At 38.8% G+C, this 66,300-nt stretch overlaps 3 protein-coding genes and 1 pseudogene across 3 annotated transcripts in view; all 4 read left to right on the top strand.

Moving 5' to 3' along the window:
• The first annotated feature begins 12,774 nt into the window (after positions 1 to 12,774).
• On the top strand, positions 12,775 to 15,396 carry LOC148113633 (vomeronasal type-2 receptor 26-like). The gene is made up of 3 exons (XM_087892223.1): positions 12,775 to 12,852; positions 13,626 to 13,752; positions 13,915 to 15,396. Exons 1-3 carry the CDS (start codon positions 12,775 to 12,777, stop codon positions 14,823 to 14,825), a joined length of 1,116 nt encoding a protein of 371 aa, XP_087748349.1. The 3' UTR covers positions 14,826 to 15,396.
• An 8,371-nt stretch (positions 15,397 to 23,767) lies between these two features.
• Positions 23,768 to 27,746, top strand: LOC148113632 (vomeronasal type-2 receptor 26-like; annotated as a pseudogene).
• A 22,894-nt stretch (positions 27,747 to 50,640) lies between these two features.
• Positions 50,641 to 55,675, top strand: LOC148113631 (vomeronasal type-2 receptor 26-like). Its single transcript, XM_087891726.1, has 4 exons — positions 50,641 to 51,445; positions 52,799 to 53,026; positions 53,834 to 53,960; positions 54,418 to 55,675. The coding sequence occupies exons 1-4, from the start codon at positions 50,660 to 50,662 to the stop codon at positions 55,314 to 55,316; spliced, it is 2,040 nt and encodes a 679-aa protein (XP_087747852.1). The 5' UTR covers positions 50,641 to 50,659; the 3' UTR covers positions 55,317 to 55,675.
• Positions 55,676 to 64,008: 8,333 nt separating this feature from the next.
• LOC148113630 (vomeronasal type-2 receptor 26-like) overlaps positions 64,009 to 66,300 on the top strand; it is a 3,693-nt gene continuing 1,401 nt past the window's right edge. Inside the window, exon 1 of the mRNA XM_087892217.1 lies at positions 64,009 to 64,086. Coding sequence (XP_087748343.1) covers positions 64,009 to 64,086 — 78 coding nt within the window. The remainder of the gene's footprint in view (positions 64,087 to 66,300) is intronic.

Genomic DNA, 66,300 nt, shown 5'->3' with positions numbered 1-66,300 from the left:
CAGGATGATGTTCCAGAGAGTTGGAGCCACCATGGAGAAGGCCGTTCTCTTTGTCCCACCAAATGCACCTCCTTAGGGGATGGGACTTTTATATTTTCTATTCATAAATGACTTCATAAATGTACAGTAAAAAGGGAAGGAAAAAGGGAAATACATTTTATGAAGATGTCTTTAATACAAAAAGAATTAATGAAGGGAAATGAAATGCATTCCTCCTTCCATCTCATCCTTTACTAGAAGCATATGCTTGCCGATAATCACCATAAACATTGATTTGATTTGATTTGATCTTTTCCTTTGAATCTTTTAAATAATTGTTATAGAGTGATTTTAACTAATGATTATCTCACATGTACAGGATATTTGCATGCTGTCACTTGCCACAAGATGCACAGCCATATAAAGTGACTAAATTAATAAATTTGTCGTTAAAAGATATTAGATATTATTGTGGCCTGTGGCAACTGCATGAAATAGAAACCCGGGAATATCCATTAGAAATGGGGATATGGTTTTTCCATTTTTTAAAAAAAAAATTAAACAAACATAAATAAAAATATAAAACCATCTTCAATTACACACAGCGTGTCGGCTGGTTACAAGTCCTTTGTGCATCTTCACCATATTCATAGCTTACAGTTTTCATAAATTCTCATATGATCAATTTAATATATATCTATGTATTATTGTCCTCATTAATCATTTATTTAACTATAACTATTCTTCCCTCATTTTATACAAAATATTCTAAAATTTGAGTTAATTTATATTATAACATTCATTTCATCATCCTAAATCGATCCAATAATAATACGTCTTTATGTTATATTTTATATAATTCTACAATTCTTGTATTATAAAGATCTCTATCATATTTCATTCCCACATTTTTTAATCTAACCATTGATAAAATAAGTCCCATATCTTATAATATTGTTTAACTTCTTGTTCTCTGATTTCAAATGTCAATTTACTCATTTCAGCACATTCCATTATTTTCTTAATAACTTCATCTTGCGTTGGTATTTTCTCATTTTTCCAATTTTTAGCAAACAATTCTAGCCGCTGTTAATACATTCACAATCAGATATCTCAATTCTCTATTATATATTTCAGGTACAATCCCCAATAAAAAAATCTCTGGTTTAAAATCTATGTGTTTTTTTATCATTTTTTCCAACCATGTGTGGATTTTAGTCCAGTGTCTTTTGGCTTCTGCACACGTCCACCACATATGGTAATATGAACCTGGTATCTGATGACATTTCCAACATTTTTCAAATTTATTCTCGAACATTCTGGCTATTCTTGTTGGGGGTAGATGCCACCTGTAAAACATCTTATATAAATTTTCTTTATATACAGTTGACATTGTCATTTTGTAATTTTGCGACCACAATTTTTGCCATTTCTCTAAGTCAATCCCATGTCCAAAAATTTTCCCCCAAGTAATCATTGTTTCTTTAACTTGTTCTTCTTCCAATTTAACCTCTAATAAATATCCATATAGTTTTTTAATTACGTTTTCATCAGTACCTATTAAAATTATATCTAGAGTAGTCAAGTTATCATAAAAAACCTTCTGTCTTAAAATCTTTTATCGTATCTAGAATGTATTTGCAAATAGGAAAACCAATTCATCTTAATACCTTTTTCTTCTAATTCTTGCATAGATTTAAGTTCACCCTTTTTATTCAGTAATTCACTATATCTAACAATTTGTTCCTTTCTAAATGTTATGGAATATGAGAATGCTTCAATAGTTGATACCCAACGTATTTCCTCAGTGCTGGTTCTTTTGTTGTTGATTATCCCAAAGATGATTTTTCAAAAGGCAACTGGACTTCCTTGGATTTTTCTTGAAGACATTTTGCTTCTCATCCAAGAAGCTTCTTCAGTTCTGACTCTGACCAAGAATGGAAGAAGCTTCTAGGATGAGAAGTAAAATACCTTCAAACAAAAGCAAAGAAAGTCCAGTTGCCTTTTCAAAAGTCACTTTTGGGACAATCAACAACAAAAGAACCAGCACTCAGGAAATACGTTGCAGACAATAATTTCATAAGATAGCAATGAAAGTTTCAGAGAAGACATTCAGGTGTCCTCGTGTGACAACATACATGAAGATAAGGATTCAATGGAGGAACACATAAACCTACTGAAACAGAGCCATGGAAATTATGACAATCACACCCAGCAACCACAATTTTTCTATTCTTTGAGTATCAGTTCAATATCTCCTACTCTGGTTGGTGGCTTTGGACTTCCCTGCTCAAAAAAAGATTGCTTCATTCACTCATGAGTGAAATATTTGACTTGAGAGCCAGATTCAGATATGAGAGTCAGTTTGGTCCAGTGATTTATGTACCAGGATAGAAAGTGGAAGGTTATGAGTTCAAGCCTCACTTAGCAATGAAGGCCTACTGGGTAACTTTGAGCCAGTCACTCTCTCTCTCAGCCCAACCGACCTTTCTGCTTTTGTGGGGAAAATAGAAATAACAGAATAACAGAGTTGGAAGGAACCTTGGAGGTCTTCTAGTGCCATCTCCTGCTCAAGCACAATATCCCATACCATTTCAGACAAACAGTTGTCCAATCTCTTCTTAAAAACCTCCAGTGATGGAGCACTCAGAACTTCTGGAGGCAGGTCATCCCACTTATTAATTATTTTCACTATCAGGAAATTTTTCCTTAGTTCCAGGTTGGTTCTCTCCTTGATTATTTTCTATCTATTGCTTTGTGTCCTACCTTCAAGTGCTTTGGAGAATAGGTTGATCCAGGGGTGGGCTGCTGAGGTTTCGCAGGGGTTCAGAAGAACCTCTAGCTAAGATTTTGTGCAATTCGGAGGACCCCCAAATCCCACTCCTAGCTGTCCTGCCCACCCCACCCCTCTCAAGAGTCCCCATGCAGCCCATTTTGGATGCAGGTAAGCGCAGGGCATGCACGGAGACTCAGGGAGGGTGAAAAATGGGTCTACCGGAAGTTCGGGAAAGCCAGAAATGGTCCCTCCGCCGTGGTGCAGGAGACTGAGTAGGCCACGCCCACCATGGCCACACCCACCCAGCAACCTGGAAGAGAACCTCTTGCTAAAATATTTGAAGCCCACCCCTCGGTAGACCCCCTCTTCTTTATGGCAACTCCTTAGAAATTGGAAAACTGCAATCATATCTGTCCTGTCCTGTCGTGTCCTGTCCTGTCCTGTCCTGTCGTGTCCTGTCCTGTCCTGTCCTGTCCTATCCTATCCTATCCTATCCTATCCTATCCTATCCTATCCTATCCTATCCTATCCTATCCTATCATCATATCATATCATATCTTATCATATCATATCATATCTATCATACGCTAAATATGAGGAGGAAGGTATGCCAGACATCATCTCTGCCTTGAGTTATATGTAAAAATAATACAACTCAGGACACAAACAAGTAAATAAATAAATAAAGATTTGTAGGGGTAGACTATTAAAATGAAGCCGATGGCTAATACTCTTTCCAAATATCAGCATAAATGTTATTATTGTTTCATTCTTCAACATTCTTTGAATGACATTGTAGATAAAACCTCCAAAGAAAGTATTGCCTTATTGTTCAGACCTTAACATAACAAAAAATATTTCCTCTTCTCTACTGAAAATTCTATTCATTTTATATCGAAAATGGGAACTCTGCCCCACTGTAAGGAATGGACATGACCTTCAACACTTAAGGCTACTTTCAATTGCCAATGTCCCTTTGATTAATTTTATTAGCATTTGCTCATTTAAACAAAGTTGAACCATCAGTTGAACTCCTTATTCTCTCACAAAAACAAAATAATTATCTCCTACAGGAATCGCCGTATTTTTTTTAGCTAGGCCAAAACATCAAGGACTGTGCATAAAGGTATTTAAATTCAGCAACAATTAAGGTATCTGTTTGGTTATAAAGTAACTCTTGAACCCCAGGGAGTTTGGCACAAAGGGATAATAATGGCTCCATCAGACTCACTACTACAAGTTTCCTCCCTCCTTTCTTCTTTTCCAGAACATCTGTTCAATTCTAGTGACAGTTGGTATAAAATTTGCACACACAAGGAACTTCAAATAGAAATTGATGGGATTTCTGATTAGGTGCATTGTCAAATATCAACCTTGGCTCAATCATTGAATGAACCACTGAAAGAGCCTTGATAGTACAGGGGTTTAGTGCAGCCTGTAATTAACACAGCTGCCTGCAATTTCTGCTGGTTCGAATCTCTCCAAGGCTCAAGGTTGACTCAGCCTTCCATCCTTTCTAAGGTAGGTGAAATGAGGACCCAGTTTGTGGGGGCAATAAGCTGACTTTGTATAAAACATACAAAAGAATGAAGGCTATTGCTTAACGCATTGTAAGCCGCCCTGAGTCTCCGGAGAAGGGCGGCATATAAATCAAATTAAAAAAAAAAAAAAAGAAATACAAACTTCCTTATGGACAGGAGACACAAATACTATGACAAATGCCTGAAGATGTTGTTCCTTCTGATGCTCTTGGTGCAGAAAGCAGTTACCCTGAGCTGCCCTGAGACTGATGCTTTCCCGATTCCCCATGAGTGGTACCAGCCAGGTGATCTCATCGTGGCTGGGATGGTGTCTCAGATAATTCATAACGTTTTTGGAATTGAATTTAAAAAGCAGCCGTCTTTAAAACGTTATGATTTACCAATGTAAGGATTTCTTTTTCTTTCCATTCATTTTTTAAACTTAGCCAGACTCCCAAAATAGCTTACATAACTAATAGCTCTTTGAGAATAAATGCATGTTGTTGTTTTTTTTTAAATATAAACTTATTCTTGCTTCCTTGTCTTTAAAAAATTATCTGATTGTGGGAAAACAAATCATTTTCTTTTCATTGTATTAAAGTCTTATGATAAGAAGTCTTTTGGAGAACATTTAGGAAGTTCAGTATAATTATCTAGTCTATGCAGTCACTCCTTGCATAACTTACATAGATTAAAACAGTGATACTGGTGCCAAACTGATAAAATACATGTCATGGCTTGAAAAAAATAATCACAACGTTGTTCTATACATATTTGTTGCAAATCATGGAAATGCTATATGTGGTTGAAAACTATACAAATTATTGAGTGTTTTACATGGTTGTTACTCAAATATCAATGCTTTCACCATCAAAGAATTGTCAACTTATTTTGTTCAATGGGGGTGTTTAACCTATTTGCAGTGTAATAACCAAATTCTACCAGCATGCCCTCGCCTTGGCCTTTGCTGTGAAGGAGATCAATGAGGACTCCCAGATCTTACCTAACATCACTCTCGGGTTCCACATCTGTGACAGTTACTACAATGCAAGGATGACCTATCGCACCACCCTGGACCTGCTTTTCAAATCACAGCAATTTCTCCCTAACTACAAATGTGATAGCCAGAAGAATCTCATGGCCATCATTGGGGGACTAAGTCCTGATACATCATCCTTTATGGCAGAAAGTGTACATGTCTACAAAATTCCACAGGTAGTTTGGGATGGAGTAAGAGAGAAAATTATTTTGTAATCAATAGTAGATACTAGTTGCTTGCAATACCTTTCTCCAGGAATTCAATTAAATACACTTTTTATCACTCCTCATCTGTTTTTTGCACAACTCAATAGACTGGCTCAAGATAATCCAATGAAATCAAAATCTTTTATAACAATCGTACATGTGTTATGACAGCCAACTAGCAATAGGTCACAGCTCTATTTACTTAAATTTGCTTGGTATATGATAAAAGTAGTTTAGTGTAAAACTCAACTGTTTTTCTTAGCACTTGTTGACCGATGGTGCTGTAGGGTTAATTAGTATTTTGCCATGTCTTTCTGCAGGACTTCAATTTTGCTCTCTTTGCTCTCCCTTCTGCAATTGTTCCCACAACTCAATATGTTGGCTCAAAATAATCAGTCAAGAGAATCTAAATCTTTTATTACAATCATAGATTGGAAAATTTAAATTTAAATCACAAATTACAGTACAAAACTAATCTTATTTGAGAGGGTAACCTGTTGTTTTTGATTGACCACTATTTGTGTAGAAATCTGGAACTGTCTGAAGAGGAGGATAGAAAAGGCTGGCTATCACATAGAACATATAATAATAGAGTTGGAAGGGATCTTGGAGTCCAATCCCCTCTTTGAGAAGGAAACCCTATAACATTAGAGATAAATCACTGTCCAGTCTCTTTTTGAAAGCCTCCAGTGATGGAGCACCCACAACATCTGAAGTCAAGTTGTTCCATTGGTTTATTTATTTATTTAATCTAATTTTTATACCGCCCTTCTCCCGAAGGACTCAGGACAGTGCACAGCCAAGAAATAAAAAAAACACATATATAAAATTAAAAGCAATTAAAAAAAACATATTAAATAATTTAAAATTAATGTTTAGGCCAGCCCAGCTTGTTGTTGGAATAATAACGTTTTGAGGGCACAGCGAAAGGTGCGTAGGTCAGGGATCATACCTATCTCCGGGGGGCAATTCACTCCAGAGGGCGGGTGCCCCCACAGAGAAGACCCTCCCCCTGGGGGTCACCAGTCGACATTGCTTGACCGACGGCATCCTGACGAGTCCCTCTCTGTGGGAGCGTACTGGCCGGTGGGAGGCTATCAGTAGCAGCAGGCGATCTCGTTAGTACCCAGGTCCTAAGCCATGGAGCACTCTAAAGATGGTAACCAACACCTTGAATCGCACCCGGAAGACCACCGGAAGCAAGTGCAGCTCACGCAGGAGAAGTATTACATGGGAGCACCATGTCGCTCCCATAATCACCCACACAGCCGCATTCTGGACCAGTTGGACCCTCCGGGTGCTTTTCAAGGGGAGCCCCCTGTAGAGAGCATTACAGTAGTCCAGACGGGAATGACGAGGGCATGAGTGACTGTGCGCAAGGAGTCCCGATCCAGAAAGGGACGCAACTGGTGAATCAAGCAAACCTGATAAAAAGCCCCCCTGGCCACAGCCATCACGTGATCTTCTAGAGACAGCCGCGCATCCAGGAGGACACCCAAGTTGCAAGCCCTCTCTGAGGGGGCCAAAATCTCACCCCCAATAGTCAGCGATGGAATCAGCTGGCTATAACGGGATGCCAGAAACCACAGCCACTCAGTCTTGGAGGGGTTGAGTCTGAGCCTGTTTCTCCCCATCCAGATCCGCATGGCCTCCAGGCACCGGGACATCACATCAAGGGCATCATTGGGGTGGTCCAGGGTAGAGATGTACAGCTGAGTATCATCAGCGTACTGATGGAACCCCAAAACGATGGATGATCTCACCCAGCGGCTTCACATAAATGTTGAACAGGAGGGGCGAGAGGACCGACCCTTGCATCACCCCACAGACATTGCACCTCGAGGTCAACCTCTGCCCCCCTGCCAACACAGACTGTGTACAGTCAGAGAGGAAGGAGGAGAACCACTGTAACATGGTGCCCCCCACTCCTAACCCCTCAAACCAGCGCAGCATGATACCATGGTCGACGGTATCAAAAGCCGCTGAGAGGTCTAATAGGACCAAGACAGAGGAACAACCCCTGTCCCGAGCCCTCCAGAGATCATCAACCAATGCGACCAATGCCGTTTCTGTGCTGCACCCAGGCCTGAAACCCGACTGGTATAGATCTAGATAGACAGCTTCATCCAGGTACCGGGGAAGTTGTCGCACCACCACACTCTCAACAACCTTCGCCACAAAGCGAAGGTTGGAGACTGGACGAGAGTTCACTAATACAGGTGGGTCCAGGGAAGGCTTCTTGAGGAGGGGCCTCACCACCAACATCAGCCGGAGGCCTGGGCCCTGACGATCTGTGCAACCCGGGGAACGAGAAAAGCATTGGGGACCGGAGTGCGCAATCGCTCAAAGACCGCGGGTTGATTGCTTTTATAGTTAGGACATTGCTCCTTAGTTCTAGGTTTCTTCTTTCCTTGCTTAGTATCCATCCAGTGTTTCTCATGTTGCCTTTGATGCTTTGGAAAGTAGTTTGACCCCCTCATCTTTGTAGGAGCCTCTCAAATATTGGAACACTGCTATCATGTCCCATAGTTTTAGGAAGGATTTCCTTTCAACCACTTCCTGAAATCAAAGCTATCAGCATTTTCACTGATGCCCTCAGCTCAGCTCCAGATTCCATCAAGCTACCCGACAATAGATGACAACTCCCCTTGGAATGTTTAACATTCAACTGATTTGCATGGAAATGTTTGAAGGATTGAGGCTGTGTGGTACTTTTGGAGATCTCCATAATAATTGTAGTAAATGAAGAGATGATTAACTCTTCTATTCCTCCGGAATCTCATGGGCATAGTCTTCCATATATAAGTATTTTTTTTAATCTGTTACAAATAAGGCAGGAAGGTAATCCATTAAGTCTAGCTCTTCAGAATCCTTTCCTTAGGCTGAGAAGAATTCACAAGCTCAGATATTTAGCAAGTTTCCAGATGTTCTAAGGGGATGATCCTACTGGAACTCTGTATTAGAAAACGGAGTGTGGTTGTAATCTAGTTAAATTTCAGATAAGAAAATATTTCATCATGGGGTTTTATTTGCTTCTCTTTTTCATCAGAATTATCATAATCTACATAGAATTGGACAAATGTTCATTATTAAGTTTCTAATAAGCAGTCTTCATATTTTTCCCATGATTTTCATGAATAACGGTATTTCTCTTTTTCGTTTGTTTAGTTGACTTATGGTTCCTTTGCCCAAGAAGACTTTCAAATTACTGAGTTATTTCCGCTTTATTACACGGTCCCAAAAGAGGAGCATCAGTACGCTGGACTTATTCAACTTCTTCTCCATTTTGGATGGACATGGATTGGAGTCTTTGCTTTTGAAAATAAGGAAGAACGTTTTTTTCAGAAAGTGCAGCCATTGCTTTCACAGAATGGCGTCTGTTTAGCTTTCACACAAAAAATTCCACAATATCTTGACTTGGAAGACATGCCCGAATTGTCTAAATCAATCTCAATTATTTTTGATAAACTGAAAGATCAAAAAGTGAATGTTTTTCTTCTCCATGGAGAATCCATCACAATAGTGTGGCTCAGAACTATCATGTTTCTCCGTGATCCTGAAAATAAAGAGAGTGCAACATTTAGGAAGGTTTGGATCCTGATGAATCCTATTGATTTCATTCTGCTGGGAAATCAAAGGAGTTGGGATCTCCAGATGTTCCATGGGGCTCTTTCCTTTACTGTCCATACAAGAGATATTCAAGGCTTTAAAGAATTTCTTCAAGTCATCAAACCTTCAACCCACAAAGATGCATTTCTCCAAGAGGTTTGGGAGCAATTGTTCGATTGTTCCATTTCAAATACAGAATTATCTTCAACAATCACTGAAACCTGTAGTGGGGAAGAAAATTTGGAGAATCTACCTACACCTCTGTTTGAGTTTCAGATGACTGGTGAAAGCTACAGTATCTACAATGCTGTTCTTGCAGTGGCACATTCTTTGCATGAGGCAGTGAGATCAAAATCCCAACCAAGAGAGATTCAAAGGGTTGAATTTCCAAATCTGCTTCCTTGGCAGGTAATCTTTCCATGCCACACCTATCTTGTATTTCAATGATTATCCACAATCCTCCACAATCTAATATAGCTTTTTTACCCTCATTTATGGCTCCAAGTCAATAGAGAGACTGAGGCAACAAAGCTATTAGTTTTATAAAGTAAGAGAATGAGCATTAACCTAAAACTTAAAGTTGTCTAAGTCCAAAATTTGAAGACTGGTGGCATTAGGTATTTTATTGCGAGTAGAGGAATGGAGGAAAATATCTCTGGACTCTCTCAATTGTATTTATGTCCAATATGCAGTGTAGGTTCCAGACAAATGAGCTGTATTCGAGAATTGGTCTAGCAAATGTTTTGTATGATCTAGTTAGTAGTACAATATTACCAAAGAAGAAGCTACACAAGATTAGGTTAACAACTCTTAACACCGTTTTGGCAATGTTACAGTGTTACAATGTTACAGTGGACTCTGGCACTTAGATTTTTAGAGATAAGTACTCCAAGGTCCTTAACAAAATGAAGGTCGTCTACAAGGTCGTGTCCATCCAGCTTGTATTTTATGTTCTGATTTTTTTTTGCCGATGTATAAAACAGAGCATTTGTTGGTTGAGATTTTCAGTTGCCACTTATTTGACCATTCTAACACGTAGTCAAGGTCCGCCAGTTGCTTAGCAAATGTTCTAATTTATGACTGACCTCCCCAGAGGTCCCTTGATCTGTTTTTGGAGTTTTGACAGCCATGCACACACACACACACACAAACACACACACACACACACACACACTCACACACTCACACACTTATGACCAGTTACAACATCCCACACAGTCATGTAACTGAGGTTTTCTATGTTTTTTGCCCGTTTCCAACAATTCCTTCTCCCTCTCTCTCATCTTCTCTCTCTTTTTCTCATTTCTCTCTCATCTCTTTCTTTTTCTTTCTCTCTCTCTCTCTCTCTCTCTTTCTCATCTCTCTCATCTCTCTCTCTGTCTCATCTCTTTCTATCCCCCCTTTCTCTGTGTCTTGCCTCTCCCCCCTCTCTGTGTGTCTCTCTCTCTCTTCCCCCTTGTCTCTGTGTGTCTTCCCTCTCTCTTTTCCCCCTCTCTGTGTCTGTCTCTCTCTTCCCCCTTGTCTCTGTGTGTCTTCCCTCTCTCTTTTCCCCCTCTCTGTGTCTGTCTCTCTCTTCCCCCTCTCTCTGTGTGTCTTTCTGTCTCTTTCCCCCTCTTTTTGTGTCTGTCCCTCTCTTTCCCCCTGTGTGTGTGTGTTTCTTGTCTCTCTCTTTTCCCCTCTCTGTCTCTGTGTGTGTCTGTCTCTCTCTTTCCCCCCTCTCTCTTTGTGTTGGGTCTCTCTCTTTCCCCACTTTCTGTATGTCTGTCTCTCTCTTTCCCCCCTCTTTCTCTCTGTATGTCTCTTCTCTCTCTCTCTCTCTCTCTCTCTCTCTCTCTCTCTCTCTCTCTCTCTCTCTCTCTCTCTCTCAGGGTGGGGGGAACTGGTGCTAGCTGGTGGGAATCTGATGTTCGGAGGCCAACGAGCCACATACTGAAGACCAGATGGGGGTAATGCCACAAAAATACCTCCTGTTCCTTGTGAGCGCATCTGCTTAGGAGGAAGAGGAATGTGATGGGAGGAGGCTTGTCGGGTGTCAGAGGGACAGTGAGTGTTTCGCATCTCCTAAGGGGGATTGAGCCTCCCCACTCTTATCTTTGCCTGAAGGCATCGCTGGCAACTGCTTCCTGCATTTCAGGAGGTCCATGCTCTTCCTGCTGCTGCTTGGCATCCTTAATGCACAGAGGTTTTGTTCGCTACCTGCAAGCTCTGGGTGGCAAGCAGCAAAGCAAGCAAGCCAGAGATCTGCCGGCTGCCTCTAATTTGCAGTTTACTTGTGAGCAGCATTGGCCTTTCTCCCTAACTCTCCCAGCCAATGGTGCTCATGAGTAAACTGCAGCTAGGAATCTCAAATATGGCCAGGAATGAACATTTGTGTGGTAGCCACTGGCTGGAGCTACTAAACAGGCGGCCAAACTAAGTGCCTGAAGGAGCCCATCCCATCACTGGGAGTCCAGGCGACTTGGCGATTGGCGAGCAGCTGGGCTCCTCGAGAGACGGAGTTTGCAGGGGGCTGATCTACCACTGGCTACAACACAATGTTCATTCTCATTAGTATTTGAGATTCCTAGCCCAGCCTCCAAAAAGTACCAGCAGAAAAAGCTGCTGCCATTGTTGACATGTTCTTCGCACAAGCACATCCCATTCGATTTGCAAGGTAATGGGATGCACCTGCCCAAAGAACATGGTGGTGACAAACATGGTGGCTGGGACGAGCGACTGGATGACCGGGCGACCGATTCGGGGGCGTAGCCAGCCAGCCATTTCGACCGGTTCTGCGACCTTGGCCCAATTTTTGCTAACGGTTCTCGCAAACCGGTGTGAACCGGTAGCAACCCACCACTGATGCAGAGCTCTCTCTCTCTCTCAATGTTCAAGAGGAATGGACCAAATGACACTCTTTTTCAGCTCTTGCGTCCACCCTTTAAAACAACTCTATTTGAAAGAATCCCTCCCTCCCTCCCTCTCTCATTCTCTCTCTCTCTCATTCTCTCTCTCTCTCCCTCTCCCTCCCTCCTTCCCTTGCTCTCTCTCTCTCTCATTCTCTTTCTCTCTCTCTCTCTTTCTCTCTCTCTCTCTCTCTCTCTCAAAAGAATTGAGTCTCAGATGATAAAATCTGGCTAAAGGAAATTTGTTAGGACTCATGATGTTAAATACGTTTCTACTAACAAAGAACAAAAAATGTTTAGATATGGTCCAAGTTTGATTGTCTAGTTGTTTAAATAGTGAATATAAAATATATCTGAATCAAGTTGTGTAATGTCAATACCTCATTTTGATTTTGATTTATTAACTGATGTTTTCATTTTCCCCCTGGAAGTAATATTAAATAAATATTAGAACAGTATCTTTTTCTAAAATATAGATTATCTATATTCTAAGGGTTGTTAGAGCAATGGGAAGTGAAAGTTAAATATACTGGCCACTTTTTCATTGTTATCCTTCCAACTAACTCCCCCTCCCTCCCTCCCTCCCTCTCTTTCATTCTCTTTCAATTAGCTCCATTCATTTCTTCAAGGCATTTCTTTCAACAATTCAGCTGGGGAGAGAGTGTTCCTGAATGAGAAAGGGGAAGCAACAGGTGGATTCGACATCACCAACTTGATCACTTTTCCAAACAGATCCTTTCAGAGAGTTAGAGTTGGAATGATGGATCCTTATATTCCCAACACGAAGGAATTAATCATTGATGAAGAGCTAATTGTGTGGCACACAGCTTTTAACCAGGTGTGGACTCATTTAATCAACTCTTCCTTGATCCATTATGATCCAATATTGAACACAGTCTCTTTAGGAATCTAATTTGTGATTTTTGAAATGGTATAATCTGTAGAAATATTGTCAATGATCAAGTTTTCATCAAATTGACAAAACGATATTACAATTTAAAAGATAGGTATTCACATTTGGGTTGCATTTCCATTTGAAATCATAAGATAGTGTTCCCATAATATTGTACTCACATGTATTTCTTTATTTACTCTGCCATTCTCCAAACACGCCCTTTGCACATCCTTATAATGTCAACATTTTAATGGGTAGTATAAATATGTGATGGCTGACTGGTTAAAGACACTGAGCTTGTCAGCTGGAAAGATGATAGCCCAGGTTTGAGACCTGCGTGTCATGCAATAGGGTGAGCTCCCATTCCTGCCTCAGCTCCTTCCCATCTAGGAATTCCAAAGCATGCTAATGAGAGTAGATTCATAGGTACCACTTTGGTGGGAAGGTAACAATGTTCCTTGTGCCTTTGGCACATAGCCATGCTGGCTACATGACCATGGAAAATATCTTCAGAGAATGCTGGATGCCTTGGCCAAGAAATGGAGATGAGCACTGTGCCCTAGAGTTGGACTTGACTGCACAGGGAAACTTTTACCTTACAATACAGCTGGACAAACCCTTGAGGAATTCAAATATTCTTCCTGCTAACATAAATGAGAACATTATAAACTGCTTTAAAAATTCCCTTTGCAAAAATCTTTTATGCTTATCACCAGGTTATTCCATTTTCTCAGTGTAATGACCATTGCTCCCCTGGATACTGGAAGAAAGGGTTGGAAGGAGAGCAGTTCTGTTGCTACAACTGTGTTCCTTGCCCAGAAGGGAAGATTTCAAATGAAAAGGGTAAGTTAGACATTCCAGCTAAACTCTTATATCCCCCCCCCTCAGATTTCTTCTTTGTGTTTTGGAAAAATAGGAAAAGACAAAATACTCTAAATTTTAATAAATTTGAAAATTTTTCAAAAATATGGAATGCATAAAAACTTGCCTTGACTTTGCTTTCAGATATGGATGACTGTTTTGAATGTTCAGAAGATCATTATCCAAATAAAGAAAAGAGAGGCTGTATCTTGAAATTGCTGGTCTTTCTAACTGTTGAAGAAACTTTAGGAATTGGTTTATCCTCAGCAGTTCTTTGTTTCTTATTCTTGACTTCTTGGGTACTTGGAACTTTTATTAAGCACAGGGATACTCCCATTGTCAAAGCCAACAACCGGTCCCTCACCTACAACCTCCTTGTCTCTCTTCTGCTCTGTTTTCTCTCCTCTTTGCTCTTCCTCAGTCAACCTGGCAAAGTGACCTGCCTTCTCCGACAACCAACTTTTGGCATCACCTTCTCAGTGGCCATTTCTAGTGTCCTGGCCAAAACCATCACCGTGGTTGTGGCTTTCATGGCTACTAAACCAGGATCTCAGATGAGGAAGTGGGTGGGGAAAAGATTGGCCTTTGCTATTGTCCTTTCATGCTCCCTCTTACAAGTATGTATTTGTATAATTTGGTTGTCAATATTTCCCCCATTCCCTGAATTGGACAAGCACTCAGTGCACCAAGAAATGATTTTACAGTGCAATGAGGGGTCAGCTTTCTTCTTCTACTGTGTCTTAGGCTACATGGGTATCTTGGCCATCGCCAGCTTTATTGTGGCTTTTCTTGCCCGTAAATTGCCTGACAGCTTTAATGAAGCCAAGTTCATCACCTTCAGCATGTTGGCCTTTTGCAGTGTGTGGATCTCCTTCTTTCCAGCCTATCTGAGCACAAAAGGAAAAGCCATGGTAGCTGTGGAGGTATTCTCCATCTTGTCCTCCAGTGCTGCATTACTGGGATGCATATTCTTGCCAAAGTGTTACATCATTGTTTTGCGGCCTGACCTCAACCACAGGGAGCAACTGATAAAGAGGAATGAGAACATCATGTAACATTTCTGGCTTTGAGAAATTGCTCACGAAAAAAAGAGAGAAGGATTTTTTGCTATCCATAGGAGACATATAGAAGTCCTTAATTCTGACAACAGAGTAGGGATGAAATCCAGCAGGTTCTGACAGATTCTGACAGGTTCTGGAAAACCGATAGCGGACATTTTGAGTAGTTCAGAGAACCAGCAGCGGACATTTTGAGTAGTTCAGACAACCGGCAAATACCACTTCTGGCTAGCCCCAGAGTGGGATGGGAATGGAGATTTTGCAGTATCCTTCCCCTACTATGCCCACCAACCCACACCCAGAAAGCCACACCCAGAGAACCGGTAGTAAAAAAAAAAATGGATTTCACCACTGGAACAGAGCATTGATGGAGAATTATCCTGACAACTAAGATTTATTAGAGTTGCCAATTGCAAACAAAATGTTCATGCTGCTGCATTTGCAATCATTCTCCAAGATTCTTTAATTAAACATTTTCTGTCTTTCAACGCCCCAAGATAGCAAGACATTGAGAATCACTGTTCTCGTGTTAGAAGATTAGAGATATTGAATAAAATCATGTCCAATGTTTGCAGTTTCCTTATTTATTTACGTAGAAAATTTATATAGCTGCCTACTTTCTCACAGCGACTCTAGTCAGCTTACAAGCAATAAAAAAACAATAAAGAAAATAATAAAAAAACCGATATTCCCCTCTGGAAACAACACACAGTCAAATAAGCCATTTAATGGGCTCCAGCTCACTCGAGGTTCCCTCGGCCTAATGGCATAACCAGGCCTTCAGGGCCTTACGTAAGAGTGTCAAAGTGGGGGCCAGTCTCATTTTTGAAGGAATGGGATTCCAGAGGGTTGGAGCCACCACGGAGAAGGCCCTTCTTCTCTGTCCCACCAAATGTACCTCCTTAAGGGACATTTTCATGGTTTTTCTATTGTCTATTTATAAATGACTTCATAAATATAGTAAAAAGGGAATTTCATTTTATGAAGATATATTTAACATGGTATCAGGGGGATATCCTTTTTGGATAAGTGTGGGGTCTTTGAAAGGTGAATATTATAGAGCTTCTATGCCCAGTCCAGTTGCTTTTGGAAAATAACTTTTGGGACAACCAACAATAATGGAACCAGCACTCTGGAAATACTTTGCAGACTATAATTTCATAAGATAGCAATGAAAGCTTCATAGAAGACATTCACGTGTCCTTGTGTGACAACATACAGGAAGATCAGGATTCCCTGAGGAACACACAACCTACTGAAACAGAGCCATTGAAATTATGACAGTCACACCCAACAACCACAATTTTTCTATTCTTTGAGTATCAGTTCAATATCTCCTACTCTGGTTGGTGGCTTTGGACTTCCCTGCTCAAAAAAAGATTGCTTCATTCACTCATGAGTGAAATATTTGACTTGAGAGCCAGATTCAGATATGAGAGTCAGTTTGGTCCAGTGATTTATGCATCAGGTTAGAAAGCGGAAGGTTATGAGTTCAAGTCTCACTTTAGCCATGACAGCCTACTAGGTAACTTTGAGCCAGTCAATCTCTCTCAGCCCAACCCACCTTTTTGATTTGGTGAAGAAAATAGGAATAACAGAATAACAGAGTTAGAAGGGACCTTGGAGGTCTTCTAGTGCCATCCCCTGCTCCAGCAAAATATCCTATGCCATTTCAAAGAAACAGTTGTCCAATCTCTTCTTAAAAACCTCCAGTGATGGAGCACTCAGAGCTTCTGGAGGCAGGTCATCCCACTTATTAATTATTTTCACTGTCAGGAATTTTTTCTTAGTTCTAGGTTGCTTCTCTCCTTGATTATTTTCGATCTATTGCTTTGTGTCCTGCCTCCAAATGCTTTGGAGAATAGGTTGACCCTTCCTCTTCTTTATGGCAACTCCTTAGATATTGGAAAACTCCTATCATGTCTATCCTATCCTATCCTATCCTATCCTATCCTATCCTATCCTATCCTATCCTATCCTATCCTATCCTATCCTATCCCATATCATATCATATCATATCATATCATATCATATCATATCAATCATATGATATAATAGAAGGTGGAAGGTCTGTTAGATATCTTCTCTGCCTTGAGTTATTTTTAAAAATAATACAACTCAGGACACAAATAAGTAAATAAATAGCTAAAGATTTAGAGGGGTAGATTATTAAACTCAAGCCAATGGCTGATGCTACTTTCCAAATATCAGCATAAATGTTGTTATCATTTCATTCCTCAACATTTTTTGAATGAAAATATGGATAAAACCTCCAAAGAAAGTATTGCCTTATTCGTCAGACCTTAACATGTAAAAAATATTTCCTCTTTTCTACTGAACAATTCTATTCATCTTATATGGAAAATGGGGACCCTGTTCCATTGTAATTAATGAACATGAACTTCAACACTTAAGGCTAGTTTTAATTGCCAATGTCCGTTAGATGACTCTTATTACCATTTGCTCCTTTGAAAAAAAAGTTGAACCTCCAGTACAAAATAATTATCTCCTACCGGAATCACAGTATTATTTTTTTAGGCTAAAACATCAAGGACAATTCAGCAACAATTAAGGTCTCAATTTGGTTCTATAGTAACTCATCAACCCCAGGGAGTTTGGCACAAAGGGATAATAATGGCTCCATGAGATTCATTGCTACCAGCTCCCTCCCTCCTTTCTTCTTTTCCAGAACATCTGTTCGATCCTACTGATAGTCAGTATAAAATTTGCACACACAAGGAACTTCCAATAGAAAATGATGGGATTTCTGATTAGGTGCATTGTCAGATATCAACCTTGGCTTAATCATTGAATGAAACACTGAAATACAAACTTCCTTATGGACAGGAGACATAAATATTTTCACTATGACAGATGCCTGAAGATGTTGTTCCTTCTGATGCTCTTGGTGCAGAAAGCAGTTACTCTGAGCTGCCCTGCGACTGATGCTTTCCCAATTCCCCATGAGTGGTACCAGCCTGGTGACTTCATCGTGGGTGGGATGTTGTCTCAGATAATTCACAACCTTTTAGGAATTGAATTTAAAAAGCAGCCACCTCTAAAACGTTATGATTTACCACTGTAAGTATTTCTTTTTCTTTCCATTCATTTTCTAAACTTAGCCAGACTCCCAAAATAGCTTACATAACTAATAGCTATTTGAGAATAAATGCATGTTTTTTAAAAAATATAAATTTACTCTTGCTTCCATGTCTTTTGAAATTATCTGATTGTGGGAAAAATCTATTGTATTAAAATCTTAATCATGAAATGTCAGAAATATTTGCAGGAAGTCTTTTGGAGAACATTTAGGGAGTATCATTATCTAGTCTATGCAGTCATTCCTTGCATAATTTACATAGATTAAAAGAGTGATATTTGCTAGCTGAATTCTATTTTGCGCCAAACTGACAGAAATACATGTCATACCTTGAAAAAAATACACAACTTTGTTCTATACATATTTGTTGCAAATCATGGAAATGCTATATGTGGTTGAAAACTACACAAATTATTAAGTATTTTACAAAGATTCTCATTTTCTCACTTACAACATAGACAGAAATGGTTGTTACTCATATATCAATGCTTTCACCATAAAAGAATTGTCAACTTATTTTGGTCAATGGGGGTGTTTAAACTATTTGCAGTGTAATAACCAAATACTACCAGCATGCCCTCACCTTGGCCTTTGCAGTGAAGGAGATCAATGAGGATTCCCAGATCTTACCTAACATCACTCTTGGGTTCCACATCTGTGACAGTTACTACAACGCAAGGATGACCTATCGTACCACCCTGGACCTGCTTTTCAAATCACAGCAATTTCTCCCTAACTACGAATGTGATAGCCAGAAGAATCTCATGGCCATCATTGGGGGACTAAGTCCTGATACATCATCCTTTATGGCAGAAAGTGTACATGTCTACAAAATTCCACAGGTAGTTTGGGGTGGAGTAAGAGAGAAAAGACTTTTTGTAATTGATAGTAGATGCTAGTTGCTTGCCATATGTTTCTCCAGGAATTCAATTATATATACTTTTTATCACCCCTCATCTGTTTTTCCCACAACTCAGTAGACTGGCTCAAGGTAATCCAATTAAATCAAAATCTTTCATTACAATCATGCATATGTTTTGACTTCCATGCAGCAATAGGTTACAACTCTTCTTACTACAATTTGCTTGGTGTAGGATAAAAGTAGTTTAGTATAAAACTCGACTGTTTTTCTTAGCAATTGTTGACCGATTGGTGTTACAGGGTAGTTAGTATTTTGCCATGCCTTTTTGCAGATTTCAATTTTATTCTCTTTGCTCTCCCTTCTGCAATTGTTCTCACAACTCAAAATGTTGGCTCAAAATATTCAATCAAGAGAATCTATATCTTTTATTACAATGATAGATTAGGAAATTTAAATTTAAATCATAAATTACAGTACAAAGTGTATCTTAATTGAGAGGATAACCTGATGGTTTGACCAGTATCTGTGGTGAAATCTGGAGCTGTGTCAAGAGGAGGATAGAAAAGGCCGGCTAACACATAGAACACAAAACATAGAATAATAGAGTGGGAAGTTTTCTTAGGGCTATTCTAGTCCAACCCCCTCTTTGAACAGGAGACTCTATACCATTTCTGATAAATCACTGTCCAGTCTATTTTTGAAAGCCTCCACTGATGGAGCACCCACAACATCTGAAGTCAAGTTATTCCATTGGTTTATGGTTTTCACAGTTAGGACATTTCTCCTTAGTTCTAGGTTGCTTCTTTCTTTGGTTAGTTTCCATCCAGTGTTTCTCATGTTGCGTTCTAATGCTTTGGAAAATAGTTTGACCCCCCTCGTCTTTGTAAGAGACCCTCAAATATTGGAACACTGCTATCATGTCTCAAGGTTTTAGGGAGGATTACCTTTCAGCCACTTCCTGAAATCAAAGGTATCAGCATTTTCACTGATGCCCTCAACTCAGCTCCAGATTCCATCAAGCTACCTGAGAAGAGGTGACAACTCCCCTTGGTATATTTTGGTTGGGTCTGATAGTAATAATTGAATTTAAAACTCAACTGATTTGCATGGAAATGGTTGAAGAATTGAGGCTGTGCGGTACATTTGGAGATCTCCATAATAATTGTAGAAAATGAAGAGCTGATTAACTTTTCTATTCCTCTGGAAAGTCTTGGGCATAGTCTTCCATGTATGAGTATTTTTTTATCCGCTACAAATAAGGGAAGAAAATAGTCCAGTAAGTCTCGATCTTAAAAATCTTTTCCTTAGGCTGAGAAAAGCTCACAAGCTCAGATATTTAGCAGGTTTCCAGATGTTCTAAACATACTGGAACTCTGTATGAGGAAACAGTATGGTTGTAATCTAGTTTAATTATAAATGAGAAAATATTTTAGCAAGGAATTTAATTGCTTCTCTTTTTCATCAGGATTGTCATAATCTACATAGAATTGGACAAATGTTCATTATTAAGTTTCTAACAAGGACTCTTCATATTTTCCCCATGATTTTCATGAATAACGGTATTTCTCTTTTTCCTTTCTTTAGTTGACTTATGGTTCCTTTGCCCAAGAAGACTTTCAGATTACTGAGTTATTTCCACTTTATTACATGGTCCAAAAAGAGGAGCATCAGTACCCTGGACTTATTCAACTTCTTCTCCATTTTGGATGGACATGGATTGGAGTCTTTGCTTTTGAAAATAAGGAAAACCATTTTTTTCAGAAACTGCAGTCATTGCTTTCACCGAAGGGGGTCTGTTTAGCTTTCACACAAAAAATTCCACAATATCTCAACTTGGAAGAGATGCCCGAATTGTTAGATTCAATCTCAATAATTTCTGAGAAACTGAAAGATCAAAAAGTAAATGTTTTTCTACTCCATGGAGAATCCATCACAATAGTGTGGCTCAGAACTATCATGTTTCTACGTGATCCTCAAAATAAAGAGAGTGCATCATTTAGGAAGGTTTGGATCCTGATGAATCCAATTGATTTCATCCTGATGGGATTTCAAAGGAGTTGGGATCTCCAGTTGTTCCATGGGGCTCTTTCCTTTGCTGTGCATTCAAGAGACATTCAAGGCTTTAAAGAATTTCTTCAAGTCATCAAACCTTCAACCCACAAAGATGCATTTCTTCAAGAGGTTTGGGAGCAATTATTTGACTGTCGTTTTTCAAAGGCAGACTTACCTTCATTGATCAGTGAAACTTGTAGTGGGGAAGAGAATTTGGAGAATCTGCCTGCACCTCTGTTTGAATTTCAGATGACTGGCGAAAGCTACAGTATCTACAATGCTGTTTATGCAGTGGCACATTCTTTGCATGAGGCAGTGAGATCAAAATCCCAACCAAGAAAGCTGCAAAGGGTTGAATTTGCAAATCTGTTGCCTTGGCAGGTAATCTTTCCATGCCATACCTATCCTGTATTTCAGTGATTATCCACAATACTCCACAATCTAATATCACATATTTACCCTGGTCTATGGCCACAAATCTATAGAGAGGCTGAGGCAACAAAACTATTAGTCCTATAATATATGAGGATAAACATAAACTGTGTCTTTACTAATTTCAGTACAGTCAATGGGATTTAATATATGCATCAATTTTCATTGTATATATAACTTTTCACTTCCACATAGAATTGGCCCGCCTTGTGAATTTATCCAACCGATTTATAAGGAGAATACAATTGGACTGTGTCTGAAAGCAGTTTTTCTTCTTTTTGTCTCCCCCCACTCCACAAATTTTCTGACATTTCACTTTTCTTATTTGCTTGTGAATAATGATTCTCAGTAGAGCCATGATGGCACAGTGGTTAGAAAGCAGTACTGCAGGCTATTTGTACTGGCTGCCAGTTGCCATCAGTTTGGCAGCTTGATTCCTATTGGTTCAAGGTTTGGCTCAATCTTCCATCCTTCTGAGGATTGTAAAATCAAGACACTATTGGGGGCAAATGCTGTAAAATGCTTAGTCTCCCAATATGCAGCAAAATGCATGCTGTCTGTCTGAAGAAGCCTAGGATAGTGACATCCTGTGACCTCCAGAACTTAAAATTTAGAAAAACTTTTAAAAAAGACTAAATGCTATTGCTATCCAGAATTATCCTCAGCCAGTTCTCTATTTTATTTCTCCTTGGCTTATTTCACAGCTTTATTTTCGGGGAAACAATCTCTCTCTCAAAACTCGTATTTTTAGAATAGTTTGTAATATATATATATATATTCACAATCTCTCTCTCTCTCTCTCTCTCTCTCTCTCTCTCTCTCTCTCTCTCTCTCTCTCTCTCTCTCTCAAAACAATTGAATATCAGAAGATAAAATCTGGCTAACTGAAATTTCCAAAATTTCAGGATGTCAAACACCCTTGTACTAATGAAGAACAAACAATATAGGATGAGTTTAGGTATAGTCCAAAAACTCATTTAGGTTGATTGTCTAGTTGTTTAGATAGTGAATATAAATCATGTCTGAACCAAGTTGTGTAATGTCAATACCTTGTTTTGATTTTGATTTGTTAACTGCTGTTGTTTTGTTTTTTCTCCTGGAAGTAATATTAAATTAATACTAGAACAGTTCTGTGTCTTTCTCTGATATATAGATTATCTATATTCTAAGTGTACTTATTTGATACTTGTTAGAACAATGGGAAGAATGAATAAGTGACATTTAAATATACTGGCCACTTTTTCATTATTATCCTTCAAACTCTCCTCTCCATTCCTCTCCTCTCCTGTCCTCTCCTCTCCTCTCCTCCCCTCCCATCCATCTTTCTCTCTCTCTCTCTCTCTTTCTCTCCCTCCCTCCCCCCCTCTCTCTCTCCCTCCCTCCCTCCCTCCCTCTCTCCCTCTCTCTCTCTCTCTCTCTCTCTCTCTCTCTCTCTCTCGTCCATTCTCTTTCAAGTAGCTCCATTCATTTCTTCAAGGCATTTCTTTCAACAATTCAGCTGGGGAGAGAGTGTTCCTGAATGAGAAAGGGGAAGCAACAGGTGGATTTGACATCACCAACTTGATCACTTTTCCAAATAGATCCTTTCAGAGAGTTAGAGTTGGAAAGATGGATCCTCATATTCCCAACACGAAGGGATTAATCATTGATGAAGAGCTGATTGTGTGGCACCCAGATTTTAACCAGGTGTGGACTCGTTTGATCAACTCCTCCTTGATCCATTATGATCCAATATTGAACACAATCTCTTTACAAATCTAATGTGTGATTTTTGAAATGCTATCTTCTGTAGAAACATTGTGGTTGATCAAGCTTTCATCAAATTGATAAAATGACATTACAATTTAAAAGACAGGTATTCATAGTTGAGTTGCATTTCCATTTGAAATCACAGGAGTCACACGGTTTCCATAATGCTGTAATCACAAATATTTCTTTATTCACCCTGCCATTCTCTAAACATGCCCTTTACGCATCCTTATAATGTGAAGATTTTAATGGATAGTATAAATATGCAATGGCTCAGTGGTTACAGACACTGACGGGTTTGTGACCTTAGCGCCATGCAATAGTTTGAGCTCCCATTCCTGTCTCAGCTCCCGCCCACCTAGGAATTCAAAAGCATGCAAACGTGAGTAGATTAATAGGTAGCACTTTGGTGGGAAGGTAACAATGTTCGTTGTGCCTTTGGCATATAGCCATGCTGGCCACATGTCCATGGAAAATATCTTCAGAAAATGTTGGATCCCTTGGCCAAAAAAATGGAGATGAGCACTGTGCCCGAGAGTCTGATGTAACTGGAGAGGGAAACCTTTATAATACACTTTTAGGAATTCAAATATTCTTCCCGCTTCCATAAATGAGAACTGCTTAAAGTTTTTCCTTTCCAAAATCTTTTATGTTTACTACCAGGTTATTCCATTTTCTCAGTGTAATGACCATTGCTCCCCTGGATACTGGAAGAGAGGGGCTGAAGGCAGTCAGTTCTGTTGCTATGACTGTGTTCCATGCCCAGAAGGAAAGATTTCTAATCAAACTGGTAGGTTATCAGTTTCACTGTATATTTTTCTTCAACACGTTGTTATTTCATAAATTAAACATTCATTATTTAGTTTTCAAAAGAGCAGCATGATTGCCTAGTGGTGGAGCCCTCACCTCCCAATCAGGAGCCTTTGATGATAGATAAAAGCAGATATTTCTCTCTCTGGGCACAATGAGTAATTGTCTGCTGTGAACTCCAGGTAGGTGTCAGGAAGGGCATCCAGCTCTAGTCAATTGCCCTGACCCCATCCCAAAGCAAAGAATTGCAGGGTCATTAATAGATAGACAGATAGAGATAGAATTATAGAATTATAGAATTTAGAATTATTATAGAATTATTATAGAATTATTTATTGGCCAAGTGTGATTGGACACACAAGGAACTTGTCCTGGTGCATATGCTCTTAGTGTACATAAAAGAAAAGATACATTTGTCAAGAATCATAAGGTACAACACGTAATGATAGTCATAGGGTAAAAATAAGCAATCAAATTATATTAGGAAACAATCAATATAAATCATAAAGATTACAGCAATGAGGTTACAGTCATACAGTCATAAGTGGGAGGAGATGGGTGATAGCAATGATGACAAGATTAATAGATAGATAGATAGATAGATAGATAGATAGATAGATAGATAGATAGATAGACGATAGACGATAGACGATAGACGATAGACGATAGACGATAGACGATAGACGATAGACGATAGACGATAGACGACAGACGATAGACGATAGACAATATACATAGATGGAGAGAGAGAGAGAGATGATAAATGATAGAGTGAGAGAGAGAGAGAGAGATAGAAATAGAGAGGTAGAGATACAGATGGAGCTGGAGAGAGAGAGAGAGAAAGAGAGAGAGACAGGGAGAGGTAGAGGGAGGGAGGGAAAGATAGAGAGAGATAAAGAGAGTGAGAGTGAGAGAGAGAGAGAGAAAGGTAGGGAGGGAGTTGGAGAGGGGGAGGGAGAGAGAGAGGGAGAAGGAGAAGGAGAGAGTGAGGGAGAAATAGAGAGGTAGAGGCAGAGATGGAGCTAGAGAGAGAGAAACAGGGAGAGGTAGAGGGAGGGAGGGAAAGATAGAGAGAGATAGTGTGTGTGTGAGAGAAACAGAGTTGGAGAGGGGGAGTGGGTGGGAGAGGGAGTTGGAGAGAGGGAGGGGAAGGAGAGGGAAAGGGAGAGAGGGCAGGCAGGCAGATCTCATTTCACCACAGAACCCTTATTATGTATTATTAGTGGAAGTTGCTCTTGTTCACACTTGCATTCTCCTTTGCACTGGTCTTCTGGCCCCTATGTTTTCTGTGCTTTTGCAACAGTAACAAATATTGTGAATGCTGATGGTCATCCATTGTCTTAATGGACTTTGGGTGCTAGGTGGGCATATGAATTTTCATCGGCTATGATTAAAGCAGATGTTGTGATGATGATTCCTGGATTATGTGTTGGGCCTCAACCTCCTAATAAGTCCACTAAGCAATGTCTGATCTAACAAATTTATGAATGGGAGATGACCAGCCCATTATAGGACCAGCAGAGTAGATTCAGGATTAAAGAAAAAGTGTGATGGAAAAAGACAAGGGTAAAATATTTGATCCTTATGAAGAAAAAGGCCACTGGGGCTTTTTCTGCCCTCAGTTTTCTATGTTTCTATTTGAATCTATGAGCATAGGCTTAACTGAGAAATTCCTTGATCTGTTCTTTTGGGCTGAAATAATGTATGATTAATTACGTGGTGGCTCAGTGGCTAAGATGCTGAGCTTGTCGATCGAAAGGTCGGCAATTCAGCGGTTCGAATCCCTAGCGCCACGTAACGGGGAGACCTCCTGTAACTTGTCCCACCTTATGCCAACCTAGCTATTCGAAAGCACATTAAAAAAAAATGCAAGTAGAAAAATAGGGACTGCCTATGTGCAAGGGAAACCATTACATTTACCATTAATGTATGATTTGTGGGCAGCTAAGCTCCTTTTTTAAAGACAGTACAGAAATAAGCACAATGAAATTAACTTTAAACTTAAAGTTTAAATAAATGATAGTGTAAAACTGAAGAAACAACATTGTGCATCCTGTAAATTGATCAGTCTCAATTTAACTGTAATGAATGCAAAATTTCTTTTCCACATGATCTGCCATTTTCCAAGTTTTAACTTCCATGAAAATCTGAAAACATGTCAAAGTGTTCTGTCCCCGTACCACGCATACACCTAACCAGCCAGCCGAGGGATAAATAAACTCTTCAAACACTCAACATCAGTGATAAGGAACTTGGCAGCAACTCTGTGGCTGTCTGCCAAGAACTTTTACTCTGATAACACAGGCAAAAATACACACAGTTTGAATAGTCCAGTTTGTAATTAAATCCACAGCAAATAGGTGTTGTGTCCGAAGGTGCAAAGTGCCTCACCAGAGATTAGCTTTGTCCGTCACAGAGTCCGAATGGCTACCACAGTCCCTTTTATAGCCTGTGGGGTGTGGTCCAGTGACTCAGCTTAATCTCTGGCACGCCTCCTTTTCTGCTGCGCCCGCTTGTCTCTCTGATGCTGGTGTGGGTCCAACCACAATGTTTCTTCGTCACTATCCGACGGCTCGGAAACACCTGGCTCCTGGCCAATCTCTTCTCCTTCGGGAGACACCTGAGGCATTGCCAGAGAGGAGGGTCCTGGAGAGGGAGGCCTGGCCGTCTCCTCTCCTTCATGTTAGGAGCCTTCTTCCTCCGATAAGATAGGCTCGGAGGACGGAGCCACAACACAAAGCAAAGGAATTTCAAAAGACAAAAGAAGTCTTGTGAATGGATCAGATAACCTATTGCCCAAGGCACACGGGGTTGGTGTTTGGCAAACCAACTAATGTTCAACGACATAGAAGACAAAAGATTCCTAAAATTCAGGATAAAATACAGAGAGCTGATAAAATCCCTTTATCGGACAGGAACATCATAGAAAAGAATAAGAACTGGCATCCACTCAGGCTATGTCTTTCAAAAAATATGAAATGGATAGGTGATAAATTCAGTGGCTTTTATTTCCAGATATGGATGACTGTTTTGAATGTTCAGAAGATCATTTTCCAAATAAAGGAAAGAAAGGATGTATCCTGAAACTGCTGGTCTTTCTAAATTTCAAAGAACCATTAGGAATTAGCTTGGTCTCCGCAGCTCTTTGTTTCTTCTTCTTGACATCTTGGATACTTGGAACATTTATCAAGCACAGGGATACTCCCATTGTCAAAGCCAACAACAGGTCGCTCACCTACGCCCTCCTTGTCTCTCTTCTGCTCTGTTTTCTCTCCTCTTTGTTTTTCCTCAGCAAACCTAGCAAGCCGACCTGCCTTCTCCGGCAACCAACTTTTGGCATTACATTCTCGGTGGCCATTTCTAGTGTACTAGCCAAAACCATCACTGTGGTTGTGGCTTTCTTGGCCACTAAACCAGGATCTCAGATGAGGAGATGGGTGGGGAAAAGATTGGCTTTTTCTCTTGTCCTTTCCTGCTCTCTCTTACAAGTAGGTGTTTGTATACTTTGGTTGTCAACATCACCTCCATTCCCTGAACTGGATATGCGCTCAGAGCTCCAGGAAATGATTTTACAATGCAATGAGGGATCAGCTTTCTTCTTCTACTGTGTCTTGGGCTACATGGGTATCTTGGCCATCGCCAGCTTTATGTGGCTTTTCTTGCCCGTAAATTACCTGACAGCTTTAATGAAGCCAAGTTCATCACCTTCAGCATGTTGGCCTTTTGCAGTGTGTGGATCTCCTTCTTTCCAGCCTACATGAGCACAAAAGGAAAAGCCATGGTAGCTGTGGAGGTCTTCTCCATCTTGTCCTCCAGTGCTGCATTACTGGGATGCATATTCCTCCCAAAATGCTACATCATTGTTTTGCGGCCTGACCTCAACCACCGGGAGCAACTGATAAAGAGGAATTAACATATGATGTAATATTCCTCGCTTTGAGAAATTGCTGATAAGAAAAGAAAAGAAAAGAAAAGAAAAGAAAAGAAAAGAAAAGAAAAGAAAAGAAAAGAGAAAGATTGTTTGCTAGCCATAAGAGACATACAGAAATCCTTAATTCTGACAACAGAGCATTGATGGAGATATTATCCAGATAACTATGATTTATTGCAGTTGCCAATTGCAAAAGAAATGTTCATGCTGCTGCATTTGCAATCATTCTCCAAGATTCTTTAATTAAACATTTTCTGTCTTTCAAGACCCCAAGATAGCAAGACATTGAGAATCCAGCTCTCGTGTTAGAAGATTAGAGATATTGAATCAAACCATGTCCAAAATTTGCAGTTTCCTTATTTATTTATTTTATTTTATTTTTTAATTTGATTTATATGCCGCCCTTCTCCGGAGACTCAGGGCGGCTTACAATGCGTTAAGCAATAGTCTTCATACTTTTGTATATTTATACAAAGTCAGCTTATTGCCCCCACAAACTGGGTCCTCATTTAACCTACCTTAGAAAGGATGGAAGGCTGAGTCAACCTTGAGCCTGATAAGATTCGAACCTGCAGAAATTGCAGGCAGCTGTGTTAATAACAGGGTGCATTAAACCACTGTACTACCAAGGCTCTTGGTAGTATTTATTTATGTAGAAAATTTATATAACCCTCTATTTGTTCACAGTGACTCTAGGCAGCTTACAACAATAAAACGTAATATAGAAATTAATTTTAAAAAAACTATATCCCCCTCTGGCAACAATTCATAGTCAAATAAGCCACTTGATGGGCTCCATCCCATTCTGGGTTCTCTAGGCCTGCTGGCACTACCAGGCCTTCAGGGCCTTACATTTATTTATTTATTTATTTATTTATTTATTTATTTATTTATTTATTTATTTATTTATTTATTATTCAAATTTCTATACCGCCCTTCTCCTTTCGGACTCAGGGCGGTGAACAGCCAAGATAAAAACATCTATACAAACATCACAGTTAAAAATAAAGTTAAAATAATTTATAAATTTGGCCCATAATTTAAAACTTGTCAATTAAAATCAATATTAAATTTTTAAAACTAACCCTGAAATCAAGACAGACCGGCTAACTGAAAAAAATAAGTTTTTAGGGCCCGACGAAAGATCCGAAGGTCGGAGTTCACTCGTATCTCTGGGGGTAGATTGTTCCATAGGGTAGGTGCCACCACAGAGAAGGCTCTCCTCCTGGGGATCACCAGCCGGCATTGTCTGGCCGACGGCACCCTGAGGAGGCCCTCTCTGTGGGAGCGAACCGGCCGGTGGGAGGCTATTGGTGGCAGAAGGCGGTCCTGTAAGTACCCTGGCCCTAAGCCATGGAGCGCTTTGAAGGTGATCACCAACACCTTGAAGCACACCCGGAAGTCCACCGGAAGCCAATGCAGCTCGCGCAGGAGAGGAGTCACATGGGAGCGCCCCGTCGCTCCCATAATCCCCCGCGCAGCCGCATTCTGCACCAGTTGGAGCCTCCGGGTGTACCCCAAGGGGAGCCCCATGTAGAGAGCGTTACAATAGTCCAGACGAGAAGTGACGAGTGCTTGAGTGACCGTGCTTAGGGAGTCCCGGTCCAGAAAGGGGCACAACTGGCATATCAGGCAAACCTGACAAAAAGCCCCCCTGGCCACGGCTGTCATATGCCCTTCTAAAGACAGCCGCGCATCCAGGAGGACATCCAAGTTGCGGGCCCTCTCCGTGGGGGCCAATGATTTGCCCCCAATAACCAGCGATGGCGTCAGCTGGCTATACCGGGACGCCGGCAGCCACAGCCACTCGGTCTTGGAAGGGTTGAGTCAAAGCCTGTTTCTCCCCATCCAGACCCGCACGGCCTCCAGGCACTGGGACATCACTTCCAAGGCATCATTGGGATGGTCTGGGGTGGAAATGTACAGCTGAGTATCATCAGTGTACTGATGGAACTCCACCCCAAAACCACAGATGATCTCACCCAGCGGCTTCACATAAATGTTGAACAGGAGGGGTGAGAGGACCGACCCTTGCGGCACCCCAAAAACAAGGCGCCTCGGGGTCGACCGCTGCCCCCCTGTCAACACGGATTGCGACCGGTCGGAGAGATAGGAGGAGAACCACCACAAAACGGTGCCCCCCACTCCCAGTCCCCCCAGCCCGCGCAACATGATACCATGGTCGATGGTATCAAAAGCCGCTGAGAGGTCTAATAGGACCAGGATAGAGGAATAACCCCTATCCCGGGCCCTCCAGAGATCATCCACCAACGCGACCAATGCCGTTTCCATGCTGTACCCAGGTCTGAAGCCGGACTGGAGCGGATCCAGATAGACAGCTTCATCCAGGTACTGGGGAAGCTGTCGCGCCACCACACTCTCAACAACCTTCGCAAGTTTGTTGAGCGTCAAAGAGAGTCAAAGTGGAGGACAGTCTCATTTCTGAATAGATGATGTTCCAGAAGGTGGGAGCCACCGTGGAGAAGGCCCTTCTTTTCGGTCCTCTCAAATGTACCTCCTTAGGGGCTGGACTTTGCCATTTTCATGGTTTTTATATTTTCTATTTATAAATGATTTCATAAATGTAGTGAAAAGGGAATTGCATTTTATGAAGTTGTATTTAACACGGTATCAGGGGGATATCCTTTTTGAATTGGCCTGGGGTCTTCAAAACGTGAATATTATAGAATTTATGAAATATTTTTTTAAAAAAAATCATGCTCACTCTCTATCATCTACCTATTTCCACTGTAACCTATACTTTTAATAATACAAAAAGAATACAAAAATCCTTAGAATTAATGAACAAGATCCTGATATTTATGTAGATTTTGCATCTCAGAATGAACAACCAAAAATCAATGTCTACGGAGATTTCTAGTCATCCAGGTCATGGTTGTCCCAAAAGTAATTTTTCAAAAGGCAACTGGACTTTCTTGGTTTTTCCTTGAAGACATTTCACTTCTCATCCAAGAAGCTTCTTCAGTTCTGATTCTGACCAAGAACTGAAGAAGCTTCCTGGATGAGAAGTAAAATGTCTTTGAGCAAAAGCAAAGAAAGTCCAGTTGCCTTTTCAAAAGTCCCCTTTTGGACAACCAACAATAAAAGGACCAGCACTTGGAAATACTTTGCAGACTTTTAATTTCATAAGGTAGCAATGAAAATTTCAGAGAAGACATTCAAGTGTCCTTGTGTGACAGCATACAGGAAGAGAAGGATTCCCCGAAGAACACACAACCTACTGAAACAGAGCCATGGAAATTGTGAAAGTCACACCCAGCAACCACAATATTTTCTACGCTGGTTTGTGGCTTTGGAGTTCCCTTCTCAAAAAAGATTGCTGCTTTCACTCAAAGTGAAATATTTTATTTGAGAGCCAGCTTTAGATATGAGAGTCAGTTTGATCTAGTGATTTAGGCACCAGGTTAGAACATGGAAGGCTGAGTTCAAGTCCCACCTTAGCCATGAAAGCCTACTGGCTAATTTTGAGCCAGCCACTCTCTTACACACACCTTTTTCCTTTTGTAGGGAAAATTGCTTCTTCCTGCCTTCAAATGCTTTGGAGAATAGATTGACCCCCTCTTCTTTGTGGCAACTCCTTAGATATTAGAAAACTGCTATCATATCTATCCTATCCTATCCTATCCTGTGATATCTATCATATCATATCAGACCATATTATATCATATCATGTACCATATCATATTATATCATACCATATCAGATCATTTACCATATCAGATCATCCATGATTTCGGGGTGAAGTACCACCAGTACACTGATGACACCCAGCTGTACATCTCCACCCCAAATCCCCCAACGATGCCCTTGAAGTGATGTCCCAGTGCCTGGAGGCTCTGCGGATCTGGATGGGGAGGAATAGGCTCAGCCTCAACCCATCCAAGACCGAGTGGCTGTGGTTTCCGACGTCCTGATATAGTCAGTTGATGCCATCACTGACTATTGGGGGCGAATCATTGGCCCCCACGGAGAGGGCTCGCAACTTGGGCATCCTCCTGGATTCACGGCTGTCTTTAGAAGAGCATTTGACGGCCGTGACCGGGAGGATTTTTCATCAGGGTCGCCTGATTCGCCAGTTGCGTCCCTTTCTGGATTGGGAATCCTTACGCAGGGTCACTCATGCCCTCGTCACTTCCTGCCTGGACTATTGTAATGCTCTCTACATGGGGTCCCCTTGAGATGCACCCAGAGGCTCCAACTGGCGCAGAGTGCGGCTGCGCGGGTGGTAATGGGAGCGACATGGCATTCCCATGTAACACCTCTCCTGTACGAGCTGCATTGGCTCCCGGTGGTCTTCCGGTGTGCTTCAAGGTTTTGGTTACCACCTTTAGAGCGCTCCATGGCTTAGGACCTAGTTACCTATGGGACTGCCTACTACCACCAATAGCCTCCCACCGGCCAGTACGCTCTCATAGAGAGGGGCTCCTCCGGGTGCCGTCAGTCAAACAATGTCGACTGGCGGCCCCTAGGGCGAGACCCTTCTCTGTGGGTCACCTACTATCTGGAATGAGCTCCCCCCGGAGATACGGAGGATCCCGGATCTGCGTACCTTCCGTCGCGCTTTGAAGACCTTTTTATTCCACCAGGCGGGCCTGGCCTAATCTTTTTTCCCTCTTTTCTTTTTAAACATGCAAATTTTAATCTGTTTTTTAAATGATTGGGGTGTTTTAATTTGTCTGGGGCAAATTTGTATAATTCAATTTTATCCTGTTTTTAAATTTTGTATTTATGTATTTTACTGTTTGGCTGTCCACCGCCCTGAGTCCTTCGGGAGTAGAGCAGTATACAAATCAAATAAAGATAAAGAAAGATAAAGATATCATATCATGTCATATCATATCATATCATACAATATCATATCATATCATATCATATCATATCATATACCATATCATATCGACCATACACTAAATAGGAGGAGGAAGGTATGTTAGCTATCTTCTCTGCCTTGAGTTATTTCTAAAAATAATACAACTCAGAACACAAATAAGTAAATAAATAACTAAAGATTTTCATTCTTCAATAATCTTTGAATGAAAACGTAAATAAAGCCTCCAAAGAAATGTTTGGCTTTTTTGGGAGACCTTAACATGTAAAAAATGTTTCCTCTTCTCTACTGAACAATTCTATTCATTTTATATGGAAAATGGGAACTCTGCTCTACAGTGGTAAGGAATGAACATGACCTTCAACACTTAAGGCTATTTTCAATTGCCAATGTCCCTTCGATTAATTTTATTAGCATTTGTTCATTTAAACACAGTTGAACCATCAGTTGAATTCCATATTCTCTCACAAAAACAAAATAATTATCTCCTACAGGAATCACCGTATTATTATTATTATTTTTTTTAGCTAGGCCAAAACATCAAGGACTGTGCATCGAGGTATTTAAATTCAGCAACAATTAAGGTATCAATCTGGTTATAAAGTAAATCTTGAACCCCAGGGAGTTTGGCACGAAGGGATAATTATGGCTCCATCAGATTCATTGCTACAAGTTTCCTCCCTCCTTTCTTCTTTTCCAGAACATCTGTTCAATCCTAGTCATAGTCAGTATAGAAATTTGCACACAAATAGAAAATGATGGGATTTCTGATTAGGTGCATTGTCAGATATCAACCGTGGCTCAATCATTGAATGAACCACTGAAATACAAACTTCCGTATGGACAGGAGACACAAATATTTTCACTATGACAAACGCCTGAAGATGTTGTTCCTTCTGATGCTCTTGGTGCAGAAAGCTGTTACTCTGAGCTGCCCTGCGAGTGATGCTTTCCTGATTCCCCATGAGTGGTACCAGCCAGGTGATCTCATTGTGGGTGGGATGGTGTCTCAGATAATTCACTACTTTTTTGAAATTGAATTTAAAGAACATCCTTCTCTAATACCTTATGAGTTACCACTGTAAGGATTTTTTGTCTTTCCATTCATTTTCTGATTTTATTGTTTATATAACTAATAGCTCTTTGAGAATAAATGCATGGTTTTTTATATCAACTTATTCTTGCTTCAGAGTGATCAGATTGTGGGAAAACAAATCATTTTCATTGTGTTAAAATCTTACTCATAAGATGTCTGAAACTATTCTGCAAGCATTCTTTTGGACAATATTTAGGGAGTATAATTATTTAGTCTATGCATTCACTTCTTGCATAAATTACATATATTAATCATCATTTTCTTTTCACTGTATTAAGTCTAACAAGAAGACTTTTGGAGAACATTTATGGAGTGTAAAATCATTAAAAGTATCTAGTCTGTGCAGTCACTCCTTGCATAATACAATATCTTTTGTATTAAAAGAGTGATACTTGCTGGTTGTATTCGATTTTGTGCCAAACTGATAGAAATAAATTTGAGAGCTTGAAAAAAAAATCACAACATTGTTCTCTACTTATTTGTGGTAAATCATGGAAACACTGTACATAGTTGAAAACTATAGAAATTATTGAGTGTTTTTACAAAGACTCTCATCTTCTCACTTACAAAAGAGACAGAAGTGGTTATTACTCATTAATGGTTCCACCATGAAAGAATTGTCAACATATTTTGTTTAAATTATTTGCAGTGTAATAGCCAAATTCTACCAGCATGCCCTTACCTTGGCCTTTGCTGTGAAGGAAATCAATGAGGACTCCCAGATCTTACCTAACGTTACTCTCGGGTTTCACCTTTATGATAGTTACAACAATCCAAGGATGACCTATCGCACCACTCTGGACCTGCTTTTCAAATCCCAGGAATTTGTCCCAAACTACAAATGTGATAGCCAGAAGAATCTCATGGCCATCATTGGGGGACTAAGTCCTGATACATCATCCTTTATGGCAGAAAGTGTACATGTCTACAAAATTCCACAGGTAGTTTGGGGTAGAGTGAGAGAGAAAAGTCTTTTGTAATTAATAGTAGATACTAGTTGTTTGCCATACCTTTCTCCAGGAATTCAATTAAATACACTATTATCACCCCTCATCTGTTTTCCCCACAACTCAATAGACTGGCTCAAGGTAATCCAATGAAATCAAAACCTTTTATTACAATCATAGAAGTGTTTTGACTTCCATGCAGCAATAGGTTACAACTCTTCTTACTTAATTTTTTTAAAAAATTTGATTTATATGCCGCCCTTCTCCGGAGACTCAGGGTGGCTTATAATGCGTTAAGCAATAGCCTTCATTCTTTTGTATATTTTATACAAAGTCAGCTTATTGCCCCCACAAACTGGGTCCTCATTTCACCTACCTTAGAAAGGATGGAAGGCTGAGTCAACCTTGAGCCTTGGAGAGATTCGAACCAGCAGAAATTGCAGGCAGCTGTGTTAATAACAGGGTGCACTAAACCCCTGTACTATCAAGGCTCTTACTTAACAAATCACCAAATTACAAATAGATAAGAGAGCCGAAACTTTTTTGTTAGGAATTTTCACAAAAACTTACCCCAAAGAAATAAAATACTTGTTAATACATATCTTAACGGCAGTGAGAATAACATATGCCAAAAATTGGAAACTGGAAAAAAACCCATCGGAAGAAGAAATAATGGATAAAATTACACAATGTGCTGAAATGGATAGGCTGACAAAAGAGCTAAAGGAAAAAGAAGACACAGAATTTTATAAAGTTTGGAATAAATGGTATCAATGGCATACGGCTATTATGGAAGAAATATAACTAGAAGTCAGATAGAATAGAAACACAAGAGTGTATACGAAGATTTTCTTATGGGCAAATAAAACCACAGAGAGAAACCCAGAAAGCAAAGGTATAATCCAAATATATAACACACAAATAATTAAAGTAGAAGTCTTAGAGAGGAGAAGAGAGGAGAGGGAGAAAAGGCAAAAAGAACTTATTAAGTTAAGATTTAAGGGAATAAGTAAAATTGTATTACTTGAAAGACCATTACGAAACAAACGCTTCAAATGATTGATTATTTATAATTGTTTATTGTATAATGTAGTTTTATGTTTTTGTTATATGTGTTATATGTGTTTTATATCTGTTTTAATAAAGTTTATAAATTAAAAAAGAAAAGAAAAAGAAAAGGCCGGCTAGCACGTAGAACACCGAACATAGAACATAGAATAATAGAGTGGGAAAGTTTCTTTGGGGGTATTTTTCTCCAACCCCCTCTTCGAGCAGGAGATCCTATACCATTTCAAATAAATCACTGTCCAGTCTCTTTTTGAAAGCCTCCAGTGATGGAGCACCCACAATGTCTGAAGCCAAGTTGCTCCATTGGTTAATTGTTTTCACAGTTAGGAAATTTCTCCTTAGTTCTAGGTTGCTTCTTTCCTTGGTTAGTTTCCATTCATTGTTTCTTGTTCTGCCCTCAGGTGCTTTGCACAATAGTTTGACCATCTCGTCTTTGTAGGAGCCCCTCAAATATTGGAACACTGCTGTCATATCTCATGGTTTTACGGAAGATCGCCTTTCAGCCACTTCCTTCCCATTCCCAACTCCAAGCTAGCCAGCATTTTCACTGCTGCCTTCAACTCAACTCCAGATTCCACCAAGCCACCTGATAATAGATCACAACTTTCTTTGGTATGCCTTGGTTGGGTCTGATAGTAATAACTGAATTTAAAACTCAACTGATTTTCCTTGAAATTGTTGAAGTATTGGGCCTACATGGTACTTTTGGAGATCTCTATCATAATTGCAATAAATGAAGACATGATTAACCCAGAATCTCATGGGCATAGTGTCTTTCATCTATAAGTATTTTATTTTATCTGCTACAAATAACGGAAGAAGGTAATCCAGTAAATCTACCTCTTCTTTGTAGAAGCCCCTCAAATGTTGCACTAATGCTATCATGCCTCCCCTAGTCCTTCTTTTTATCACACTAGAAATACCCAATTCCTGTAACTGAACTCTTTTGGATATCTCTATAATAATTGTAGTAAAGGAAGACATGATTAATCCTTTCTATTCCTCCAGAATCTCATGGGCATAGTCTTTCGTGTACAAGTATTTTACTTTATCTGCTACAAAGAAGGGAAGAAGGTAGTCCAGTAAGTCTAGCTCTTAAAAATCTTTTCCTTAGGCTGAGAAGAGTTCACAAGCTCAGATAGTTAGCAAGTTTCCAGATGTTCTAAAAGGATGAACATACTGGAACTCTGTATTAGGAAACTGAGTGTGGTTGTAATCTACTTATATTTCAGATGAGAAAATATTTCATCATGGGGTTTTAGTTGCTTCTCTTTTTCATCAGAATTGGACAAATGTTCAATATAGGGAGACCTTCATTAAATTTCTAACAAGCAGTCTTCACATTTGTCCCATGATAATCATGAAGAACAAATTTCTCTTTTTCGTTTCTTTAGTTGACTTATGGTTCCTTTGCCCAAGAAGACTTTCAGATTACTGAGTTATTTCCACTTTATTGTATGGTCCCAAAAGAGGAGCATCAGTACACTGGACTTATTCAACTTCTTCTCCATTTTGGATGGACATGGATTGGACTCTTTGCTTCTGAAAATAAAGAAGAATGTTTTTTGCAGAAACTTCAGCTGTTGCTTTCTCAGAACAGAGTTTGTTTAGCTTTCACACAAAAAATTCCACAACATATCCATTTGGAAGATTTGACTCAATTGTTCGATTCATTCTCAACTATTTCTGATAAATTGATAGATCCAAAAGCAAATGCTTTTCTGGTCTATGGAGAAACATACACAATAGTGTGGCTCAGAACTGTCATGTTTCTACGTGATCCTGAAAATAAAGAGCGTGCATTATGTAAGAAGGTTTGGATCCTGATGAATCCAATTGATTTCATTCTGATGGGAACTCAAAGGAGTTGGGATCTCCAGATGTTCCATGGGGTTCTTTCCTTTACTGTGCATACAAGAGACATTCAAGGCTTCAAAGAATTTCTTCAAGTCATCAAACCTTCAACCAACAAAGATGCATTTCTTCCAGAGGTTTGGGAGCAATTGTTTGATTGTTCATTTTCAAATGCAGAAGTATCTTCAACGATCAATGAAACTTGTAGTGGAGAAGAAAATTTGGAGAATCTACCTGGTGCTCTGTTTGAATTTCAGATGACTGGCCAAACCTACAGTATCTACAATGCTGTTTATGCAGTGGCACATTCTTTGCATAAGGCAGTGAGATCAAAATCCCAACCAAGAGAGATTCAAAGGGTTGAATTTTCAAATCTGCTGCCTTGGAAGGTAATATTTCCACACCTAACATGTATTTCAATGATTATCCACTATCATCCACAATCTAATATAGCTTATCTACCCTGGTCTATGGCTACAACTCAATAGAGAAACTGAGGCAACAAAGCTATTCATTTATAAAATAAGAGGATGAACATAAACTGTGTCCTTACTAATTTCAGTATAGTTAATGGGATTTACTGTACAGGTGAAACTCGAAAAATTAGAATATCATGCAAAAGTTCATTTATTTCAATAATGAAACTTAAAAGATGAAACTAATATATGAGATAGACTCATTACATGCAAAGCGAGGTAGTTCAAGCCTTGATTTGTCATAATTTTGATGATTATGGCTTACAGCTCATGAAAACCCCAAATTCACAATCTCAGAAAATTAGAATATTACATTACAAAACAAGGATTGTACCTAGAACAGTATCGGACCTGTGAAAAGTATAAGCATGCCTATGTACTCAGTACTTGATTTGGGCCCCTTTTGCATCAATTACTGCCTCATTGCGGCATTGCATATCAGCCTGTGGCACTGCTGAGGTTTATGGAAGACCAGGATGCTTCAATAGCGGCCTTCAACTCTTCTGCATTGTTCAGTCTCATGTCTCTCACCTCTTCTCTTGGCAATGCCCCATAGATTCTCTATGGGGTTCAGGTCAGGTGAATTTGCTGGCCAATCAAGCCCAGTAATCCCATGGTCATTGAACCAGGTTTTGGTACTTTTGGCAGTGTGGGCAGGTGCCAAGTCCTGCTGGAAAATGAAGTCAGCATCCCCATAAAGCTCGTCTGCGGAAGGAAGCATGAAGTGCTCCAAAATCTCCTGGTAGATGGCTGCATTGACCCTGGACTGGACCCTGAAGCACAGTGACCAAAACCAGCAGATGACATGGCTCCCCAAATCAACACAGACTGTGGAAACTTCACACTGGACTTCAAGCATCTTGCAGTGTGTGCCTCTCCATTCTTCCTCCAGACTCTGGGTCCTTGGTTTCCAAATGAGATGCAAAAGTTGCTCTCATCATAAAAAAGGAATTTGGACCACTGAGCAACAGACCAGTTCTTTTTGTCTTTAGCCCAGGTAAGACACTTCTGACTTTGTTTGTTGTTCAGGAGTGGCTTGACAAGAGGAATACGACATTTGAAGCCCATGTCCAGGTTTGGCCTGTGTGTGGTGGCTCTTGACACACTGACTCCAGCCTCAGTCCACTCCTTGTGAAAGTCCCCAACACTTTTCAATGGCCTTTTCCTGACAATCCTCTCCAGGCTGCAGTCATCTCTGCTGCTTGTGCTCCTTTATCTTCCACACTTTTCCCTTCCACATAACTTTCTATTAATGTACTTTGATACAGCACTTTGGGAACATCCAACTTCTTTTCCAATTACCTTTTGAGGCTTTCCCTCCTTATGGAGGGTGTCAATGATGGTTTTCTGCACAACTGTCAAGTCAGCACTCTTTCCCATGATTGTGATTCCTACTGAACCAGCCTGAGAGACCATTTAGAGGCTCAGGAACCCTTTGCAAGTGTTATGACTTAGTTAGCTGATTAGAGTGGGACACTTTGAGCCTAGAATATTGAACCTTTTCACAATATTCTAATTTTCTGAGATTGTGAATTTGGGGTTTTCATGAGCTGTAAGCCATAATCATCAAGAGTATGACAAATCAAGGCTTGAACTATCTCCCTTTGCATGTAATGAGTCTATCTCATGTATTAGTTTCACTTTTTAAGTTTCATTACTGAAATAAATGAACTTTTGCACGATATTCTAATTTTTCGAGTTTCACCTGTATGCATCAATTTTCATTGTATAAATAACTTTTCACCTCCACATAGAATTGGCCTGTCTTGTGAATATATCCAATCTGATTCCAAGAAGAATTCAATTGCATTGTGTCTGAAGGCAGTCTTTCTTCTTTTTGTGCCACCCACCCCCCATGAATATTTTCATGTCATATAGACATATCATTTTTCTTATGAGATTGTGAATAATAATTCTCACCAGAGCCATGGTGGCACATTGGTTAGAAAGCAGTACTGCAGCTAATTGTGCTGACTGTTGGTTGCCAGCAGTTCAGCAATTTGATTCCCACCGGCTCAAGTTTGATTCAACTTTCCATCCTTCTGAAGATGGTAAAATGAGGTGTCAGCAATATGTTGACTATGTAAACTGCTTAGAGAGGGTTGTAAAGAAGGCACAGAAGAGGCTGTACTTCCTGAGAATGCTCAGGAAGAGAAATCTATCTCAGCATCTACTTCTGTCCTACTATCGCAGCACCATTGAGAGTCTCCTGACATATGGCATTCTTGCATGGTATGGGAGCAGCTCTGTAGCAGACAAAAAAGCTCTACAGAAAATCATTAAAACTGCCCAGAATATCATCGGACTCCAGCTACCAGCCCTGGACGACATCTTCAAATCTCGCTGTTGGGGAAAGTTGCAAAACATTCTCACAGATTCTTCCCATCCTGCTTACAATCTTTTTGGACTGTTGCCTTCTGGCAGAAGATACAGAACAATTAAAACTCGGACCACATGTTTTCTGAATAGTTTTTATCCCACAGCTATAATTGCACTCAACAATGAACTAAAGGGCCACCATCAGTGAGCTGTTGGACAGTATTACTTGGTCTGTTTTGTGGATGTTTGGGTGGTTTAGGGGTTGGGAATTGTGGTGGGTGGGAGTGTGTTTGGAGATTGTTATGTGTGTTGGACCTGGTCTTTGGGTGTTAAGTGAATGGGTGTACCGTGTATACACGTACAGTGACAATAAAGTTATTTATTTATTATTGTAAAGCACAGTGAAGTGGTATAAGTGTCCCAAAGATGCTTTTTCAAGAGGCAACTGGACTTTCTGGATTTTCTTTGGAGACGTTTCACTTCTCATCCAAGAAACTTCTTCAGCTCTGATTGAATGGTGGGGAATGGAAGGATTTATACTCCTTGCAGACAAGTGGTCATTTACATTCTTTTAGCGAGTCGTTAAGGTCACCTAGAGGTTTATCTGAGTCATCAGGATTACCTGTGTGGTACAAATGGGTGTGCTTTCTTCTTGGAACTTTTGTAAGGACTCTGTTGTAGATGGGAGATAGATGATGTTGTATCCGTCCTTTTTCCCCTGGAAGTAACATTAAAGTAATACTAGAACAGACCTGTGTCTTTCTCTGAAATATAGATTATCTATATTCTACGTGTACTTATTTGATATTTGTTAGAGCAATGTGAAAAATGAGTAAGTAAAAGTTTAATATATTGGCCACTTCTTCATTATTATCCTTCCAACTCCCTTTCCCTCTCTCTCTCTCTTCCCCCCCCCTCTCTCTTCCATTCTCTTTCAAGTAGCTCCATTCATTTCTTCAAGGCATTTCTTTTAACAATTCAGCTGGGGACAGAGTGTTCCTGAATGAGAAAGGGGAAGCAACAGGTGGTTTCGACATCACCAACTTGATCACTTTTCCAAACGGATCCTTTCAGAGAGTTAGAGTTGGAAAGATGGGTCCTCATATTCCCCATACGAAGGAATTAATCATTGATGAAGAGCTGATTGTGTGGCACCCAGCTTTTAACCAGGTGTGGACTCAGTATTATTTGATACTATTTTACTATTTGTATTAAGATATAAACCTTTATTATGAAATTATTCAGTATTTCAATGTATCCTTCTAATGCCAATTACACCATTGTTTAAGCATGCATAATAATAATACTCTCTTTCAACCTCTAATCTTGCCATTTAATTCTTTAATTTATTCTATTTAATCAGGCCAATTTTACTAATCCTAGTATTGTATTAAAATCTAACCCCCTTACTCCATCCGGACAACAATCACCATATTATTTATACATACATATTAAATCCATCTTTCAACCTCTAATCTTCTGCCCATTTATTAATTTTATAACACATGTATCTTTATTTCTACTTCTACTTCTATTATAAGAAGTATAAGAAGAAAAAGAGCCTTGGTGGAGCAGTGGACTAAAGCGCTGTTAAAGTAGCACTTAGCTGCCAGCTGCCTGCATTTACTGCGAGTTCAAATGTCACCAGGTTCAAGGTTGACTCAGCCTTCCATCCTTCTGAGGTAGGTAAAATGAGGAGCTGGATTGTGGGGGCAATAAGCTGACTTTGTATAAAAAAGAACACCGCTTAGGGAGGGCCAAAAGCCCTACTAAGCAGGTATATACAAAAGTATGAAGGTGATTGCTTAACGCATTGTAAGCTTGCCCTGAGTCTCTGGAGAAGGATGGCATATTAATCAAACCAATAAATAAATAAATAAATAACTTTTAATCAGGCCCCCATTATATTAAAGAAAGAAGGGGGGAACATGGAAACCCCTTTCCTTTCTATCCATCTCTTGCCCATTTTAATATTTCAATTCTTATTTGTTTTTTGACATACCTCCCATACTCCTCTCTTGGATCTTTGTCTCTATCTACCTCTGCATTTTTACTGTTTCGACTGTTTCTGTTTACTCTTTCTATATTCCTCCATCTCTATCCTCTTATGCTGCCAAGCCTCCAGGGTATTTGCCCAAATTCCTATCTCTTTTTCAATGGTATCTTCCCATTCCATTTTGAAATCTCTTAAAATACTTTCCCCCTGATTTGTTTCATTCATCATTATAGTCTTTATTATCTTCTCTTCTTGTTTTGCTTGTTGATTTATCTGTTCTGTCTTTTCCTCCATTCTTTCTCTTGTCTCCTCCCTCTCCTGGGCATCTTGGTCTTTATTCATTGTCCCTTGTAGAATCTTTTCTATTTTCCCATCTATGCTTTGCATTAAATTGGTTATCTCCCTGAAGTTCTTTGTCATAGAGTACTTAATGCTTTTGAACATCAACAATATTTCCTTTGAACTTCCACTCATTTCCCCCATACGGAGCATCTTGTCTTATTTTAATAAGGTCCACTTTTACTCAATAGTTCAACAACCATATATATATTCAGGCCTAATGTTGATCTTCAAAGAATACTTTAGTCACAGTTCTTTTATATCCCAGGATTATTCATTCAGATGTTCAGGTAGTCCAGGGAACTCTCCAAATATCTCTTATGTCCCCTCTATAAGTTTAATCATATATCTTAACATTCAAAAATTGCTTTACTTAGGTATCTTCCTTGTTCTCAGCATTGCACCGCCCAGAGTCATAAGGTAAATAAGTATAGAACAGTAAATATCACCACAGTTTTCCAAATAAATGTTGTTTATTTTTCTAATCGAAAAATTTCCCAGGGTTGTAGAATATAGTATGTTTTCCTTTGTCAGTAGATGGCGCTCTCAACAGGAGAGATTGCGACTCTCTGCGACCTGCAGGGTGCCCCACTTTACTTCACCACCCCTCCAGGGTGGCTTTCTCTCCTTTCAGAGCCCTTTAATGTGGAGAACTTGGTGTGGGAGCTCGGAGACCCCCTTCTCATGTCCGATATCGCTGCGATATCAGCCAGAAGACAGGAATTCAAATATTCTTCTCACTACCATGAATGAGAACGTTATAAACTGCTTAAAAATTTCCCTTTACAAAATCATTTATATTTATCACCAGGTTATTCCTTTTTCTCAATGTAATGACCCTTGCTATCCTGGATACTGGAAGAAAGGATTGGAAGGAAAGCAATTCTGTTGCTACAACTGTGTTCCTTGCCCAGAAGGGAAGATTTCAAATGAAAAGGGTAGGTTAGGCATTCCAGCAATTTTTCATTGAATAGACTTAAGCAAACTATAATACACTACTTTAGTTTAAACAAATATTCACAAGTATAGAAATATTCATTTCTATACTTGTGAATCACAATCTTTTGTTCTGAATATAAAGTTTTCCCATAAGAGCTAAACTCTTATATCCCCCCTCAGATTTCTAAATCTGAAGGCGGTATATCATGTTTCTAAAATATGAAATGTATAAACACTTGCCTTGCCTTTTCTTTCAGATATGGATGACTGTTTTGAATGTTCAGAAGATCATTATCCAAATAAAGAAAAGAAAGGCTGTATCTTGAAATTGCTGGTCTTTCTAACTTTGGAAGAAACTTTAGGAATTGGTTTATCCTCAGCAGCTCTTTGTTTCTTCTTCTTGACTTCTTGGGTACTTGGCACTTTTATTAAGCACAGGGATACTCCCATTGTCAAAGCCAACAACCGGTCTCTCACCTACACCATCCTTGTCTCTCTTTTCTTCTGTTTCGTCTCCTCTTTGTTCTTTCTCAGCCAACCTGACAAGGTGACCTGCCTTCTCCGACAACCAACTTTTGGCATCACCTTCTCAGTGGCCATTTCTAGTGTGCTGGCCAAAACCATCACAGTGGTTGTGGCTTTCATGGCCACTAAACCTGGATCACAGATGAGGAAGTGGGTGGGGAAAAGATTGGCTTTTTCTGCTGTTCTTTCCTGTTCTATTGTCCAAGTATGTATTTGTGTTCTTTGGTTGTCAACATCACCTCCATTCCCTGAGTTGGATATGCACTCAGAGCTCCAGGAAGTGATTTTACAGTGCAATGAGGGATCAGCTTTCTTTTTCTACTGTGTCTTGGGCTACATGGGTATCTTGGCCATTGCCAGCTTTATTCTGGCTTTTCTTGCCCGTAAATTACCTGACAGCTTTAATGAAGCCAAATTCATCACCTTCAGCATGTTGGCCTTCTGCAGTGTGTGGATCTCCTTCTTTCCAGCCTATCTGAGCACAAAAGGCAAAGCCATGGTAGCTGTGGAGGTCTTCTCCATCTTGTCCTCCAGCGCTGCATTACTGGGATGCATATTCTTGCCAAAGTGTTACATCATTGTTCTCAGACCTGACCTCAACCACAGGGTGCATCTGATAAAGAGGAATTAGCACATCATGTAATATTTCTGCCTTTGAAAAATTGCTCACAAGAAAAAAGACAGAAGGATGTTTGCTATCCATAGGAGACATATAGAAGTCCTTAATTCTGACAATAGAGGATTGATGGAGGAATATCCCAAACACTAAGATTTGTTATAGTTGCCAATTTGAAAAGAAATGTTCATGCTGCTGCAATTGCAATCATTCTCCAATATTCTTTAATTAAACAACTTCTGTTTTTCAACACCCCAAGATAGAAAGACATTGAGAATCCAGTTCTTGTGTTAGAAGATTAGAGATACTGAATCAAATCATGTCCAATATTTGCAATTTCCTTATTTATTTATGTAGAAAATTTATACCGCTTAGTTGCTCACAGTGAATCTAGGCAACTTATCTCAATAAAATGCAACATAGAAGATAATAAAGAACTATATCCCCCTCTGGCAACAACACACAGTCAAATAAGTCTGTAGATAGTCTCAGTCATCCATGTCATGGTTGTCCCAAAGGTGTTTTTTCATGAGGCAAGTGGATTTTCTTTCTTTCTTCCTTTTTTCTTTTGAAAACATCTTCAAAAGAAAAAACAAGAAAGTCCAGTTGCCTCCTGAAAAAGCACCTTTGGGGCAGTGGTGAAATCTGAATTGGTTTACTACCAGTTCGCTGGCTGCGCATGAGCATTGTGCACCAAAGGTGTGCTGTGCGCGCACATGCTCACCATGCACCAAATGTGAGTGTGTGTGCATGCACAGTGCATGCCAAAAGGAGGCATGGGGTAAGTAGAAGAGTGCGCAGGGAATTGTGATCAGCTGTGGTGCATGACCTTCAGAGCCTTTTTTTTTACTTTTACTTTTTATTCGGCCGAATAGGTTGTAAAAAAATGCTTTTAAAAGTTTTTTTTAAAAAAAGTCTCTGGTGATCACGTGCCACAGGTTTTATCATCAGAGCCTTTTTTTTTTTTTTTTTTTACTTTTCTAAAACAGTTTTAGTACCGATTCTAGAGAACTGGTAGTAAAAAAATACTAAAAAAGTAAAAAAAAAAAAAAAGAAAAGAAAAAAAACTTCAGATGATTGCGCATCGCTCACATGATCTTTGGAACTTTTTTTTTTTTAACATTTTTTACTACCGGTTCGGGCGAACATTTCACCCCTGCTTTGGGGCAACCATGATCTGGATGACTGAGAATCTCTACAAACTTTTAGCAATTTGGGATGAACACCGTTTGGCACGTGTGAGAGTAGGAATGGATTTCCAGAGGGAAAAAAATGCAGACTAGATGAACCAGGAGCATTTCTCTGTCACATAAATGTCTAACCTATATATGTACCTGCTACTCCATGGTCCATCAAGGGTTAACTCTACTACACAACCCATAACTCCCACAATCCCACCTTACCTTGACTCCTCCCCCAGGGTAAAAAAGGACCATCCACATGGGCACCAGGCAGTTCCAGATATATACCTGAGGAGAAAGGACATACAGTAGGTCAGTTACTATTGCATACCTGAACCTGTGATATATTTTAAACTGCAAATAAATAAACTGTAACAATTACTGCTTTGTATCGAGAGTTATTGGGTGAGATCCTCCCTTTCTAACATACTCAGGTGACCCTGAGGACACAGATAAACCTCCAAGTGCTTTAACCACCCTCTAAAAGGATGCAAATGACCAGCTGTCTGCAAGGAATATAAATCCTTCTATTCCCCACTATCCTGTCAAAGCTGAAGAATCTTTTTAAATGAGAAGCAAAACATCTTAAAAAAAAAACACACACACACTCAAGAAACTCCAGTTGCCGCCTGAAAAACCATCTTTGGCACAGACAAATAAGCCACTTGATGGGCTCCATCTCATTCTGGGTTCCCTAGGCCAGCTGGCAAAACCAGGCCTTCAGGGCTTTACAGAAGAGTGTCAAAGTGGGGGGACAGTCTAATGTCTGAATGGACGATGTTCCAGAGGGTGGAAGCCACCATGGAGAAGGTCCTTCTTCTGTGTCCCACCAAATGTACCTCCTTAGGGAATGGGACCATGCCTTTTTTATGGTTTTTGTATTTTCTATTCATAAATGATTTCATAAATGTAGTAAAAAGGGAATTACATTTTATGAACATGTACTCAACACAGTATCAGGGGGATATCCTTTTTGGATAGGTGTGGGATCATTGAAATGTGAATGTTATCAAGTTTCTACTGTATGTTGTTGTTGTTTTAATCATGCTCACTCTCCATTCATCTACCTATTTCCACTGTAACCTATTCTTTTAAAAATACAAAAAGAATTAGTGAAGGGAAATTCCTTCCATCTCATCCTTTACTAGAAGCATATGCTGGCCAATAAGCATCATGAAGAGTGACTTGACTTGATTTGATCTTTTCCTGCTTTAGTTTTATAACTTTTGATTCTTTTAAATACTTGCTACAGAATGGTTTTAACTAAGGATGATCTCACGTGTCCTGGATTTTTGCACGCTGTCAAGGCAGAAACTCAGAGCCCCAAGAAGAAACTAAGGGGCCAACTTTTAAAAATGCAGATTTGTTAATCCATTCAAGACAGGATATTCTGAACACAGGTAGTATTAGCTCTCAGCCAGAATAGGAATTGCCCAACGAGCCCCTTCATTGCATCAACACCCCTACATGTAGCCATGACCCCTACAACAGCCAATAGAATACATGCTCTTGCACAGGAACAGGAAGCTCAAGTTCAAATCCCAGAGAGGGTAATAAATAACTCCCATTCTCAACTCCATGTGGTCAGCTTCCCAGGACCTCAAACCCATGTGGTCCTGTACATCAATAAACCATCTTTCCAATCAGCCTCCATGTTTCCAGTGTCTTTTTCGCCACTTGGAACTGCACCCAGGTGGACAATTCTTCCAACAGTATTAATGTTATTATCGTTTCATGCTTCAACATTCGTTGACTGAAAATTTGGACAAAACCTCCAGAGAAATTATTGGCTTATTTGTCTGACCTTAAGAGATCTGACAAATTTCCTCTTCTCTACTAAGCAAATATATTCATTTTATATGGAAAATGGAAACCCTGTTCCATTGTAAGGAATGAACATGAATTTCAACACTTGAGGCTGTTTTTAATTGACAATGTCCCCTAGATAACTTTTATTGCCATTTGCTCATTTGAAAAAAAAATTGAACCATCACTGGAACCACTTATTGCCTCACCAAAAACAAAATAATTATCTCCTGCAGGAATCACGGTATTTTTTTTTTTTTTTTTGCTAAATCAAAACATCAAGGATTGTGCATCAAGGTATTGAAATTCAGCAACAATTAAGGTATCAATCTGGTTATAAAGTAACTCTTCATCCCCAGGGAGTTTGGTACAAAGGGATAATAATGGCTCCGTCAGATTCATTGCTACAAGTTTATTCATTTCCAGAACATCTGTTCAATCCTAGTGATAGTCACTATACAAATTTGAACACACAAGGAACTTCAAATAGAAAATGATGGGATTTCTGATTAGGTGCATTATCAGATATAAACCTTGGCTCAATTATTGAATGAACCACTTGAAATACAAACTTTCTTATGGTCAGGAGACACAAATATTTTCACTATGACAAATGCCTGAAGATGTTATTCCTTCTGGTGCTCTTGGTGCAGAAAGCAGTTACTCTGAGCTGCCCTGCGAGCGATGCTTTCCCGATTCCGCATGAGTGGTACCAGCCTGGTGATCTCATCGTGGGTGGGATGGTGTCTCAGATAATTAACTCCTTTTTTGAAATTGAATTTAAAGAACATCCTTCTCTAATACCTTATGAGTTACCACTGTAAGGATTTTTTCTCTTTCCATTTATTTTCTAATTTTATTGTTTATATGACTAATAGCTCTTTGAGAATAAGTGCATGGTTATTTATATCAACTTACTCTTACTTCAAAGTTATCAGATTGTGGGAAAACAAATCATTTTCATTGTGTTAAAATCTTACTCATGAAATGTCTGAAACTATTCTGCAGGAAGTCTTTTGGACAATATTTATGGAGTATAAATAATTAAAATTATCTAGTCTGTGCAGTCACTCCTTGGATAACATACATATATTAAATGAGTGATCCTTCCTATATAGTGCCAAACTGATTAAAATAAATGTCATAGCTTGGGAAAAAAACCATGACTTTGTTCTCTACTTATTTGTGGCAAATCATGGAAACACTGTACATAGTTGAAAACCATACAAATTATTGAGTGTTTTTACAAAGACTCTCATCTTCTCACTTACAAAAGAGACAGAAGTGGTTATTACTCATATATTAATGGTTTCACCATAAAAGAAATGTCAACGTATTTTGTTTAAACTATTTGCAGTGTAATAACTAAATTCTACCAGCATGCCCTCACCTTGGCCTTTGCAGTAAAGGAAATCAATGAGGATTCCCAGATCTTACCTAACGTCACTCTCGGGTTTCACCTTTATGACAGTTACAACAACCCAAGGATGACCTATCGCACCACCCTGGACCTGCTTTTCAAATCCCAGGAATTTCTCCCTAACTACAAATGTGATAGCCAGAAGAATCTCATGGCCATCATTGGGGGACTAAGTCCTGATACATCATCCTTTATGGCAGAAAGTGTACATGTCTACAAAATTCCACAGGTAGTTTGGGGTGGAGTGAGAGAGAAAAGTCTTTTGTAATTAATAGTAGATATTAGTTGTTTGCCATACCTTTCTCCAGAAATTCAATTAAATACGCTATTATCACCCCACATCTGTTTTCCCCACAACTCAATAGTCTGGCTCAAGGTAATCCAATGAAATCAAAACCTTTTATTACAATCATAGAGATGTTTTGACTTCCATGCAGCAATAGGTTACAACTCTTCTTACTTAATTTTGCTTTGTGTATGATAAAAATAGTTTAGTGTAAAACTAAACTGTTTTTCTTAGCAATTATTGACAGAGTGGTTCTATAGGTTTAGTTAGTATTTTGCCATGCCTTTCTGCAGGACTTCAATTTTGCTCTCTTTGCTCTCCCTTCTGAAATTTTTCCCACAACTCAATATGTTACTAAAAATAATCAGTCAAGAAAATCTAAATCTTTTATTACAATCATAGATTAGAAAATTTAAATTTAAATTACAGTACAAAATTTATCTTATTTGAGAGGGTCACCTATGATTTGACCACTATCTGTGGTGAAATCTGGAGCTGTGTCAAGAGGAGGATAGAAAAGGCCGGCTAGCACATAGAAGACAGAACATAGAACATAGAATAATAGAGTGGGAAGGTTTCTTGGGGATATTCTAGTTCTACCCTCTCTTTGAGAAGGGGATCCTGAACCATTTCATATAAATCACTGTCCAGTCTCTTTTTGAAAGCCTCCAATGATGGAGCACCCACAACTTCTGAAAGCAAGTTGCTCCATTGGTTAATTGTTTTCACTGTTTGGAAATTTCTCTTTAGTTCTAGGTTGCTTCCCTCCTTGATTAGTTTCCTTCCCATGTTTCTTGTCTTGCCTTCTGGTGCTTTGCAAAATAGTTTTACACCCTCGTCTTTTTAGGAGCCCCTCAAATATTGGAACACTGTTAAAAGGATGAACATACTGGAACTCTGTATTAGGAAAGTGAGTGTGGTTGTAATCTAGTTATATTTCAGATGAGAAAATATTTCATCATGGGATATTACTGGCTTCTCTTTTTCATCAGAATTGTCATAACCTACATAGAATTGGACAAATGTTCAATGTAGGGAGACCTTCATTAAGTTTCTAAGTGGCAGTCTTCATATTTTTCCCAAGATTTTCATGATTAACAAATTTCTCTTTTTTGTTTCTTTAGTTGATTTATGGTTCCTTTGCCCAAGAAGACTTTCAGTTATTTCCACTTTATTGCATGGTCCCAAAAGAGGAGCATCAGTACGCTGGACTTATAAAACTTCTTCTCCATTTTGGATGGACATGGATTGGAGTCTTTGTTTCTGAAAATAAGGAAGAATATTTTTTGCAGAAATTGCAGTTGTTTCTTTCCCAGAATGGGGTCTGTTTAGCTTTTGCACAAAAAATTCCACAACATATCCACTTGGAAGATTTGTCCCAATTAATTGATTCAGTCTCAACTATTAATAAGAAACTGTTAGATCAGAAAGCAAATACTTTTCTTCTCTATGGAGAAACATTCACAATAGCGTGGCTCAGAACTGTCATGTTTATACATGATCCTGAAAATAAAGAGAGTGCATTATGTAGCAAGGTTTGGATCCTAATGAATCCTATTGATTTCGTTCTGATGGGAGGTCAAAGGCGTTGGGATTTTCAGATGTTCCATGGTGCTCTTTCCTTTACTGTACATTCAAGAGACATTCAAGGCTTTAAAGAATTTCTTCAAGTCATCAAACCTTCAACCCACAAAGATGCATTTCTTCAAGAGGTTTGGGAGCAATTGTTCGATTGTTCATTTTCAAATACAAAATTATCTTCAACGATCAATGAAACTTGTAGTGGAGAAGAGAATTTGGAGAATCTACCTGGTGCTCTATTTGAAATTCAGATGACTGGCCAAAGTTACAGTATCTACAATGCTGTTTATGCAGTGGCACATTCTTTGCATGAGGCAGTGAGATCAAAATCCCAACCAAGAAAGATTCAAAGGGTTGAATTTCCAAATCTGCTGTCTTGGCAGGTAATCTTTCCATGCCATACCTATCTTGTATTTCAATGATTATCCACAATCATCCACAATCTAATATAGCTTACTTACTGTGGTCTATGGCTATGGCTACAAATCAATAGAGAGATTGAGGCAACAAAGCTATTCGTTTTTTAAAATAAGAGGATGAACCGAAATGATGTCTTTCCTAATTTCAGGATACTCAATGGGATTTACTGTATCCATCAATTTTTATTGTAGAATTGGCCTGTCTTGTGAATTTATACAATCTGGTTCCAAGAAGAATTCAATTGTATTGTGCCTGAAGGCAGTCTTTCTTTTATTGTGCCCCAAAAACATTTCTGAAGTGTAGAGATTTCACTTTTCTTATTAGCTTTTGAATGGTTCTCACCAGAGCCCTGATGGCGCAGTGGTCGGAAAGCAGTACTGCAGGCTACTTGTACTGGCTGCCAGTTGCCAGCAGTTTGGCAGTTTGATGCCCACTAGCTCAAGGTTTGACTCAATCTTCCATCCCTCGGTGGTTGGTAAAATGAGGAGCCAGATTGTTGGGGGCAAATGGTGACTCTGTAAACCACTTAGACAGGGTTGCAAAGCACTGTGAAGTAGTATATAGGTCTAAGTGCTATTGCTATCCAAACCTATCCTCAACCAGTTCTCTAATCTATTTCTCATTGGCTCATGAACCTTTCAGAGTTTGGATGCAAAGCAATATCTCTCTATAAATGTTCAAGACGAATGGACCAAATATCAATCCTTTTCAGCTGTGTTTTTCACCCTTTGAAACAACTGTATGTTTGAAAGAATATATATAGCTCATTTTCACAATCTCTCTCTCTATCTCTCTCTATCTCTCTCTCTTTCTCTCTCTCTCACACACACACACACAAAGTCACACACACATACACACACACTCACAAAAGAATTGAATCTCAGATGATAAAATCTGGCTAAAGGAAATTTGTCATGTCTCAGAATGTCAAGAAGCTTTGTATTAACAAAGAACAAACAATGTAGAATGAGTTTAGATAAGGTCCAAATTTGATTGTCTAGTTGTTTAAATAGTGAATATAAAACATAGATCAATCAAGTTGTATAATATCAATCTTTTTTTTATTTTGATTTGTTAACTGATGTTGTTTCATTTTTTGCCTTGGTAATAATATTAAATTAAGACTAGAACTGACCTGTGTCTTTCTCTGAAATATAGATTATCTGTATTCTAAGAGTACAATTTGATATGAGTACATATCTATATTTTAAGTGTACTTATTTGAATGAGTAAATGAGTAAATGAAAGTTAAATATCCTTTCATCTCTCTCTCTCTCTTCCCCCACCCTCTCTTTCTCTCATTCTCTTTCAACTAGCTCCATCCGTTTCTTCAAGGCATTTCTTTCAACAATTCAGCTGGGGACAGAGTGTTCCTGAATGAGAAAGGGGAAGCAACAGGTGGATTCGACATCACCAACTTGATCACTTTTCCAAACGGATCCTTTCAGAGAATTAGAGTTGGAAAAATGGATCCTCATATTCCCAATTTGAAGGAATTAATCATTGATGAAGAGCTGATTGTGTGGCATCCCGCTTTTAACCAGGTGTGGAATCAATTAATCAACTCTTCCTTGATCCATTATGATCCAATATTGAACACAGTCCTCTTTAGAAATCTAATTTGTGATTTTTGAAATGCCATCTTCTGTAGAAATATTGTCAATGATTAAGCATTGATCAAATTGACAGATTGAAAATGATCAAGCATTCATCAAATAGACAGATTGACATTACAATTTAAAAGACAAGTATTCAAATTTGGGTTGCATTTCCTTTTGAAATAATAAGATACTGTTTCCATCATATTGTAATCACATATATTTCTTTATTCACCCTGCCATTCTCCAAACACGCCCTTTGCCATCCTTATAATGTCAACATTTTAATAGATAGTATAAATATGCAATGGCTCAGTGGTCAAAGACACTGAGCTTCACAGCTGGAAAGCTGACAGCCAGGGTTTGAGACCTGAGCACTATGCAATAGGTTGAGCTCCCATTCCTGCCTCAGCTCCTTCACACCTAGGAATTCAAAAGGATGGAAATGTGAGTAGAGTCATTGGTACCATTTTGGGGGGAAGGTAACTATGTTCCTTGTGCCTTTGGCATATAGCCATGCTGGCCACATGACCATGGAAAATATCTTCAGACATTATTGGCTCCCTCGGCCAAGAAAAACTGTGAGCTCTGTGCCTTAGAGCTGAAAACAACTGGACAGGGAAACCTTTACCTCATAAAAACACCTGGACTAACCCTTTGAGGATTCAAATATTCTTCCTCCCACCAGAAAGGAGGACAATACAAACTGCTTAAAAAACCCTCTTTGCAAAAACCTTTTATGTTTATCACCAGGTTCCTCCAATTTCTCTGTGTAATGAGCATTGCTCCCCTGGATACTGGAAGAAAGGGTTGGAAGGAAAGCAATTCTGTTGCTATGATTGTGTTCTGTGTCCAGAAGGGAAGATTTCAGATCAAAAGGGTAGGTTAGACATTCCGGCAACGCCTCAATAGAAGCAAATTTTAATACACTACTTTAGTATAGCAAATAGTTTTGTGAGTTCTTCAAGGTGAATATTAGTTTCTATACCTCTGAATCACAACGCCCACGAGAGCTATGCTCTTATATCTTACCCATACAGATTTCTTCTCTGTGTTTTGGAAAAATGGGAAATGTCAAAATGGCCAAAATTTAAAAATTTGGAAGATTTATTAGACAGGACTGTATTTCAGTGAATAATCACCCTTTCCATTGTACTTCTGTTATGGTGGTTCCCAGCTTATACAATGATGGAAAAACTGCATTTCTATAGAAACATGATCCAACTGGTAGTAAATAGGGGAAAAAAAACTTGAGAGGGATAATGGTTGGCACCCATAAAGAATATTATTTTCAAAAATATGGAATGTATAAAAACATGCCTTGACTTTTCTTTCAGATATGGAGGACTGTTTTCAATGTTCAGAAGATCGTTATCCAAATAAAGAAAAGAAAGGCTGTATCCCGAAACTGCTGGTCTTTCTAACTTTTGAAGAAACCTTAGGAATTGGTTTATCTTCAGCAGCTCTTTGTTTCTTCTTCTTGACATCTTGGGTACTTGGAACTTTTATTAAGCACAGGGATACTCCCATTGTCAAAGCCAACAATCGATCCCTCACCTACACCCTGCTTGTCTCTCTTCTGCTCTGTTTTCTCTCCTCTTTGCTCTTCCTCAGCCAACCTAACAAGGTGACCTGCCTTCTCCGACAACCAACTTTTGGCATCACCTTCTCAGTGGCTATTTCTAGTGTACTGGCCAAAACCATCACCGTGGTTGTGGCTTTCATGGCCACTAAACCAGGATCTCAGATGAGGAGATGGGTGGGGAAAAGATTGGCCTTTGCTATTGTTCTTTCATGCTCCCTCTTACAAGTATGTATTTGTATAATTTGGTTGTCAACATTTCCCCCATTCCCTGAGTTGGACAAGCACTCAGTGCACCAAGAAATAATTCTACAGTGCAATGAGGGGTCAGCTTTCTTCTTCTACTGTGTCTTGGGCTACATGGGTATTTTGGCCATCGCCAGTTTTATTGTGGCTTTTCTTGCCCGTAATTTACCAGACAGCTTTAATGAAGCCAAGTTCATCACCTTCAGCATGTTGGCCTTTTGCAGTGTGTGGATCTCCTTCTTTCCAGCCTATCTGAGCACAAAAGGCAAAGCCATGGTAGCTGTGGAGGTCTTCTCCATCTTGTCCTCCAGCGCTGCATTACTGGGGTGTATATTCTTGCCAAAGTGCTATATCATTGTTTTCAGACCTGACCTCAACCACAGGGAGCAACTGATAAAGAGGAATTAACACTTGGTGTAATATTTCTGGCTTTGAGAAATTGCTCACAAAGAAACCGAGAAAGATTGTTTGCTATCCATAGGAGACATATAGAAGTCCTTAATTCTGACAACAGAGGATTGATGGAGGATTATCCTGACCACTAAGATTTATTATAGTTGCCAATTGCAAAAGAAATGCTCATGCTTCTGCATTTGCAATCATTCTCCAAAATTCTTTAATGAAACACCTTCCCTCTTTCAACACCCCAAGATTGCAAGAGATTGAGAATCCAGTTGTCTTGTTAGAAGATGAGAGATACTGAATCCAATCATGTGCAATGTTTGTAGCTTACTTACTGTATTAATGAAGCAAATTTATGTAGTTGACTACTTGCTCACAGTGACTCTAGGCAGCTCATAAGCAATAAAACACAATACAGACAAAAATGAAAATAAAAAATGCTATCTCCCCAGTTGACACCACAAACTCAAATACGCCATTTTAATGGGCTCCATCCCACTCTGAGTTCCCCAGCCCCCCTGACAAAACCAGGCCTTCAGGGCCTGTCAAAAGGGTATCAAAGTGGGGACCAGTATCATTTTTGAAGGGATGGGGTTCCAGAGGGTGGGAGCCACCCTGGGGAAGGTCCTTCTTCTGGGTCCCACCAAATGTTGCCATGTTCATCTTTTTCAAATATATATTTTAATTCATAAACATAGTAAAAAGGGAATGGCATTTTACTATAGACATACTCAACACGGTATCAGGGATATCCTTTTTTGATTGGTCTGGTGTCTTTGAAATGTGAATGCTATGGAGTTTTTGAATTATCACTTTTTTTTAAAGCATGCCCACTTTCTATTCATCTACCTATTTCCACTGTGACCTATTCTTTTAATAATACAAAAAGTATTAGTGAAGGGGATGTAATGTATTCTTCCTTCCATCTCACCCTTTACTAGAAGCGTATGCTGGCCAATAAGCATCATAAAGAATGATTTGATTTGATTTGATCTTTTCCTATTTTAGCTTTGTAACTTTTCATTATTTTAAATAATTGTTACAGAATGATTTTAACTAATGCTTATCACATGTGTATTGGATTTTTGAACGCTGTCAGGAGTCATTTGCCACAAGATGCACAACCATTTAGCAAAGTTGCAAAATTAATAAACATGTTATTAAAAGATATTAGAATAGCATAGCAAAGCATAGCATAGCATAGCATAGCATAGCATAGCATAGCATAGCATAGCATAGCATAGCATAGCATAGAATAGAATAGAATAGAATAGAATAGAATAGAATAGAATAGAATAGAATAGAATTTTTAATTGGCCAAGTGTGATTGGACACACTAGAAATTTCTCTTGGTGCATACGCTCTCAGTGTACATAAAGGAAAAGATACATTCATCAAGAATCATAAGATACAACACTTAATGATAGTCATAAGGTACAAGTAAGCAATAAGGAAACAATGTCAATATAAATCATAAGGATACAAGTAACAAAATTACAGTCATACAGTCAGAAGTTTCTTTCTTTTCTTTTCTTTTCTTTTCTTTTCTTTTCTTTTCTTTTCTTTTCAAACATGCAAATTTTAATCTGTTTTTAAACGACTGGGGGGTTATAATTTGTCTGGGCCAAATTGTTTAATTCAATTTTATCCTGTTTTTTTTAAATTTTGTATTTATGTATTTTACTGTTTGGCTGTTCACCACCCTGAGTCCTTCAGGAGTAGGGCGGTATACAAATCAAATAAAGAAAGATAAAGATAAAGATAAATGGAAGGAGATGGGTGATGGAAATGATGAGAAGATTAATAGTAGTGCAGACTTAGTAAATAGTTTGACTGTGTTGAGGGAATTATTTGTTTAGCAGAGTGATGGCGTTTGGGAAAAAACTGTTCTTGTATCTAGTTGTTCTGGTGTGCAGTGCTCTATAGCATCATTTTGAGGGTAGGAATTGAAACAGTTTATGTCCAGGATGCGAAGTGTCTGTCAATATTTTCACAGCCCTCTTTTTGACTCGTGCAGTACACAGATCTTCAATGGAAGGCAGATTATTAGTATTATTGTGGCCTTTGGCAACTGCATGAAATAGAAACCTGGCAATATCCATTAGAAATGGGGATGTGATTAAACATAGTTTTATAAACCTGAATTATACCACTTCCTGCTCAAGCACAAAATCCTATACCATTTCAGACAAACGGTTGTCCAATCTCTTCTTAAAAACCTCCAGAGATGGAGCAGTCACAACTTCTGGAGGAAGGTCATCCCACTTATTAATTATTTTCACTATCAGGAAATTTTTCCTTAGTTCTAGGTTAATTCTCCCCTTGATTGTTTTCCATCCATTGCTTTGTGTCCTGCCTTCAAATGCTTTGGGTAATAGGTTGACCCTTCCTCTTCTTTGTGGCACCTTCTTAGACATTGGAAAACTCCTATAATATCTATCCTATCCTATCCTATCCTATCCTATCCTATCCTATCCTATCCTATCCTATCCTATCCTATCCTATCTATCACATCCTATCACATCTATCATATCATATCATATCTATCATATACTAAATAGGAGGAGGAAGGTATGTAAGATATCTTCTCTGCCTTGAGTTATTTGTAAAAATAATACAACTAAGGACACAAATAAGTAAATAAATAACTAAAGATATGGAGGGTTAGATTATTAAACTCAAGCCAATGACTAATGCTACTTTCCAAATATCAGCATAAATGATGTCATCTTTTCATTCCTTGACTAAAAATGTGGATAAAAGCTCCAAATTTTTTTTTGGCTTTTTCGTCCTTAAACATGTAAAAATATTTCCTCTTCTCTACTGAACAATTCTATTCATTATATATGGAAAATGGGGACCTGCTCCATTGTAAGGAATGAACATGACCTTCAACACTTAAGCCTATTTTCAATTGCCAATGTCCCTTAGATTAATTTGTTAAAAAGTTGAACCTTCAGTTGAACTCACAAAAAACAAAATAATTATCTCCTACAGGAATCACTGTATTTTTTTTTTAGCTAGGCCAAAACATCAAGAGCCGTGCATAAAGGTATTTAAATTCAGCAACAATTAAGGTATCACTCTGGTTAAAAAGTAGCTCTTGAAGTTTGGCACAAAGGGATAATAATGGCTCCGTCAGATTCATTGCTACAGATTTCCTCCCTCCTTTCTTCTTTTCCAGAACATCTGTTCAATCCTAGTGACAGTCAGTATAGAAATTTGCACACACAAGGAACTTCAAATAGTAATTGATGGGATTTCTGATTAGGTGCATTGTCAGATATCAACCTTGGCTCAATCATTGAATGAACCACTGAAATACAAACTTCCTTATGGACAGGAGACACAAATATTTTCACTATGACAAACGCCTGAAGATGTTGTTCCTTCTGATGTTCTTGGTGCAGAAAGCAGTTACTCTGAGCTGCCCTGCGAGTGATGCTTTCCTGATTCCCCATGAGTGGTACCAGCCAGGTGATCTCATTGTGGGTGGGATGGTGTCTCAGATAATTCATACCTTTTTTGAAATTGAATTTAAAGAACATCCTTCTCTAATACCTTATGAGTTACCACTGTAAGGATTTTTGTCTTTCCATTCATTTTCTAATTTTATTGTTTATATGACTAATATCTCTTTGAGAATAAATGCATGGTTTTTTTATATTTATTTATTATTATTTATTAGTTCAATTTATATGCTGCCCTTCTCCGGAGATTCAGGGCGGCTTACAATGCATTAAGCAATAGTCTTCATACTTTCGTATATATTTGCTTAGTAGGGCTTTCAGGCCCCCCTAAGCGGTGTTTTTTTTTAAACTAAGTCAGCTTATTGCCCTCACAATCCGGGTCCTCATTTTACCTACCTCGAAAGGATGGAAAGCTGAGTCAACCTTGAGACTGGTGAGATTTGAACTTGCAGTAATTGCAGGCAGCTGGCAACTAAGTGCTACTTTAACAGCACTTAGTCCACTGCACCACCAGGCTCTTATATCAACTTACTCTTGCTTCAAAGTTATCAAATTGTGGGAAAACAAATCATTTTCATTGTGTTAAAATCTTACTCATAAAATGTCTGAAACTATTCTGCAGGAAGCCTTTTGGACAATATTTAAGGAGGATAATTATCTAGTCTATGCGGTCACTCTTTGCATAACTTACATATATTAATCATCATTTTCTTTTCACTGTATTAAGTCTAACAAGAAGTCTTTTGGAGAACATTTAGGGAATGTAAAATCATTAAAATGATCTAGTCTGTGCAGTCACTCCTTGCATAACTTACATTTATTAAAAGAGTGATAGTTGCTGGTTGTATTCGAATTTGTGCCAAACTGATAGAAATAAATGTGAGTGCTTGAAAAAAAATCATAACATTGTTCTCTACTTATTTGTGGCAAATCATGGAAACACTGTACATAGTTGAAAACTATACAAATTATTGAGTGTTTTTACAAAGACTGTCATCTTCTCACTTACAAAAGAGACAGAAGTGGTTATTACTCATATATTAATGGCTTCACCATAAAAGAATTGTCAATGTATTTTGTTTAACCTATTTGCAGTGTAATAACGAAATTCTACCAGCATGCCCTCACCTTGGCCTTTGCTGTGAAGGAAATCAATGAGGACTCCCAGATCTTACCTAACGTCACTCTCGGGTTTCACCTTTATGATAGTTACAACAATCCAAGGATGACCTACCGCACCACACTGGACCTGCTTTTCAAATCCCAGGAATTTGTCCCTAACTACAAATGTGATAGCCAGAAGAATCTCATGGCCATCATTGGGGGACTAAGTCCTGATACATCATCCTTTATGGCAGAGAGTATAAATGTCTACAAAATTCCACAGGTAGTTTGGGGTGGAGTGAGAGAGAAAAGTCTTTTGTAAAGTCTTTCTCCAGGAATTTAATTAAATACACTATTATCACCCCTCATCTGTTTTCCCCACAACTCAATAGACTGGCTCAAGGTAATCCGATGAAATCAAAACCTTTTATTACAATCATATAGGTGTTTTGACAGCCAACAAGGAACAGGTTGCAACTCTATTTACTTAATTTTGCTTTGTGAATGATAAAAATAGTTTAGTGTAAAACTAAACTATTTTTCTTAGCAATTGTTGACAGATTGGTGCTGTAGGGTTAGTTAGTATTTTGCCATGCCTTTCTGCAGGACTTCAATTTTGCTCTCTTTGCTCTCCCTTCTGCAATTGTTCACACAACTCAAAATGTTGGCTCAAAATAATCAGTCAAGAAAGTCTAAATCTTTTATTACAATCATAGATTAGAAAATTTAAATTTAAATCATCGATTACACTACAAAATTTATCTTATTTGAGAGGGTCACCTATGATTTGACCACTATCTGTGGTGGAATTTGGAGCTGTGTCAAGAGGAGGATAGAAAAGGCCGGCTAGCATGTAGAACACAGAACATAGAACATAGAATAAGAGAGTGGGAAGGTTTCTTGGGGGTATTCTAGTCCAATCCCCTCTTCGAGCAGGAGATCCTATACCATTTCATATAAATCACTGTCCAGTCTCTTTTTGAAAGCCTCCAGTGATGGAGCACCCACAATGTCTGAAGGCAAGTTGCTCCATTGGTTAAATGTTTTCACAGTTAGGAAATTTCTCCTTAGTTCTAGGTTGCTTCTCTCCTTGATTAGTTTCCATCCATAGTTTCTTGTCTTGACTTCTGGTGCTTTGCAAAATAGTTTGACCACCTTGTCAGCTCTTCTTTGTAGAAGCCCCTCAAATGTTGTGCTATTGCTGTCATGCCTCCCCATGTCCTTCTTTTCATCACACTAGACATACTCAATTCCTGTAACTGAATTCTTTTGGATATCTCTATAATAATTGTAGTAAAGGAAGACATGATTAATCCTTTCTATTCCTCCAGAATCTCATGGGCATAGTCTTTCATGTACAAGTATTTTATTTTATCTGCTACAAAGAAGGGAAGAAGGTAGTCCAGTAAGTCTAGCTCTTAAAAATATTTTCCTTAGGCTGAGAAGAGTTCACAAGCTCAGATATTTAGCAAGTTTCCAGATGTTCTAAAAGGATGAACATACTGGAACTCTGTATTAGGAAACTGAGTGTGGTTGTAATCTAGTTATATTTCAGATGAGAAAATATTTCATCTTGGGGTTTTAGTTGCTTCTCTTTCTCATCAGAATTGTCATAATCTACACAGAATTGGACAAATGTTCAATATAGGGAGACCTTCATTAAATTTCTAACAGTCTTCACATTTGTCCCATGATTTTCATGAAGAACGAATTTCTCTTTTTTGTATCTTTAGTTGACTTATGGTTCCTTTGCACAAGAAGACCTTCAGATTACTGAGTTATTTCCACTTTATTGCATGGTCCCAAAAGAGGAGCATCAGTACACTGGATTTATTCAACTTCTCCTCCATTTTGGATGGACGTGGATTGGACTCTTTGCTTCTGAAAATAAGGAAGAATGTTTTTTGCAGAAACTGCAGCCGTTGCTTTCACAGAACGGGGTCTGTTTAGCTTTCACAGAAAAAATACCACAACATATCTACTTGGAAGATTTGTCCCAATTGTCTAATTCAGTCTCAATTATTGATGAGAAACTGTTAGATCAGAAAGCAAATGCTTTTCTGGTCTATGGAGAAACATTTACAATAGTGTGGCTCAGAACTGCCATGTTTCTAAGGGATCCTGAAAATAAAGAGCGTGCATTATGTAAGAAGGTTTGGATCCTGATGAATCCAATTGATTTCATTCTGATGGGAACTCAAAGGAGTTGGGATCTCCAGATGTTCCATGGGGCTCTTTCCTTTACTGTGCATACAAGAGACATTCAAGGCTTTAAAGAATTTCTTCAAGTCATCAAACCTTCAACCCACAAAGATGCATTTCTTCAAGAGGTTTGGGAGCAATTGTTCGATTGTTCATTTTCAAATACAGAATTATCTTCAAAGATCAATGAAACTTGTAGTGGGGAAGAGAATTTGGAGAATCTACCTGGGGCTCTGTTTGAATTTCAGATGACTGGCCAAACCTACAGTATCTACAATGCTGTTTATGCAGTGGCACATTCTTTGCATGAGGCAGTGAGATCAAACTCCCAACCAAGAGAGATTCAAAGGGTTGAACTTCGAAATCTGCTGCCCTGGCAGGTAATCTTTCCACACCTATCATGTATTTCAATGATTATCCACAATCATCCACAATCTAATATAGCTTATTTACCCTCATTTATGGCTCCATATCAATAGAGAAACTGAGGCAACAAAGCTATTAGTTTTATAAAATAAGAGGGTGAACATAAACTGTGTCCTTACTAATTTCAGTATACTTAATGGGATTTACTGTATGCATCAATTTTCATTGTATAAATAACTTTTCACCTCCACATAGAATTGACCGGTCTTGTAAATTTATCCAATCTGATTCCAAGAATAATTCAATTGCATTGTGTCTGAAGGCAGTCTTTCTTCTTTTTGTGCCAACCCACCCCAATGAATATTTTCCTGTCATTTTTCATTTTTCTTATTAGATTGTGAATAATAATTCTCACCAGAGCCATGGTGGTGCAGTGGTTAGAAAGTAGTACTGCAGGCTAATTGTGCTGAATTGCTGGTTGCCAGCAGTTCAGCAGTTTGATTCCCACCGGCTCAAGTTTGATTCAGCCTTCCATCTTTTCCCATCCTGCTTACAATCTTTTTGGACTGTTGCCTTCTGGCTGAAGATACAGAACAATTAAAACTCAGACCACACATTTTCTGAATAGTTTTTATCCCACAGCTATAATTGCACTCAACAATGAACTAAAGGGCCACCATCAGTGATCTGTTGGACAGTATTACTTGGTCTGTTGTGTGGATGTTTGGGAGGTTTAAGGGTGGGGAATTGCAGTGGGTGGGAGTGTGATTGGGGGTTGTTATGTGTGTTGGACCTGGTCTTTGGGTGTTAAGTGAATTTTGTTGTATGGGTGTACTGTGTATACACGTACAATGACAATAAAATTATTTATTTATTATTGTAAAGCACAGTGAAGTGGTATAAGTGTCCTAAAGCTGCTTTTTCAAGAGGCAACTGGACTTTCTGGATTTTCTTTGAAGACATTTCAATTCTCATCCGAGAAACTTCTTCAGCTCTGATAGAATGGTGGGGAATGGAAGGATTTATACTCCTTGCAGACAAGTGGTCATTTGCATTCTTTTAGTGAGTCGTTAAGGTCACCTGGAGGTTTATCTGAGTCATCAGGATTACCTGTGTGGTACAAATGGGTGTGCTCTGTTCTTGGAACTGTTGAAAGGACTCTGTTGTAGATGGGAGATAGATGATGTTGTTTCCATCCTGTTTCCCCTGGAAGTAACATTAAAGTAATACTAGAACAGACCTGTGTCTTTCTCTGAAATATAGATTATCTATATTCTACATGTACTTATTTGATATTTGTTAGAGCAATGTGAAAAATGAGTAAGTAAAAGTTTAATATATTGGCCACTTCATTATTAATCTTCCATATCTCTCTCTCTCTCTCTGTCTCTCTCTCTCTCTCGTAGCTCCATTCATTTCTTCAAGGCATTTCTTTTAACAATTCAGCTGGGGAGAGAGTGTTCCTGAATGAGAATGGGGACGCAACAGGTGGTTTCGACATCACCAACTTGATCACTTTTCCAAACGGATCCTTTCAGAGAGTTAGAGTTGGAAAGATGGGTCCTCATATTCCCAATACGAAGGAATTAATCATTGATGAAGAGCTGATTGTGTGGCACCCAGCTTTTAACCAGGTGTGGACTCATTTAGTCAACTGTTCCTTGATGCATTGTGATCCAATATTGAACACAGTCTTCTTTAGAAATCTAATTTGTCATTTTTGAAATGGCATATTCTGTACAAATATTGTCAATGATCAAGCTTTCATCACATTGTCAAAATGGTATTACAATTTAAAAGACAGGTATTCATATTTGGATTGCATTTCCATTTGAAATCACAGGAGTCACAGTGCTTCCATAATACTGTATTGTAATCACATATATTTCTTTATTCACTCTGCCATTCTCGAAACATGCCCTTTGCATGTCCTTATAATGTCAACTTTTTAATGGATAGTATAAATATATGATGGCTCAGTGATTAAAGACAGTGTGCTTGTCAGAAGAAAGCTTACAGCCTGTGTTTCAGACCTGAGCACCACACAATAGGATGAACTCCCTTTCCTGCCTCAGCTCCTTCCCACCTAGAGAGAAGGGAAACCTTTACCTAATAAATACACCTGGATAAATACCCTTTAGGAATTCAAATATTCTTTTTTGTTTGTTTGTTTTATGTTTGTTTTATTATTTTTTTATATATATACATTAACATCAATATATGAACAGTGTGGCATCTGGGTATCGTTCATTTTGATACAAATAACAATACTAATATCAATAATATTTGTTTAAGCTTATATACTCCTAGTATTAATACTCCTATTTGTGTTAAGATATAAACCTTCATTATGAAATTATTTAATATTTCAATGTATCATTCTAATGCCAATTACAACATTGTTTAAGCATGCATAATAATACTCTCTTTCAACCTCTAATCTTTCCATTTAATTCTTTAATTTATTCTATTTAATCAGGCCATCCTTACTAATCCTAGTATAGTACACATATTGTATTAAAATCTAATCCCCTTACTCCATTCTGACAACAATCACCATATTATTTATACATACATATTAAATCCATCTTTCAACCTCTAATCTTCCATCCATTGATTAATTTTATAATACATGTATCTTTATTTCTACTTCTACTTCTATTATAACTTTTAATCAGGCTCCCATTATATTAAAGAGAGAAGGGGGGAACAAAGGAACCCCTTTCCTTTCTATCCATCTCTTGCCCATTTTAATATGGCTGTTAATATGACTGTTTCTGTTTACTCTTTCTATATTCCTCCATCTCTATCCTCTTATGCTGCCAAGCCTCCAGGGTATTTGCCCAAACTCCTATCCCTTTTTCAATGGTATCTTCCCATTCCAATTTAAATTTCTTAAAATACTTTCCCCCTGATTTGTTTCATTCATCATTATAGTCTTTATTATCTTCTCTTCTTGTTTTGCTTGTTGATTTATCTGTTCTGTCTTTTCCTCCATTCTTTCTCTTGTCTCCTCCCTCTCCTGGGCATCTTGGCCTTTATTCATTGTCCCTTGTAGAATCTTTTCTATTTTCACCATCTATGCTTTGCATTAAATTGGTTATCTCCCTGAAGTTCTTTGTCATTGAGTCCTTAATGCTTTTGAACATCAACAATATTTCTTTTGAACTTCCACTCATTTCCCCCATATGGAGCATCTCGTCTTATTTTAATAAGGTCCACTTTTACTCAATAGTTCAACAAACATATATTCAGGCCTAATATAGCTCCTCAAAGAATAATTTAGTCACAGATCTTTTATATCCCAGGGTTATTTAATCAGATGTTCAAGTAGTAAAGGAAACTCTCCAAATATCTCTTATGTCACCACTATAAGTTTAATCATATATCTTAACATTCAAAAAGTGCTTTACTTAGGTATCTTCCTTGTTCTCACCATTGCACTGACCATAGTCATAAGGTAGATAAGTATAGAACAGTAAATATCACCACAGTTTTCCAAATAAATGTTGTTTATTTTTCTAATCAAAAATTTTCCCAGGGTTTTAGAATATGGTATATTTTCCTTTGTCAGTAGATGGCGCTCTCAGCAGGAGAGATTGTGACTCTCTGAGACCTACAGGGTGCCCCTCTTTTCTTCACTATCCCTCCAGGGTGGCTTTCATTCCTTTCAGAGCCCTTTAATGTGGAGAACTTGGTGTGGGAGCTCAGAGACCCACTTCTCATGTCCGATATCGCTGCGATATCAGCCAGAAGTCAGGAATTCAAATATTCTTCTCACTACCATAAATGAGAACATTATAAACTGTTTAAAAATTTCCCTTTACAAAATCATTTATCTTTATCGC

This window comes from Pantherophis guttatus, chromosome 4 (genome assembly GCF_059756535.1).
Source record: "Pantherophis guttatus breed Tessera chromosome 4, ASM5975653v1, whole genome shotgun sequence".
Classification (NCBI taxonomy): Eukaryota; Metazoa; Chordata; class Lepidosauria; order Squamata; family Colubridae; genus Pantherophis; species Pantherophis guttatus.
This window is presented reverse-complemented; position numbering and strand designations above follow the sequence as displayed.

Bases quoted from the DNA above. Each gene is read 5' to 3' on its own strand.
- LOC148113633 (XM_087892223.1), top strand. From the start codon at position 12,775: ATGGATCCTTATATTCCCAACACGAAGGAATTAATCATTGATGAAGAG. The intron at 12,853-13,625 runs GTGTGGACTCAT...GCTTATCACCAG, and splicing joins GGCACACAGCTTTTAACCAG to GTTATTCCATTTTCTCAGTG. The intron at 13,753-13,914 runs GTAAGTTAGACA...CTTTGCTTTCAG, and splicing joins GAAGATTTCAAATGAAAAGG to ATATGGATGACTGTTTTGAA.
- LOC148113631 (XM_087891726.1), top strand. From the start codon at position 50,660: ATGGTCCCAAAAGAGGAGCATCAGTACGCTGGACTTATAAAACTTCTT. The intron at 51,446-52,798 runs GTAATCTTTCCA...TCTTTCAACTAG, and splicing joins CAAATCTGCTGTCTTGGCAG to CTCCATCCGTTTCTTCAAGG. The intron at 53,961-54,417 runs GTAGGTTAGACA...CTTTTCTTTCAG, and splicing joins GAAGATTTCAGATCAAAAGG to ATATGGAGGACTGTTTTCAA.